At 40.5% G+C, this 61,946-nt stretch overlaps 1 protein-coding gene and 1 long non-coding RNA gene across 2 annotated transcripts; one reads left to right on the top strand and one right to left on the bottom strand.

Moving 5' to 3' along the window:
- Positions 1-1,840: 1,840 nt before the first annotated feature.
- sp9 (sp9 transcription factor) lies at positions 1,841-4,504 on the bottom strand. Its single transcript, XM_036566574.1, has 2 exons — positions 4,345-4,504; positions 1,841-3,869 (listed from the first exon to the last, which is right to left on the bottom strand). The coding sequence occupies exons 1-2, from the start codon at positions 4,363-4,365 to the stop codon at positions 2,562-2,564; spliced, it is 1,329 nt and encodes a 442-aa protein (XP_036422467.1). The 5' UTR covers positions 4,366-4,504; the 3' UTR covers positions 1,841-2,561.
- A 112-nt stretch (positions 4,505-4,616) lies between these two features.
- Positions 4,617-35,737, top strand: LOC118805625. The gene is made up of 5 exons (XR_005007057.1): positions 4,617-4,796; positions 9,914-10,049; positions 27,187-27,407; positions 31,449-31,529; positions 34,591-35,737. It is a non-coding gene; the product is annotated as an uncharacterized LOC118805625 (long non-coding RNA).
- The last annotated feature ends 26,209 nt before the right edge of the window (positions 35,738-61,946 follow it).

Genomic DNA, 61,946 nt, shown 5'->3' with positions numbered 1-61,946 from the left:
TGTCATCACACGAGGTGGACAAAATGCAGGACAAAATTACACACGCACACCGCTTGCTCTGCTGTTTAACATGAGGTTAAACTGGTCCATTTTGATCAGATATTGGTAATTGTAAAATGATATTTTAGTTTCAAGGGCACTCAGTAAAAACACACACAACACATTATGTAAGTGATTTAGGCCTTTATAATTAAATATGTAACTTTGGTAGGCCGCTTTAAGTGGAAGGTCCCTCAGTAGAGTCACACGGGCTGTCCGGGTCAGGCCTGGTACTGATTCAGTCACAGAAGCGGCTTTGAGCGGCTCCGTCCTGTGCGGAGTCTCGAGCTCGGCGGCTTTAGCTGCAGGTCGCGCGGGTGGCTTGTCTCTTTGATCTTTTTTCATTGGAGCTCGCGCACAAAGCGGCTCCCAGCACGAGCAGCGGGACTGAAAGAGCTGAGTGACCCTAAAAGCCCTAACAGCCCTGAGCCCCCCTGTGAGCGCGGAAGGCCCGGTGTGTAAATCCTGGCAGCACCGCGCTGATGAACACCGCTCCGTTTGGAGTGGATCCGCCATAAACTCGCAGTCAGGCTCTCCTACATTAACTTTTAAAAGGCTGCAAATCAGACTCAGCCAGACGCCCGCTGTTTGATAAAAAGGTTTACAAGAGGAAAACAAACTGTTGTCATTTATTTAACGCTGTTTGTATCTCGGTTTATGTGTCCGCTGGATTTTAGATTTTTATTTATTCTGTTTATTCGTTACAGCCGATGCGATAATAAAAAATCTAGGCCAAATTTCACCGTGTCATTAAACGATAATGGGTCGATTTCTGTTTGTGCATTTTGCCCTCGGCGTCGCCGGTACGACGGGCCACCAGCGCACAAAAGGAAATGAAAATAATTTTCGTCTATTGCCTTCTGGTCAATTTAGCGCGCTCTCCAGAAGGAGCTTTTCTGGTAACGAGGTTCCCAGACCGGGCTCGGCGCTGCAGCCTAATTATGCCACGCTTTTTTCTTCCTCACTGCTCGGACGCTGCGCTGGACAAACACAAAGGAGTCCGGGAGCATCCCTGGACCCTTTCAGCTCAACGGCCAGTGATATTCAAATACCAGCCAGAGACCATTTGACTGCGCCGCAACAAGAGCATTCGAGATTCTCCATTAGCATATGGCTTTCCCCATTTTTTTCTTTTCAAAAGTGGCAGCCCCCCAAAAGGGGGGAAAAACTGTTCCCATAACACCAAATCAAGTGCAGCGCTAAGAAAGGCTAAAAGCTGCTTTATGCCTCGGCCCTCTCCTAGATGGACGTTTCCCGTTTGACATGCAAATGTAAGCAGTTAATTTGAGCGATTAAAATAAATATTCAGCGGCCTTTTGTCACCGAGCCCCCCTCGGAAAACGCTCTGATAAAGAGCGCCTGAACAAATGATGTCTCGGAGATTAATTAGATATTTGATAAGACACGAATCCCTAATCGCCAATACAAGACACATGGGGCTGCGATGTGCTCCAAGTCATAATTAATACTATTTAACAGGATTTTCATTTGGCCATAAAATGCCTGTTCCGGGCATTAACTATTGATTTATCCCACTGGGAAAGTGTGCGGCGATTTGCGTTTGCGCGTAGCAGAGCTGCAGAATTGATTTATACTATTTACAAATGTACACACATGATTTCCCTTTTTTTCTCAATATGAAACACCAAATCATTTCTGAAAAGGCAATAGATTCTGTAAACCTGAGCGACTGCTGGAGACATTTCAGGAAAAAACAGACACAATTTCCTCAAAACAAATTCATTTCCGACAAATAAAAATAACTTTCTTCAGCACGTCTTCCAAACAACAACAAAAAACGTTTCGATTTTAAATCCCTTTAATTACAAAATCAAAGCCTTATACGCGAGACTTTATACAATTAAACATTTATATATTTTTAGCAAGGTAAAGAAAGGAGTAACTGAATTTTAAATAGCTGTGTTACATACATACTGACATCCACAAAGTGCGTCGAAAGTAAAGAAAACTCCCTGAATTTCAGGATCCACCACAAAACAGTCAGAAGGGACATTTACAGGGGAGGGGACAAAAATAATGATGGTGTTTGTGGGTGTATCTACACAGTTTAGCTCAGCTCGCAGTTTTCCAGCCCTGTTCGGTCGGGGTCACTGTGTTGCGCACCGATCCAAAGCAAAGATAAAGCAAAGATATTCAACCCCCTTCGCCTACATTTTAACCGATCGATCGTCCTGCAACGTGTCGATACAGCATAGAAATAACCACGCTTAGGTTTAAATATTTATATCCCAGTTAATGAGCTGGGATTAAAAAATGGTGGGTTTCTCTATTTCTCAAAAGAAAGAAAAGAAACCGAAACTGTCAAACTGTCTCCAGAGCAGTTCATGAAACTCCAACATAAAAGAAAGAAGGAAAGAAAGAAAATGGCCTACACCGTCGCGAAAGCAGTTCTTGAAACTCCTGACCCGTTTCTTTCTCCTGTGTCTGTCTGTCACAGCCTAGCAGTCGCGCTTTCGGAGAGGGCTAGATGTGTGCGTGGTCAGCTGTGTGGTGAGTGTCAGTCAGGACTCGTGGTGGGGAGACTGCTGCTCTTTGACCGTGACCCGCGGGTTCACCGCCTCTAAGATCAGTTCCGGGGACTCGGACCTGGGCGTCTCCAGGTTGCTGGTGTCGGTGTCGCTGTCGCTGCCCTTTTTGCCCCCACCTCCGGCCGTGTGTGTCTTAATGTGCTTGCTGAGGTGGTCGCTGCGCATGAAGCGCTTGTTGCACACGGGGCACGCGAAGCGCTTCTCGCCCGTGTGCGTGCGCAGGTGCCGCTGCAGCTCGTCGGAGCGCGTGAAGCGCTTGCCGCAGAAGAGCCAGTTGCACACGAAGGGCCTCTCGCCGGTGTGCCAGCGCAGGTGCGCCTTCAGGTGCGACGTTTTGCCGTAGACCTTGCCGCAGCCCGGAATGTGGCAGCTGTGCAGTCCTTTCCTGCGCAGGCTCGCGCCCGCCGGGCCCAGCCGCTCGGCCTCTTGGCAGTTGGGGCAGTCGCACGTTGCCCGGCCCGAGTATCTCCGGGAGGAGCGCGAGGAGCTGGCAATGCTCGAGCCCGCGCCAGAGATCATGGCGTTGGCGGCCGCAGACGTGTCCGTGTAGGCCGGGATGACGGTCTTGAAGCCATCCTGCGCCAACAGGTGCTGGCCGGTGGACAGCAGGTGCGACGCGCTCGGGCTGATGCCCGTGGAGCTGAAGGCGGAGTGCGTGAGCGCGGGGAAGTCGGGGTTGTAGCCGCTCAGCTGCGAGTGGATGGCCTGCGGCGTGCCTGAGTGCAGCGACGTCTGCAGCGAGCCGGCCGGGTTCTGCACGTCCAGCCACGAGCCGGGGCTCGTGTGGACGTCCCACCACGAGCTCGCGCCGTTCGCCACGTCGCCCGAGATGGTGGAGTGGAAGCCGGACTTGTACCACGACTCGTACGGGTGCGCCACGCCCACGCGCGGGTACAGCGTCTCCGCGGACGTGTGCACTTTGGAGATGAACGCCGACTGCCCCGAGTCCTGCGAGCTCACGCCCGCCGCCGTGTTGGAGAACAAGCTGCTGTACTCGCTGGAGAAGGCAGACGACGTCGGGGACGTGGAGGCCAGGCAGAAGGCGCTGCTGCTTGCGCCCGTCGTGGCCGGTAGTCCCGAGCTGCTACGGCTCGTGGCCACGCTGAAGCCGGGCAGGCTGGAGCCCAGGTTGCAGCTGGACGAGGATCTTTTCCACGGGTGAAATCCGCCTTTGGAGAAGGCGCTGGAGTCGGGCAGCGTGGTGAGAGGACTGGTGTTGCCGATTTTGTTGCAGGTCGCAGCCAGCATTGCTAAAGGGGTAGTCCCAAAGCGAGGCTCTTCCTGGACAACAACAAAACAAAGTTCGTTTTTAACTACCCAAAAAGCACTGGTTGTTTGAAAAAAAAGAAAAAGGAAAGGAAAAGAAAAGCGTGAGAGATTAAGCGAAGAATGAATTTCTTTGCAAGAAGTTTCTTAAATGAGAAAGTAGCTCGCTTCACGCGCACACTTGTGGAGCTACCGTTCATAATAATAATAATAAAAAGTTGAAAATGTTTCTCACTGAAATCGATTTCTCCTTAAATCCCCACATTTCTACTACGATGTTGCAAAACAGCAGCAAGATTCGCTCGCGAAAGTGAGCTGTTACTCTTCTAACATTCGCAACGAACCAAAACACAGGCTTGTGAAGTTAACACGACGAAACGATGAAGTTTCAGGCATGATAAAGTAGCTAACGAAGACTCAAAGGGAAATAAATCACAAGCACAAGCTTCAGGAAGAACAAAAAAAAAAAAAAAACGCCTTGTCCACTCACCCCAAGTATAGACGTAGCCATAGCCAGGGCCTTCAGTGCGCTGGATGCTGCGGGACCCTGGTGCTGTTGTGCTCCAGTTTGAGTGGGACAGGGCGCTGTGCTGCTCTGCGTTTGTCCCCAGGCTCAGCTCCCCTCTCTACACAGTTGTACCCAGCGCCTTCTTTCAAGTACAACCGGCTGCGCCTCTCAGCCAATCGGAGCCGTGGATCCTGCGCGCCCAGTTCGAGCTCGGCCAATAGGAGGCGCATCCCTGACAGAAATACTAAAGTAGCGTGTCAATCAATAAACTGGGCTACCGATCCCACTGTCAGACACCGAGCGATCTGCTCTTTTTAAGAGCTTTATATTTATATATTTATGTGTATGTGGATGTCAAGGCGCAGTATCTTCGCACATACAATAGAGCTGAGCTCATGTTGGGTTTTTAATAAGCCCGGCGTCCTCTGTGGTCGGTAAGCGACTCCTATTTGTCTTGTGCATGTCTTGAAATGTTTGATGTCGTTCCTGACATTCGCCTGCGTCAGGCTACTGTCGTAAACGATAAAGATGACTCTGGCGCGTTAAATGATTTAATTCAAAATGCGATCTGCGTATACTGCTTCTAGTGAGGTGCAAACGTGAAGCTCCAGCTTTGTCTTGCGTTTTTGTGATTCTGATGTTAATTGTGAGTAGCCTGTTATGTTGTCAGCAGTCTTTGACAGGGCATTTTGTTCTTTTAGATCAAATTAGATAATAATTTACGAAGCAGCCGCTGGGTTTGCAAATAGCTGTGAACCGCTCGAACTTTTAACATTTGATGGAGTCACTGTGAGGGAAACGAGGTTGAGGAAATCTGGGGGGGAATCACAGATCTCACAACAGGTGTTAGAGGCGTGTGAGTGTGTGTGTGTGTTTGAGAGAGTGTTAGAGATGTTTTGTGTGTGTGTGTGTGTGTGTGTGCGCGCGCTGGCTGGTGCGCGCGCGCGCGCTCTCAGTAGCGCTCCTTTTAAATGCCTTCAGAAAAGCAGCGCGCAGGACCAACACGGCGTGAAGACAAATCCGCCACAACAGTTTCCTCTCGCAGTCTGTCTCGTGTTAGACGTCGAAAATCATTTAGAAAGGAGGAAGTGATGTTATCAAGAGACCTCCATAAAATAACACGATATAAAAAGACACAACTCGCGTCACATCGCATGCGTTTTCCTTATTGTTCAAAACACTCGGATAAATTAATTCCTGTCCATCTTCACCTCTCTTCTATTTTCCCTTTCATCAGGTTTATTATTATTACTATTAAAAAAAATCTTTTTATATATATATGAAGATCAATGCATTATACCAATGTGTTCTTCTGCTTGTTAAACATTTAAGGGTAATGGCATAATTTAACAATGGCCTGCTTTGGAGTGAATCATCATCCCTTTAAAAGTTAAAGCAATTTTCTTGAAAATGGCCTCGCCGAAAGCTGTGCATTACAGTATTCAAAATTGCCAAATAATGCTCCATTATAGAGGCTGAGCGGTGCCAGGCAGCCCGGGCGCAATTTGCTCCAAAGCGCTGCGCTTTAAATCCCTCCTATGGAGAGGGGAATCTAAAACAATTTATTCAAATCCGCATGGTGGAGCCTGCAAAATCGCTTCATTTCTGCAATCACTGTAAATTGACAGGGAAACAATTAACACTATTAAATATCCGTTAGGCATAAACACATTTGAGTGAGCTGACTGAGAGCAGTGTGCAACTCTCTCTCCCTCCCTCGCTCTGCCTCTCCATGTTACACTTGTTCGCGTCCTCTTAATTAATTGTGGTGTCAAATCTTATGAATACAGATTTCCTGAACGAATGTATTCCGAATTTGGGGGATTTTTGTACTTCAGCTGTTAGATTTAGGCTTGGCGGATTCTGAACGCTGCCTTATTTGTTTGCTTGCGTGGATTAAATCTGATAAGATAGTTGTGGCTAAATCACTGATAACATTCTATGATCTGATGCGAGGACAAATATGTATTTTTAGCAAACTTGAGAACACTCATACTGAAAAAGAGCATTGATTAAAAACGAAAATCGAGCTTAACTAAGCTTTTTCATTTTATATATATATATATATATATATATATATATATATATATATATATATATATATATAATTTAAATTATTTTATTTGTTTAGTTCATACTGTAAAATATTGCGTAAATGTTATTAATATGGGCAAAATGTTTTCAGATTTTGCACTATATAAATCTTTCTGATACAAAAAGAATGAATATATATATATATATGTGTATAATTTGATTTAAATCTCCAAAGCCACCAGGCTGGCTGGCCTACCTGACGAGCAGTTGTCTGTGGCAATTAGAAACCTATTACAAGTCATTAGACTGATCAATGTACCTTAAACAATGCGAATGATTTATTTGCCAAGAACAAAAAACCGCTCTGCATCTATTGTGGTGAGTCTGAGTGACGCTCCACATCCATCACGCCTTTAAGCAGCTAAAGATAAATGATTAATCCGCACCTATTCGTTAAAGTGGCCTCCTACAAAAGGTCCTGAGCTCGCTTCAAATCTGCCCCATTCCAGCTGCCCTTCCTGCGCGGGTGAAGGCGCAGGGTGCGGGTTTACATCGGGCCCTTTTTTGTTTTCAGCCTGGGATTAATTTGTCCCCACCCTTAAGAGGAAAAGCGCATTTGTGGATAATTAACTAATCTGTCTAAACTTAAATCCCTGTTATCCACAGGTCCTCTGACCGATCACCTCAAATACGCCTGCTGCCTGCTTCTGGCACATCAAAAAAAGAAGACATTTTTATAAAGCTTATTTCTCACCGTCCTCATCGGACCGCATTAAAGACCAGTGTTAATGGAATTATAGAGGAAACAGTAAATCAGTTAAGTTCTCCTTTTGAGTCTATGACAAGAGAAAAGGGTCTGTATGTGTGTGTATATCATGTGTGTGTGTGTGTGTGTGTGGGGCTCACCACGACTCGAAACGCTTGATTGGGATAAGGGTGCGTTTCGTCATCCATGCGCAGGAGATCAGAAGTGGGGAGATGTGGGAAATGTTTAGTGTTCATAAACAACAGACTAATAAACTGTCACATCATCCTCTTTGCCAGCGTGCTGACGAGAGAAGAAGAAAAAAACATTCGAGCTAATTTGCAGTTTCTACAAACCCAGTGAACGTGCATTTGCCTATTTTTTATCTGAATTCACAGCTTCTTATTTGTTAACGTGGTTTATAGGAGGATGATCGTTTCCTATAAAAATATAAAGCAGTCGTCTGATGACCTGATATATTCAGGTAAAATTCTTCTGCGTTTTAGAATTAGATTTTTATGCGAATGTATTTATATTTCAGGCAAAATGTCAGTATTAAACCAGTACTCAATCGTGAAACGTCTTGCCAACAAATACCGGTAAATGCTTGGCTGAAAAATGTTGAACATGTATGTGAACATTGTGCTACGTCACCTGTTCAGCACGATGACATTCAAATATATTTACATAGAACTGATCAGGTTTAATCGATGACCCATTGAGAGCTGTGCGTTGGGTAGTCTGCGTTGGGTAGCCTCCGACGTCATACTTTTTGCTTGGGACAGTTTTTTGGGTAGACCTTCCCAGTACATGGATGTTCTGTTCAACACTCCTATACTGGGGCTGCATATTATAAGCCTGCGTATGGCTTAATTCAGTGCACTAAATTCTCAGTGCTTACTTGTTTTTCAGTGAATGTCTCAGCATGTGGGTCATTTTTTGTGTGTTGTTAAAGTGTCCAAAGAATAATGCCTGTTATTTTCTCCCGTGTCGAACGTACGTTTCACAATGAAACGAGAGCGAAACTATATGCTAATTAATACATGCACGATAATTTATAATTTGCATAAGCCTTTAATAAAAGCCCAGCGACTATAGGTGCAGAGAGCTCCTGCAAAATCGACTGGGCTCAATTTCCCAAAAAACATCTTAGAGTAAAGATCATCTTAACTGCTAGAGAGAGTGTTCAGTGTGATGCTCACTCTACCATTTAAGAATAATCTCTGTGCTAAGATGCTTGTAGGAAATCCAGCCCAGGATGTTTTTTCTCTTAAAAACAAAGTGATGGGCCTCATTAAATATTGCAAGGTTTAGGCCTGGTGGTAACTGGCTATTAGCCTGAGCATGAATTTATGCAGCAGTTTGTGCAGCACAGAAAGTAAGCAGTGCTCTCTTTGTTTACTTATTGTATTATATGCCTGTAATTGTGAAGATGTAATGGTACTATAGGTTTATCTAGGCCTAATAGTCAATTAGGTTCCTGAAACCAGAGTCAGATAAACACACACGTCAACAGGTGCCTGGTGTAAAAAAATCCTTTGGTTTACTGTACTGCAACAGCTCTCGCGCTACACGATGCTGCCCTTGTCTGTAATTTTTGCCTGAGAGTGATGGGTGGGAGTTGTGGACACTGGTGACAGTCCACTTGCGATAATCTCTGCTTTATCTGTGAGAAATGGAGCTGCCCAATAGGGTTTTGGCTGAGCTGCTCTCTCTGAGGCTAGAGTTAGTTCTGTCTTAGTACTACTGCATTAGTGAGAGGGTGTAAAAGAGAAATACCCTAAAATTACTAAGAAAATCAACTTGATATGGTTTCATGCACTGTAATGCAAGACATATATTTACTGAAATTGTATACAGTGTTGGCTACTGTATCCATTTATCTTCCAGTAAACAGTTGCCTTCATAATGGACACCTTATGGTCTTTTTTTTTTAATGTGCAGCAAGCCAAAGGGGCTTTTTTCCCCCACCAAACCACACATACATAACCACTACACTGATCTGTGTTTACAGGAAGAGTTTATTAGTTTGCATTCTTCAGCCGAAATCAGCAGTAGTCTAGTCATTCTCACTCTCAAAACAGTTCAAAAAGGTATAACAAGTTTTTAAATCATCCTATTTGTATCCTGTTTCTAAAGTGTTTCCTCCAGTAGTTCAAAGGACACTTTGAAAGTGCCCTTGAAATATTTTTGACTGAGAGACACAATAATCCCTCAATAGTTACTCAACCTCCATCTCATCAATCCACAGCAATTTTATCCCTGTTGGTTTTTGAGTTTCAACCAGCCAATCATTTAAATCCCAAGCAGCAGGTGAGGTAGAGATGGAACGCCCTGGGCTGCTCTCAACTGCCATCCCATTACTGCACTCATATTCGTGCCTTACAGAGTGAAGGACTCTTCAGCTTCTTTCACAGAGCTGCAGACATCTCTCGTTGAGCTCACCATGGGGTTGCGTTCTCTAAGATCCACTCTGTCTTCCTAAATCTGCCACAATAGCAATTTGCTTCTGCACCCCAATCGCAATTGATCTATTATAGGATTGTCTGACCTTGTTATTGGAGTTGGTGTTCCAGCACAAATGTGTTTTTGTATTTATTTTAGAGGATCAGAGTAAAATGCCTAATTGTCGACTGTCTTTGAGGAGAAAGAACATAGCGTGAAAATGTTCTGTAATGTCTACGAGGTTTCTGCACCAAATATCGGAATCAGTGGTGCGTTCGAAGACAGTCGCAGGTTATGTCAGCTTGTGTGCTGTGTCTTTATTTTCAGGAAGTCAGCCTTTTCTCTGCCTGAACAGTGAGCTGCATCTGAACGCTTCCCCTTCTGCATCACTGACCCTGATGAAAGCAACGTTCCCTCCCCGCCAGCGCTGCAATTTCCCCCATACAACACACAGACCTGCAAGGTATGGGTCCTGTCTGTCTTCCTGTCAGTTTGTCTGTCTGCCTGAACATCTGAAGATGTATAAGTCACAACTCAGATTTGCTCCGAGTTTAGTATGTTCATTCAGTTTTGCATTCTTTTCTTGAAATCAGGAAAGTGAGAAATGGCGGGATGTGTTCTGACTAATCTGTAAAACATACAGTACTATGCAAAAGTCAGAGACCATAACCTTCATAACAGCCTCTAAGTAAAAGTTATTAAGCTTTCCTTACATATTTCTAAGGGGATTAGATGTAAGATATAAGATATTTCACTTTCCCACAGGAAGGGAAAAGCCGAAGGAAAATGACTAAAAAAACTTCAGGAATTGAATAAAAATTATTAAAAGATATACAGAAAAAGGTACTTCAACCAAACAACCATGCAAGACCTGGTAGACCACTAAAACTGTCACCATAAAGCTTTCATCTTAGATAGAGAGGAGAAAATCATACTCCACTCTTGCTTAAGATCTGAAAAAATCCACAGGTGTTTCTGTCCATCCTTCCACTGTGAGATGACAACTCAACACTATGGGTCTGAAAGGATGTATAGCTGTCAGGAAACTGTTACTGAGAAAAGGAAACAGACAAAGAAAATTTAAATTTTGTGAATCTAACAAAGAAACTGCTGGTGTTCTCAGAATAATTGACTGACCGCCCCAGAGTCCAGACGTTAACATCATTGAATGCATTTGAGATTATTTGGAAAGTGAGTAGCAGAAAATGCAGTCAACATCTAAGAATGAACTTTGGAGATGTATTTGAACAATTGAAGCTAAGCTATAATAAAGACAGAGTGGACACATTAAATATGAAAATTTTAAAATTACGTTACTGAGGCTTCTATGTGATTCTCTCTCAAATATATATTTTCTGCTTTTTCCAGTGCTGAAAAATGAACAGTTTGTACTGAGCATTTTCACTGGAAAGTAAATAAATGAAAGTGTGGTCTCTGACTTCTGCACAGTACTGCATTAATATCATGCTGTAGACCTAATCTTGATGCAAATCATAGATAATAAATAATAAAACAAATGTGTAATTTCTGGAATAAACACTGACTTTATTAAATGCTTTAAGTGGTGAGCATGTTCAACATCAGTTTGTCACTCCCTCAAAGCTATAGGATGTTGTAAGGGGTTGGATTACTCTACACTTCAGCATGAAGTGACACAATACATGCACTAGCCTTGCCATGTTTTATGAGTATGTTCTCATTTTGCTGGAAGGTTGCATACAGTATGTATAATATATATGTCATGAGTTCATGTTATAGGGTGTGTGAGGTATGTAAAGGCTCTCAGTCACGCTACAGTTTTGTGCTTAATGTTGAGTCATGCTGATGAACATCTGTCTGGTCTGGTTGGGATGGGACTGTACCTGTTCTTCTCTCACACGTACACCTGACTGTACCATGAGCCACTCTCAGCTTTACAGTTTCCCTCTTTTTCAGCATGACTCATTAGGACTTTTCACAAAACTGCTGGGAAACGCAGTTCTCAGCCCTTTCACTGAAAGCCTAATGTTTGTTTGTTGTGAGTTTGGATTCTAGTTCATTAATTCATTATTTAGAATTTTTTTTATAGATATTATGTTTAGGTGTTCCATATAGGATTCTCTATAGCATTAATATCTCAAATAAAACATTAGAACGTTTTCAAACACATAGTGGCATTTTCTGCTCTCAAATGAAGCAGATGATGAACAATGTAACTCAAAAAGATCAATATCTTTGAAAGATAACCATTCCAGTTTGAATGCTGAAAATGAAAACCATTGTTTAGCTGCCGATAAAGTGATCTAAGAGCACAATTTTACATGGCTTGTGCTTGATATGCCCCTAACTGCATTTCTTTCTCTTCATTAAGAAACTGACATTTGCAACAACTTAAAGACAAACAATTTGTCTCAGGCTTATTATGGCAACTAACTGCAAACTGTCATTTGACATCGGCAAAACAGCCCTCCGCAAAGCAGAATGCTTATCACATGTCATCTCTGCATGGCAGCGCAGAAATTACGTGTAGCTCTCGCTCCACTCCCAGCTCCTTTGTGCTCTCGACATCGTCTTTGTCTTACACAATTAAGGTGTTACACGGTAGAATAATTTAAATTGCCGGCTCTAAAATGGAGACAGAGGCTCTTTTTAAAAATAGCAGAATTTGTTTACTGATTGTATGCGGCTATTGACTTTCCCATTATATGAGAAGAGCTCTGATTAGTGGCTGTGCGATGTTTAGACAGAGAGGCAGAGCGGACAGGGTTACAATGCAGAGCATTTACTCTTATTGTTCTCTGAGCCTCTCTGCTCCGGATTACTGCTGGACACAGTAATGAGGGTGTTACTGCAGGTCCAAGGCCATTTTCCAGTAGTTGCTGAGCGGCCCCTGTGTGACAAACAGCGTCTGTGGCTCCTGAAGTCTCCTCAGACTTTGATGAGGCTCCTGGAACATGTTCTCAACCTGTGGGTATGATTTCCAAATGTTGCCAATGTGACTAGAAGGGCATTTTCCTCATGTTTTCCACTGGCTGCAGGTGAAGGCTGTAATTCTGGTACTGTTTGTAATATAGACCTGATACAAACCTACTGTTTGTAATATAGACCTAGAACAGGCATGCAGGATCACTGTCCAAACTGGAGAAACAAATCACTTCAAGAATGTTCCTAATTTTTCCCATTTGATTTGTGCTGTGTGGAACAAAAAAAAAATAATTATTGTTAGTCCATGTTCTTCATCATCGTGCTGTAAGCCGAGCATATATTTAACTAAAACCAGCTCCGTTCATTCCGTCTGTCGTAAACACAGCTTGTGTACAGTGGTGGAAAACCAGAGCATAAAACAGATACTTTTCTTTTATGAATTTACAGCTCTCTGTTTTGACCTACCATTGTTTTCCTAAAGCAGATTTCCTTTGAGAATAAGTGGTTGCTCCACCGCTTAACCATTAACAATTTCAGCCTTTGTTTTGTAATTATAGAAATGTTTTATCCGGTGTCAGATGGTACATGTTTCAGCATCCAGGGCACTTCTTTTATATTGTCTGATTACATGGTAGTGGGAACACGCTTTTTCTTGCTTCAGATGTTTGCCAAAATGTGTGGAGCGTGTTACAAAGAACTGGGAGATGACTTATAACTCAGCCCCACTCATGTGAATGGCGTGTTTGTTAGCGCTTGAATTCATGCCAGAGCGCCTAACAAGAAGGTGAGAGGGGATTTGTATTTACTGGTATGTGAAACCAATGTCACATGAACCAGAAAACTCTTCCCTATTGATTTTAAGCTCTGCGTATATTCCCAGTGTGAAGGACAGGGTACAGGCTGTATCACTCTGAGAGTGTTTATCAGAGCATTGGGAGAGCGCAGGGCATGATAAAATAGTGAAGACAAAATTAAGATCTTACACATTTCTCCCCATTATTTCTTACACATTTCTCCCCACATACACACACTATATGCCCAAAAGTATCCAGACACTGCTTCTAATTAGTGAGTTCAGCTATTTAATTGTGCACCCATTGCTCACACGGGTGTTTAGTTGTGCACACACAGCTTGTAGAATTCCCATAGAAAACTTTGCTAATAGAATGAAATGCTCTGGAGAAGCCATACATGAGCCTGAGGTCACCGTGTCCGATGCTAAGTACATGCTGGAAGGGCATGATGCCCCCATAATTTGGCTGAGGAGCAGTGGTACTGTGTCCTCTGGAGTGATGGACCTCTATCCAATACATAATAACTAACTAATTAACAGGATTCTGAAAAAAAAGAATTACTTCACTTCTGGGTTATTCTGTAAAACTCATATGTATAACTGAACTGTAACAGTTGAAAGTAGCCAGTAGTAACAGTCCAAAAACTCAGTGTTAATGAGCTGTTTCTGAATAAAAATCAAATTTGCCCTGTTTAGGTGAAGTTAGACTGTCTCTTCCTCATGAGAATCTTTACACATCAGTTTCATAGTTTAATATTAGTGTAATTAGATGCTCCAACAGATTTTTGAGCAAGTTTACAGCTCTTCCAACATTGCGCTGTCACACATGCAAATTACGTAGAAGGACAGGGTATGGGCAGGTTAATCTATATAGAGGAAATATATGTTTTAAATGTATTGTGCATAATTTTTATTGTTCTTTTTAAGATATACACAAGTAACGTAATTATTCAGAAGTAAGTAACTGTATTATGATTATGAGAATTTAAACTTTAATGTGTATATCATTACTGGAAAAAGCAATCAAATTATTGCAATGCGTTACTTTGTATTACATCACCCCCAACAGTGTCAGTATTTCTTCATCTAGTAGTTCAGGTGTCTGTATGGCTGCATCCACACATTTAGCCAGTGGTTCAGCAGTGTGATTAAAGCCAGGCAGTAGTCAGCTGTTTTAAGGTAAAGTAGCTGGAGTTGCTCAATCTCTTTCAGTTCTGTGTGCAAATCATGGATTTTTATTTATTTTGCTTTTTCATTTTTACCATCTAATGACTTTGAAAAATCTGTGTAAACACTGGATTTACTTTCAGTGCATGCTTCCAAAAACTGTTAGAGGGGTTTCTGAAAGCTGATGCCCCAGTAAGCTTTATGTTCTAAGAACTTGCAGAAGGGGAAAGTTGCCTCATGAGTGACTAGTGAATATGTGTGTGTGTTCATGTGAAGCGTTCGGGCTGCGGGAAGAAAAGAGAATGGCTTATCTCTCCCTACACATGATTTTCTATTCTATTCTATTCTATTCTATTCTATTCTATTCCTGGAGATTTCTGGAGTTGTCCCTACCCACATAGACCATCTCCTCTGTGTTTTTTCTTGAAGTGGTGAGGAATGTAGTTTTGCTCTGCTCCCTGCCCTGTCCCCAGCTCTCAGTGAAGAAATCCACTCCTCTATTCCCAGCTGCCTCAGCCTGGTACACATTTACAGCTTCTTTTCATCCTGACCTGTTATTCTTGCTCAATATCTACAGCAGCCAAAACGCCACAGCGCAGCACATTTTTGCATGGCCTGGATGTGGCTGATCAATTGAACCGCTGCTGTTTTGCTTGGCTCCTCCAAACCCTCCTTTTCACTAATCGCTAGTGACACCAGCACCTGTGTGCGGCTATTCAGAGCAAGAAGCATGTGGAATAGCCTCAGTGGAATAGCTGAGCCTAATGGAGAAAGGTCGTTATTTTACAGAGCCTATCCCTGATAAAGCTGCTGAAATAATGTTGGACAATCAGGGAAATCCTCCTGTGTTTATCCATAGTAGGGGGGTGGAAATAAAAACAACATGCTATATGGAGATGCCTTGCTGTGATTGGTTGGAGGCATAACCACAAAGTCTTGAATTACAGTGGCTGGCACCTCTAAGCTGTCGGAGGCTCGCTGAATTTCATATTTCATATAGTGTGCTCAGGAATTTTTTCCTCTGTTGTGGTTATAGTAATATAATGATACATTTTTGTACCCCTGGCATGATAACAATCTGTCACCATAGAATCTTTTGCATAGCTTACAACAACAATGCTGGGGTTGCCCATTTATTGTGGGAAGACTCTGTTTTTCTGTCAGTAGTGAGATTTTTTTTTCCTCCCCTTCCATCCATGGTTTAAAATGAAGGTTAACAAGTGCAGTCTGCTGCTGTGTGATGTAAAGTGTTGTCAAGCTGTAATCCCAGCTTTCACTTTAGTCTCATTGAGTGCTCATCATCTTGACTACCTAAGTGAATTGTCACTTGGCTTCACTCTGAAACACTGTTCAGCACTTCAAGGCGGCAGTGGCTGTAGGGAGAGTCATGCATTACAAAATGACGTCAGGATAAACTGAGTGCTCAAGCAATATGTCAAATGCTAAATTTTGACTTTATGTTTTAATAAATACCATCCAGGGAAAATATGGATGTTTCATTAAAATGAGGTAATTGCTAAAAGGGGTAAGAATGTATAAGTTAAAAGAGAACCAAAAAGATTGCTGTTATCATATGTGCTCTGTACTATATGTGGATATTGCTTTTGGTTTCAAACAGAGCTGTGTTAGCTAGGGAGGAAGGAGAGGCCTTGGGCAGTGGGTTAGATGTACAACCACATAAAATCTGTGCAATTTGCAGTACACAATGATGCATTTACACTGTCTGCAGTCATAATGAGAAATGTGATTATAGTCACTGAGCAAATCTACTGTATTTTGAGATCCATTTGCAGACAGACACAAAGAGAGGAGGGGGTCTAAATCCAGGGCTGTGTGTTTGTGGTGTGTGTTGAGACATTGTCAGCGTTTAAAATGAGCATTTTGATTTGTCTCCGATTGAGGAGCCTCTGTCTGCCTCCACTTGTCCTGGGTGATTAGACTAAAACGTTTGCTCGTCTTGACTGGAGATCGCAGCAGCTCCACATAACGCTCCTTGATTGAAGGTCGAAATATTTTGAATTCTAATGGAGACTGGCTAGATGAATTGCCTGAAATAGACTGTAGAATTTCAGCACTTCCTCCCCCTCACGCACATCAGCCCCCCCACCTTCCCCTCTGTGGCCGCTGTGAAAAGAACGGTTGGGAATGGCTGTGCCTGATGATCATAGAATTACTGGATGGTGATTCTAAACCCCTCAAAGAGGAGTTGCTATGGAGATCTCGTTCCAAACTGTGAAATGATTCCTCCTCTGAAAGGCTGGGGAGAAGAGGGCTGAACACATCATTGTTCAGGTGGTGGTTGGTTAGGAAATTGCCGGTGCCTGAGCAATCAGTGCTGCTGCTGTAGTTAAGGATCTAAAACGGTTTGTTCTCTGAATGATGTGGGGCAACAGTGATGTGCATATGATGGTTCCTTTCAATCAGGCTCCACTCAGACTCACCGGGCTGGGAGAAATGACAGAAAGAGTGGGCTCAAATGAAAGAGGAACGAAAACCATTATTGTCTCTCAAAGCTAATGAAATCTGGGCCTGTCCTGATCCATCTATTCTTTACCCGCATAAATCTTGAAGCTAGTTTGAAAGGTTATGTTCCTTATCAGGTGAAGTCTCTCAACATATTACCAATTCCCACTGTTTCTCCCCTTTTAATATTATGTTAATTAAGTATTTCAGGAAAATTGACCTTGGTTATCTTTGTGAATTGATATGTTTTGCTATTACATTTCGGAGAGATATGTCTGTCAGAAATAGATGAGACGTTCTGCATTAATGAAGGTTTAAAATGGTCATTGATTAGCATTATACTGGTTCATATGTGCACTAAAAAAGTTAATTGATTTTCTCTCAATGTCAAAGTTACACAACATGGATTCATCTTGTTTACAACATCTGTCAAGTACCCGTGTAACTACAGCTCAAAGGTAGCCAGGCCATTGTGTTATGTATGAGTATTATTAGATTATTTTCCTGTTCTGAAGACAGAGGTAAAAGGCTTCTTTTGACAGACTCATAAAGTAGCTTTTATGGCTCTGAATACCAGAGCAATTGCAGCAGTGTATTTGTGTAGAACCTCTTAAAAGCGAGCCAAGGAATGCAAGTGAGCTAGATGTTCTCTTCCCTTTTTACGTGTGAATACTTGCAAAGGAAGTCAACTGCCACTGAGCACTGTAATTTGAGTGAATGATGTCGATCACATGATCTTCTAGCCATCATTAACTGAAGATACAGCAGGAACATTATCTGCATCAATCTTAAAAGTATCGTTTATATTTTTCCCATAAGATAACGTTAATATTTTAGAATTCTACGATTAAAAATAAATAAATGTGAAGGGAAGATTTAAAGATCTCTCAGTTACCAACATCAAGTTAAACTTTACTTGATAATGTCTTACACATTAGAGCTGAAAACAAATACATCCATCAGAAAAGCTGTCTGGCTTCGTTTTATGCACTGTACACAATGCACTGAAAAGAAAACCTTGGAAAACCTTCATTAATTGTAAAGCACTTTAGTTTTTGAATGTAATGCACTATATAAATACAGTGCACTTACTAAATTTCTGTCAACACCTCTACTGTAAAAATGTTATCATTCATAGTTTAGTGGTGTGACTTACTTAAAAAGTAAATTCTAGTACAATACATACAATAAAAATTATCAGTGGACTTCCAGCATGTAATAATTTTATTCATTATATTTGTTACAGCTGTCTGAATTGTGTCCTCCTCTTAAAGCACAGGAAAAGCACTTTGTGTGTGTGTGTTGGGGGGGTGTATTTATGAGTGGATGTGTGTGAGTGGTGTGTGCATGCGTGTATGTACGTGTGTAGTTGCGCTCACTTGCTAGTGTTGATGCATGGCAAGTCTGTTTTCATTGTGAAATGATCCAGTCTGGAGGCTGATGACTCCTTTAAAGATAAAGGCCTTTGTTAGGTCAGACAGTAAAGACACACCTGCTAATGGGCCTTCCAAACATACAGTAACTAAAGCTCAGCAGTAAAATGTTAAATGCCAGATAGACTCGACTTCTGAAGCCCTCCCCCCCTTCCCCCCACTCGCTTTTACAGTCTTCCTTGTGGCTTGCCATGGCGCCGCAGCCTCGTAAGAGCAGTCTTCACAGAGGCCTACACAGACCCATCGTTAAAGGACTAATTGTGGAGATTTCCCTTTGCTTTTTTCCCTCTTCCTGTACAATCTCTGTATATGTTTAGCTGATGTGTGATAAGACATTTTAAAAGATTAAATGGATATGCGTCAAGATTGTTTTAGCTTAAATGTTTGAACAGATACAACAATGACAACACAGGGCACATAATGTATTTGTACATCTATATTTAATATACATACATATATATTTATATATAAACACACACACTGACTGGTCACTTCAATTAGTACAATTAGTAGGCCTTCTTGTATCTACACTTTTGTTCAATTTTGTCCAATCAGCTCCACTTACCTTATAGGTGCTCTTTGTAGTTCTACAGTTACAGACTGTAGTCCATCTGTTTCTCTGCATACTTTGTTAGTCCCATTTTTGTTTGTCTGTTCATCATGAAGTAAAATAAGATGACAGAAACAGAGATATAAAGTTTTTGCATGATATACAGTGCTGTGAAAATGATATACAGCAATGATATACAGTGCTGTAAAATAGTATTTGATTTTATCTATTTTTGCTAATTTGTCACATTTAAATTTTTCAGACCATCCAACTGATTTTAATATAAGCTAAAGACAACATGAGTAAACACAAACTGCAACTTTTAAATGATCATTTCATTTATTGAAGATAAAGATTTATTCAAAACCCATGTTATCCATGTGGAAAAAGTCCCTAAAATTCCCCCAAAACCTAATAACTGGTTGTGCCTCCCTTGGCAGTAAGAACTGCAATCAAATGTTTGCAATAACTTGCATTGAGTGTTTTACATTGCTGTGGAGGAATTTTGGCCCACTCTACTTTGCAAAATTGTTTTAATTCTGCTACATTGGAGGGTCTTCGAGCATGGACTGCCCATTTAAGGTCTTGCCACAGCATCTCAATAGGATTCAAGTCAGGACTTTGACTCTACCACTCCAAAACCTTAATTTTGTTTCTTTTGAGCCATTCAGAGGTGGACTTGCCTGTGTGCTTTGGATCATTGTCCTGCTGCATAGCCCAACTACGCTTGAACTTTAAGTTACAAACTGACTGGCGGACATTCTCCTTCAGGATTTTTTTGTTAGAGAGCTGAATTCATGGTTTCATCAATTATGACAAATCATCCAGGTCCTGCTGAAGCAAAGCAGCCCTAGACCATCACACTACCACCACCATGTTTAACTCATGTTCTTATGGTGGAATATGGTGTTAGCTTCATGCCAGATGTAATGGGACCCATGACTTCCAAAATGTTCCACCTTTGACTCATCACAGAATATTATCTCAAAAGTCTTAGGGGTCATCTACATGTTTTCTGGCAAATGCAAGAGCCCTTCGTGTTCTTTTTGGTCAGCACTGGTTTGTGCCTTGCAATTCTCCCATGGATCCCATTTTTGCCCCGTGTATTTCTTATTGTGGAATCGTATACAGTAAGCTTAACAGGGGCAAGTGATACCTGCAGTTCTTCAGATGTTCGCCTGGGTTCTTCTGTGACCTCCTGGAGTCATTGACGTGCTCTTGGTGAAATTTTAGTAGGCCGGCCACTCCTGGGAAGGTTCACTACTGTTCCAAGTTTTCTCCATTTATAGATAATGGCTCTCACTGGTTCACTGGAGTCCCAGAGTCTTAGCAATGGCTTCGTAACCCTTTCCAGACTGGTAGATTTCAATGACTTTGTTTCGCATCTGTACATCATGTGCTGCTTTTTGAGTCCTTTTAGCCTGCTTCACAATGGCAGACAGGTTCTATTTAAGTGATGTTTGGATTCAACAGGTCTGGTAGTAATAATTTCTGGGTGTGTCTCATGAAATTGAACCCAGTGATCAGTTAAATTTGGTTAACTGGTTGATTTAGTAGCTAAGGGGGCAATTACATTTTCACATAGGGTTAGGTAGGGCTGAACAGCATTTTTCCTTCAAAATCATCAATTAAAAACAGCATTTTGTGTTTGCTTGGGTTATCTTTGTCTAATATTAAAGGTAGTTTGATTATCTAAACAATTAATTGTGAAAAATATGCAAAAAACTGGGAATTGGGAAGGGGCAAATACTTTTTTACAGCCTTGTATGGAAAAATAAAGATCCACCACTCAAATAACACCTGTTCAGTGGTGGTCCTATGGTAACTGTTGGATGGGTAGAGGGTGGCTGATAAATTGTGTATCAGATGGGCTATGGCCAAACCTGTAATTGCCATAATGTACCAGATAAAATGCATTTGGTTAGTAACTTAATATAGGTTGGCTGGATGTTTATAGTGGTCAGCCATTCTCAACCCATCAGTGACACTGAGGTATTTAAAAACCCAGCAGTGCTGCCATACCTGATACTCTTATACCAGTGTAACACACTACCATGACACTACTATGTTGGTTCTGTGCTGCGAATTGTCACCAACCAAACAATATCAGCTCAATGTTGGTCCTTTTGTATGGATGAAGTAAAGGGCAGTTGCTGAACTGTGTGTCAGCAGATGAGCTACAGGCAGTATTGTGCACCTATGTGCTAGAATGGCCATTAAGTATGCATATTTCAAGTCATGTTTTCTTTATTTTGTACACCCTCTTAATTGTATCATTTGAAATTCTGGAGTGAAAAGGAGTAACAGGCACACTGATGACATTACAGGGCACTGATTGTTCAAATGGAATGTTGTTTCAGGAACAGAAAAGGGGTGTTGATCCAGGAACATTTTGCCTGGAAAAGGCATTTTGACCCTCTTCTGGTCACCAGCCGCTGAAGAGATTTATTGACCTGAAACCGCCAGTAACCACATCACCACTCCTACATCATTCAGACCTTACTGATTGTGGTGGAAGTATATGCTGAGGTGGAAGTGGGGATCATAATGTTCCAGTGGCAGACAAAGCCTGAATGGCTCCAATCCCATATGCACCTCTTTAAGGAAATATTAGTGGCACAGGGGAACTATGACATAGGTAGCCTTGAGATCCTGGCCATTGAGTTAACATTTAAAATATGGTGTCACAGACTGGAAAGTGAACTCCATCCATTCAGCTTTCATGCCATCTACAGAAACTTTATTATGGACCTCCCAGTCAGAGGATAATACACAATCTTAGTGGCAGTGGATCACTTCTACTTCCAAGTCCTCCTACTGTGTTTCAGACTGCAGAAGCACTTTTCCAAGTGCCACAACACCTGTTCCACCATCATGGGTTGCCAAAGGATATAGCCTCATACTCAGGAAACCAGTTCACATCCCATGTCTGGACAGATTTCATGGAATGGTTGGGTATTCCCCTGACTGTGATACCTAGGCATCATCCACTCAAATTGCCAGGGAGAGAAGCTAAATCAGGAACTCAGTTGGTAACTTTGTAGTTACTATAGAAAGTCTTTGGGTGACTCAAGTAAGGTTGTCTTCAAGGGCAAATATGCCCAGAACATTTTGGGCATATTTGCCCTTGACATCCTTCTGTTTTTTCTACAGCTCTCTTTCCCTAGATCCCTGGACATAAGAAAATTCCAGTAGTAGATTTCTCTTTACAGCGCAGTAAGAAAGTCTTATGATCTTTGAAAGAATTAAAAGGGTGTTTTATCATCTTAAGTGGCATCCATATTTCTGTTTCATTCTCCTTTCATGTATCTCTTTTCATGTATTTTCATGAAATTTTCATGTATTTTCATGTTCTTGGTGGTCTTGCATCACCGGCAAATGAGCAAATGGCTGGGCCAGTTCAGAGCTCCATAGACAACTCCAGAGCCACTGGAACTATGTCTGGGGGGGAGACATCTTCCTTCCACACACGTGTCCACAGTGTATTTCCAGCACTCTGTCTTCTATGAATACTAAGCACTGATCTTTATTAGAACTTCTATTTGTGGTACTCTGTCTGTTTATGTCAAAGTCTTGCATACCAGTTCATATTGTGATTCTCCCAGTTCTAGTCCAGTGTTTCCCTGAGTCATCTGGTTGTCCTATTTACATCTAGCACAAACAGAGCTTTATGCACCTGCAGTTTACGGCTGTAGTGCTCAACTTTTTTTGTGATTACAGTTGTTAATGATAAGTAATTGTTTTGTCCAGGACCTCATTTTTTAACTCTAGTGGTGCATTAGAGTTCTAATATACTAAGATATTTATACATTTTAAGTTGTTGTCTGAGGTGTAAAAACACAAATAATGTAGAGGGCATCCCCATAGAAATTGAAAATACAAAGCCTGATATTACAATGCAGCCTAAATGCTGTGCAAAGCTCTCTTTTAATTCATACATCTCCGATCATCCAGGAGCGATTCACATTGCATTATTTTCACTTGAAGTTCAAGCATGAACAGGGCACACAATAGCACATTTTCATCCCAATCAGTGCCGAACCCGTAGCTGGCAAATTGGAGCAGCAAAACAATAATTCCCTTGATTAGCCCCTTTCTGTGTGCAGTAAGTGAACTGTTTATACTGTGGAGTACCTCAGAGAGACGAGAGCAACCAAAACAGGCTGATTAGGCACAGAGTAATTGGATAACTTCATTTCAGCAGGACGACCAAGAGCCTGATGACAGCTCCTTCCAGAGAGCACAGCCTCAGATGACACAAATGAGGAACAGGGCTGTTTGGCCTGAAAATAAGTACTGTATGTTTGATGTACTTACTTATTACTTTCGAGGGTCTTCTGTTCTATGGTACCATAACTGGTGGCACAGTTACATCATTGTTTGTGTTAATTTGTAGCCTGAGGGTAAGCTGAAGTAGAAATGAATTTTTTCCACATTTTCCCCAGCCATGCTTTACTGACTGTACTACTTGTGCTGCCTCAAATGAGCACTTCAAAACTGAATCCAAAATTGATTGTATTAACATGTTGTTATAATCTTTCACAGTAGCATCACTTTGTGTGTGTGCATGTATGTAAGAAAGGAGGATTGGAAGTGGAAAGTGGTCTCTTGGGGCACAGCAGGCAGGACTGAGCCTCTTTAAGCCTCACGCATTAACTCTCTAGAGCTGACAGAGAACTGACTCTGTCCCTCTGGAGCTGGTACAGTGAATAGAACATAGAACAGTAAACTAAAATGGGAAATAGTTCTCGCAACATTACATTTTTAAGCAAATAGAAAGGTTTTAGCCTTTCATCTCTCATCTTTTTTTCCCATCTTTTTTAATGGCTTCTACCTCCATCATTGTGTAAGGGTACAAGCAAACCTCTTTTATAGTTTTAAACTGGAACACCCAAGCTGAGCCAGGCCCCATTTAGAGAAATGCTTCAGAAGAATCTGAGTAAACATCCCTACCAAATACCCCTGGTAGTCTATTCTGTTTTCCTTGATATATATTAGAAACATGAATCATGATAAGCATGAATCATCAATAGTTTCTTAATGCAGCATTGCAGAAACTTGTTTGCCACAGTTAGTATGACAACTGTGATGAATGGTGTGAAGATCTAGCATGATGTACAGTCTGCAGTAGGTCTGTGCTGTCATCAGCAGGCTCCACTGAGGTCTCAGTTAAACTGCCTGAAGGAAAGTAAGGAACACACGAGAGGGAGAGAACAAGCACATGCCAAACATACTTGCTTATGTGTTTCAACACTGAAATGTCATTCATCTGGACATCTGCAATAAGTCAATGATAAAGTATCAATGTTACGTCAAAGCTTTACATTTAGACAATTTTCCCTTAATAGTTGTCTTAAATATTTGACTTTAAGCCACGGCAAATGCTTAAGGTATAAGCTTAAATGTTTGCCACTGTATGCTACTGGATGTGAATTTGTACATTTTATAAAGGTAAAAATAGATTTTGTGTCTGATAAATGACCATTGCGATGAAATAACAAATGCGTCTTTTTGGCAACCAGTTTAGCTTTTTAGAATCAGTGTGACTCTTGTTGTATTTCACTTGAATTAGTCAATAATGTTATATTTTATTTGAGTCCAATTAAACTTAAATCAATCTGTTAATCGGCCAGTTACCCAAACCATATTACTTTCAGATGTATCATATTATTTCATTCATGTTATTTAAATAGGCATCTGATTTGTTTGGTCTAAGAATTTAAAATGGCAGTTTTGCTCATTAAAGACTAAATGTTATTTATATTGGGAATTCGGCTAATAGAAAGTACTAAAAAAGTGTGAACTTTGCATTAAAGACACAATTCTGATCCAAAAATCGGCCAATTTGGCTGTAAAGAAATTCAAATCAAAATTAGCCTTGAAAATTCATGATTTCCATCCTTAGAATAAATACAAATACAGTATAAAATATAACAAGAATGTACCTAAAACAGTTGTTAATATCAAAGTAATCACAAACACATTCAGTGATGTTGAAGTCTGGACTCTGGAGTGGTCAGTACACTGTTCTGAGAACACCAGCAGTTTCTTTGTTTGATTTACAAATTTTCTTCCTTTTTGTCTATTTTCTCAGTAACGACTTCTTGACAGCATTTCAGACACATTGTGTTGAGTTGTCTTCTGACAGTGGAAGGATGGACAGAAACCCCAGTGATTTTTTTTCAGGTCTGCAGCAAGAGTGGAACTTTTTATTTGTATTTATCGTTTTTTTAAACACATATTAATATCTTGGTTAGAAGGATCCAATTAGAAAAGCACACGTTTGGCTCCTAACTTCTCAGTGCTCTCCAGCCATTGCAAGAATTTGTTCAATGAGCAGCACATGTGATTTAATTTAATAAAAGATTAATTATGTCAACTACTTATTGGAAGGTAAATGTGAATACTGGACTTCCTCAAGAAGAGTTTTAAAAAGATAGAAATGTTTACTGAACAATCAAAAATAGTTTTTAGATCTCACTGTTTTAAATCTCAAAAGGAAAGGTTTGAAATATGTCAGTGTTCATTAACTGTTATGTGTCTTTTTGCCTCATTAGTCAGAGTTACAGGGCTAAGACTTCCATAGAACCAGCATACATGGGCAAAGTGTATATATGTTTAAAGTGTATATATGTTCAAATTATGTGCTCATCATATACTCCTTTAATGTTTGCTATTTGCACATGCAAGCACATCTAGCTTTTGTTCACGGCTCTAGTGAATCAGACCTTAAGTGCTCCATTATCTAATCACTCCTTTGCTCTACCAACAACACACCCTGATTAGCAGAGAAAGGACTGTGAACTCTCTATACAGCATTTTCAGACACTCTAGCACTTATTCAGTTAGTCTACTGCATAAAATTCACATTAAGAATATAGTGGTACAATAAGGTGATAGAATGTGCATGGGTTATGATACATTGTTTAGTCCTAACAACAAATTACAGTACTGTGGAAAAATCCACCTTTCATATATTTAATTTCCAATCAAAATGGCCATTAAGCTATTCATTTCTCAGCATCAGGAAAAAAAGCAGAAACATATATTTAACAGAAAATTATGCAGAAAGCTCAACAACAAATATCAAAATTTTCCATATTTAGTATTTCTCCCAGCTTCCATTTTTTCAGGAAACTTGCTCTCAGTTTTTCAAAGATTTTTTCCCACACCTCTTAGATGTCATTGCATTTTCTGCTTCTCACTATCCAGGTAACCCCAAACACATTCAGTAATGTTGAGATCTGGACTTTGGGGCGGCCAGTCCATTGTTCTGAGAAGGCCAGCAGCTTCTTTGTTTGATTTAACATATTGGATTAAAAAAATTAAGAAAAAGCAAAAAGAAAATGTGGTCTGTGCTAAAGTTATAACACCTTTCATATTTTTATATTGTATGTTTTAGTTTTTCCAAAATGTTAAACTGCACACCAAAGAGAAATTGTGCACTAAAATTAGCAGACAAGTTCCATATTTAACTGTGTTCCCTGTAGAGGATGTGTTAAATTATATTCACATAGAAATTCAACAAAACATGTCACATTCAAGGGTGTTCAAATTTAGCACACGACTGTAAGGTTGGTCTCTGATTTTTTTAGGTCTTTGTCAGCTCTTCAGTATTATGCTTTTGGAAAGGTTTGAAACGTACTGTTTTGTTGATGAATCTGAGATCTGTATAGGAGAGAGGAACAATAAAAGGTAAAGCTACTGTTCAAAAACAGTACAAACATAGCAAGTGCTACTTGTAGAGAAATAAATAAACAACTATTGAATGTACTTTATGGAGTGGGGTTCAAAAGCTTGAGAAAAAGTGAATATCTGTTTTATTGCAACATGGTTATAGGCACAAAATCTCTCAACACGTTTCAATGTGAGCCTTCAGGGAGAGCAACCTTGTTGAAGGCTTACACCAAAACACATTGAGAGATATTGCGTCCATAGCCATGTTGGAAAATAAGTGGAAGTATTGTATTTGGTTTAAACTGCATTATAGCTGCTGCTTCTCTGATTGATTTTCAAAGCACTTTACCACCCTTTTCCTTTTTCTGTTTATGCAGTGCAACATTTACAGTATATAGCACTTGTTTGTGTGGGTGTTCGCACCTGCGAATCTGTTTCCACAATCTAGTTGCTGTGTGTATGTGTGTGTGTGTGTGTGTGTGTGTGTTTTTAAGACCCTATATTTGATTTTTCTGGCTTGTGTATGTGTCCTCTGCACATAGACTGCACTACATTTGACGGCATGGCTCTGGGTAATTGTAGTAATTGTAAGTCTGTGTGTGTTTATTTGCAGGTGTGAGTTTCAGAGGGGTGATGGTTGCAGTGTGTGAGTCTGAAGGGTGAGGGGGTGATCGCCTGGATCATCAGTACAGACACACGCACACGCTCTGTGACGTCCAGGAGGGGCGTCGCTGAGAAACTCCATCCAATCGATGTCCCAGCATGCTTTGCTCTCCACACCCTCGCAGCATGCCTGAAATCACAGCCCCCCTGCACTGCTCCAACCTGATAAATGTATGTATTCTTTCTCCCCTCCACTTCCTCCTCTCCTCCTGTCCTTCTCTACCCCTGCACCCCCTCCCCAGCCCCCCAGCCCATTTCTCTTCTTTTTCTGCAGAGATTGAAAGTGCTGGTGGGTCAGGGGGTTTTCTGCTGCAGAAATCATTAATAGAGAGATACTTATTCAGTGGCTGAACCTGGGTCACCGCACCACGCTAATGAAAGTGTTTCCACCAGCGCCTTTTCATCTGAAGTAATACTCAAATCATAGCAGCGTTTGTGCTCAGTGCACCCACCACACCGCATGGCATTGTGGGAAAGGGCTATATAGTGGTTGACCCACAATTCCACATTAGATATTAATACAGTAAATGTTTGGATTGTTCTTGGCTGAGATGTGCTTATGTGCACTTGCGTGTCCTCTTTCTTTCTTTCTTTCTTTCTTGTCTTCTTTCTTTCACTACTCTTATGCTGTATAAAAAGGGCTGGTTAATGGAGACTAACATTATTATACTCAAATTAGGGATGCACCAAAATTCCAGAGACCAAAAGTTTTTGCGCAAAAATGGCCAAACATTGAAAGAATTTTGACTGAAAAAACAAAGATTAAATAGGCTTACAACGAGATGTCAAAAAAGACTTTACAGATAATTGTAATGGTCATGAAATTGAGAACGTTGTGATTAACAATTGCTGTTTATTCATGTTCCACAAAGCTGAAGTTAGCTTCTGCTCACCAGTTTCTTTTTCAAATTCCATTCCATTCCACTGGTACAATAGAGAAAATAAATAAAAGTCTGGCGAATACGAAGCTTCAGCTTCGCTCACTTTCCTGTGCTGGTCAGAACAGATGCATTCAAACAGCTTGAGCGGCAGATGATCAGCACTGAAAATGTCGGCAATGTGGATCTATTCCAAGGTTTCTACGAAGGACATGAGACAAGAGATTTGTAATCACTGTTCATTCTAAAACAGGGTACTACGGCCAAGAACTTCTCCACGACAGGAAAACATGACATCATGCACGAAACAAAGAATGCCAATGCTATTTGTGGACACAGTTTTTGAAATTATGGAAAAATGTCAGTTCCAAAGTATAAATTACAACTTAAATAACAGTGGAATTTATTGCCTCAGATGAACAACTGTCAAGAGTCTTTGATTTCAGTGACACCCACTGTAGCCTCCAAACTGTAATAATTTTAGTAAGTTTATTTCATGTAAACTCTTTATTTATTGCCAGTTTTTTCAGTTTCAGTTTTTGTCCCAGTGTGTCCTGAATTTCGGTTCTGGCCAAAAAAATTTTTTTCAGAGCATCCCTAATCCAAATGTATGTGCCACTGCTGCAGCAACATAACAACATCGTGAAGGTAATGAAGCAGTAAAGGGCTTCTGCTGGTGTAGTGCTTGTGTTCAGACACTCTTTTAAATGCAGAGATAAAAACCCCCAGCCTGTGTTGGGTCGTGTGTCGGCCATGTTGAGGGCAGCGTCTGCTGTGACCCCGTTTGAAGACGGCAGCAGAAAGCGTGTGTGAGTGAGGGGGGGTTGGGGGTGGGGGTGCTAATCCTGCTTTTCAGCCACCCCATTTCAGGCTGGGCACACGCAGACCCTGACCGCTCATTATCCTAACAAGAAGGGCCATTTCACCTGCGACTGGGGGCCCTGCATGGCCCCTGTTAGTGTAATCTTCCTCTCTCCCTCACACACACACACACACACACACACACACACACTCACACACACACACATGCGCACACACACAAACTCCGCCAGACCCGCCACCATTCAGGACAAGCAGGTGGCCACTGACGCACATAATTGCTGACAATTTGAGGCAATGAATAAAAATGATCTACATTACTTCTTGCCGAATGTTGTATGTGCTTGGTGCCAAGAGAAATCTATGGAAGGGCCTCTTTAGATGCTGAAGAAAAGGGCCTATCAAAGGCAGTTCAGGAGGAAAAGGGGGGGGGAGTAGGAATGATTAATTTCTTAAAGAGTGAAAGAGAGATTTAGTACATTCAGCTGACTGGCATCGCAGAAGGAATGAAAAGGCTGCAACAGAGAACATCTTTCATACTGTTTCCTCTATATAATCTTCGTACTGTATGTATTCCTGCCTCTATAGCCTTTCCACTGCTTTCTTTAACGCTTGGTGGATTTGTCAATAGTTACTAATCTAGTTTGAGTTCAGCAGTGATAATCTGAGTGTATTCAACTTATATTTGCCAAATTTCAGCAACTTTTCCTACTGGACAGGTGTACGCTCTACCTCTATAATTAATTTATCGGTGTGTGCTCTATGTGTGTTTTGCATCAGCCAAGCCCTCTGTCAGGTTAATAGTTGAGATGATTGAAAAGTGTGACGTGCCTGTGGCATAGGAGCTGATTGTGTCCGATGAGGCGTGAGCAGATTCAGTAATTGCTGACCTGAATCTGCTGATAATGCATTCACAAGCATTTATTATAAGACATCCAATTAGGGCACAATACGCCGTTCCTGCATTCAGAGTCAAATTAGAGGATATTTTTATTGGTCACTCCGGTCTGTTAGAGATAACATGGAGAGAGAAATAAAGAAAACAAAGAAATGCTTGTTGGGGAGCCGAGAGATGGAGGCTTGGTCCTTGACAAACAAAACAAAACAAAAAAAATCTTAAAACCCCCTAAAGTCTTTCTGCTTGCATGTTGTGTGTGCATGTGTTTGTTAGCCTGCGTGTGTGTGCTTGACCCTGGTGAAGCCGTGTGTCTTTTATTAACACCTGCCCAGCGGAGCGGTGCTGTGTGGTGTCGGCTGGCTGATGAGGCTGAGCTGGCTCGGGTTCAGCCTGTGCCACCGTCGGTTTGCTGTTTCCATTTCACACATGATTAATCTCTCTAGAGAGAGAGGGAGAGAGAGTGAGAGAGAGAGCAAAAGAAGAGACAGAGAGTGTGCAATGAGAATGGGAGGAGAGAGAGAGACAGTGAGACAGAAGTAGTGAGAGAGAGAGAGAGGGTGGCCCGTGTTCGGCCTGCGTGGCTAAAAGGCCTTTAGAATTCCTGCAGAGAGGGCTGAGGGGCGAGTGAATGCAGCCGGCCGGGGGTCACTGAGCCTTTGTGTAATTGAGGCAGTGGCAGCCTCCCTTTCCTCTTCCTTTCAAAAGGAGCGAGGGATTGTGAAGTGCAGGGAAGGGCTGAGGGAGAAGGAGAGGATGGAGGAGGGGAAGGAGGGAGGGAGAGGGCTGTTTCAGGGGGCTGGAGAAGGGCTCCCTTTTTTTCCTTCTTTTTTTACGAAGGGGGAGGTTAAGTTGACAGGAACAAAAAGAATGTGTTCCGCTAATTTCTGCAGAGCTGCATCAACAATAATAGGCTCAATTTCTTTATTGCAAATTTTATAACTGGTTCCCTCCCCTGTTTCCCACCCATTCTCACTTCCAGAGCCTTTCATGGCTCACATACACCTGTGGTCTGAAGCCTCAAAACCCCCAGCAACCCAGTGCCAAACGTTCATCGGGAAAAAGGCCCGAGAGCCGCTCCTGTGAGAGCGTTAATTAATACCTTACTGTAGCATATAGTCTGTGTGACAGTACACTGCGGCGAAACAGAGGGGAACCGAAGCTTGAACAATTCCCTTCATTCCTACTTAATCCTTTTATTCAAAGCCTCTTATTCAAACCAGGTTAACATGCATAGAGAGTCAATAGATGTGTTGGATGCAGAGAATTATGCTCTTGCGATGAGGCCTCTGGATCTGTATAAAGGCAAGTGTATGTGTGTGTGGGGGTGCTGTCTGCATCTCTCTCTGTAGGCATGTGTGCTCTCATTCTTATGTACACATGTGTGCATGTGTGCATGCTGTTCGTGTGCATGCATTTGTATGTGTATGTGAGCATGTGTGTCATTCCTGTCATACCCATGGCGCCTGTTCACTGTAAGCAGCAGGGTGAGCAGCATTGTTCAGCGCTGCATCAGCATGCCGTGCATTTAGGAAATAATTACCCAGCGTCCTGCTGTTTTTATACTCTGTTTCATCTTCTTTAATGGCTGCTTCTTCATTCGCCTCTAATCCCAAACAGGACGTAATATGCAGAATCAAGCACCGGCCTTCGGATGAAAAGAAACATGTCCGCCACTGTCCCCATCGGAATGGAAAGGAGGTAGGCCTTTGATCTTCCACTCAAAAGTATTAATGTTCTGCATCGGGCCCGCTGTTTCATCTGCGCTTAAAGTCAAAATGTCCGGTTTGGTGCGGAGCCTCAGCTATGCAAATCACAGGCCCAAACACATGCTGTGTTTTTTTTGGGTGATGGGGTGGGGTGGGGTTGAGGGGGAGATATTTTCTATAATATTTTTCAGCAAACTAATGACATCTGTGTGGGTTGATATTGATCTGAGCGCTTTATAGGCACTCCCCGCAGAGCCAGGACGCACTTTCATTTGGCTCGGCCTTGCTTTCTCTCCCAGCGTGCCCCTCAAAGCAGAGAGAGGGGAAGCTCTGAGCTCCTCACTTTTGAAAACAGCTCTTCTCTCTGCTTGCCACTGAGCAAAGTGACACACAGAAAAAACACACCTAGCCACATTGCTTACTCACGCTTAGCTCAGGTGCCTCACCTCAACTCATAAAAAAACAGAACTTGCAAGTTTGCTCATGTTACATCTGAACTCACACTTTGTTTACACCTAGACTCGTATCATCACTGTCAGGAAAAAATCTTGTATCTCACTGTGTTGTTTTTTTTTTTTTTGAAAATGCTTGTGTGAAGATTTCATGATGAATGGACCAATAGAGATGGTTCAGAATTACTTGAAATACACTGACTTACATTAATGATTAAGGGCCCTAAAACTACATTTTTCTTGTGTTTTCATTTTTTAAAAACCTTTAACATTTTTGTGGTTTTATGTGCTAAAAATGCTGATAATTCATGACCTCTTTTTATCCCTTAAAATCAGACAGCCCTCCCTCTCCCCCTGTCACTCAGTTCAGTGTTAGCTGACACAACAGAATTGGCAGTTAATGTTCTTCTCCAAGCTAGTTCAGCTCCAATGATGTTGTGTTAGCAGCAGTTTGAAAAGATGCAGTGGCTGGCTTTACATAACTTGGAAGAAGCGTGTGCTAGCCTTCACCCTCCTAGCACTGGTGCTATCATATGAGACCTAGCTAGTGAATGGAATTGAAAGGACCAACTTGGGAAGAAAATTGGAAAAAAACATAAACGTTCCACAACTCTGAGCGGCATGGTGACAGTGTTACCGGCGAAAATGGATGATTATTAGAGGAGAGCTTTAGCATTGCATATTGTTTGTTTAAGTGGAAAAAAGCAGGATGACGCTCTGTACTCTTTTATTTTTTGTTGTATAATACTGGGTTCATCTAGAATTCAACAATGAGACGTTTAGCATCCATGGTCCCCAAAAAAATAAACATCCAGGTTTTTTCACCTCTGTGGTCGACAACAAAAGTTGAGAGAATTCTTGATGGAACGTTACGCTGACCATTGCAGTCTGCTGAACTTTCTGTTTTCTGCAGAATTTTCTGTCACAGCTCCATTATAAACAATAGAAGTTTCCAGTATCCAGTTTGCCGTCAACTGCCTACCGCCAACATGTGAATGCAACATTAGAACTTGAATGTGCATGGGCAAGGCTAAACTGCTGTAGGCTGAATAGGTGGATATATGTAAATGAGTTCGTTCTCATGACATTACAGAAACAATGCATTCGAAACAGTCTGTTTTTGCAGCTTAGTTGCCTTATACGAACTGTGACTGGGGAGTGAATTTTGAAATTTGAACAATGTTTGCCTATTGCTTCAAATTCAAACTTAGTTTCAGAAAAATGAGGGAAATGTTATCCATGATATGGGCCCTTTAAGAATGTTTTTCATTCACCTGTAAAGTTACCATCTTGGAGATACAAAATTTTGTTCCGACAGTGACGTTAAACTTATATACAGTAGTTAAGTAGTGTCTTTTTGTCACTTTCATTCTATGGAATAGGTTGTTTTGGCCTCTACTTTCATCAACAAAGCTTCACTTTGCAGACTGGGAACTGTACCATATAATGTTTGTATGTAGGATTTCCCTTCTGTACTGGTCTTATGGGTGATTCACTCTGAGCCAGCATTGCCCCAATACTCTGCACTTCATTACAGCTCCTCAGCCACATGGTTCCTATTCCCCATTAAAATATCTAATTTTCTTACGATATCAAAGACCATGAGAAACGCTTTAAATTCCAAAAAATAAACATTCATAGACTGGAAGCCAACATGCTAACTAATATCACATGGCAAACACCAATAAATCATAAGAAATGTCCTGTCTGAGTATTATGATGGCTATGAATGTTTTCTCTTAATCGTTGGTTTTGTCTGTGTGTTTGAATTCCCCCTCTGTGCAGATGTTTTCTGGTGTTTGCAAAATATTTGAGCATTATGTCACTTTGATCTGTTTGAATTCTCATCCAATATCTGTGTGACTGGGTCTCAGCTCTAAATGCTTGTGGGAGACCAACTGGCTTCTAGACTTTTGTGTGTTGTGCATTGTGTAGTCATTATGAGTGCATTGCAGGCTTGGTTCTTAGTGTGTCTTTTTTTCTTCACAGGTATTGGACACTGTGCAGAAAACTAATAAAAAGCCTTATATGGACTATTCTAATTTTTAATTAGTTCAAACTGTAGTGCCACAGTAAACTATATAAAAAACAGTTAACTATTCAGGCCTTAGATATTTACGAGTTTACTTTATTATGATTTTATGTGTGTACAGCTGTTCAAAGCTGTGTCTGCAAGTCATGTACTGGCTAGCGTTTTTGAGTTCTGCCCAAAACTAGCTAAAATTGTCACTACCGAAACATTTGGTACAGTTTTGGTAGTGTTATGATTGTTTTGGTAGTTACAAAATGCAATATTCAATCATTCGTTAATAAAATAGACACAAGTAAGACATGAGGTCACTCAAAGCAAAAGGATTTTAGTTTAAAGTCCAAGTCAATAAAGGTCCAAAATGGATTTTGCACTCTGGCTTTGAGCCAGTTCAGTAGAATGATCCACATGCAAGCTCAGATTAGGAAGAGTTAAATGTCTCCTCTTAGTTTGCAGCTGCAGCGTGTGGTTTGTGCATAACTCTCCCATCAACTGCCATTCATGATGTCTATAATATACTTATAACTATGTACCTGCCTGTGATTGGCTCATCTGTGTCTTATCACTGGCAGGAAACGACCTCACCTCCTTAAGGAATGACTTCATACGGAATTATGTGCCGCCACAGTGTCTCCCAGTTTTACTGCGTCTTCCCAGTGTAAACGGTCCAGTTTACCCCAGTGTCACCAACTCACAGACTCACATTCACACTGGCCTGAGGGCACTGACCCTTTTCAAACGAGCTTGAAACTGGAAGGGTTAGGACACAGCACGGGCGGAGGGGGGTTCTGAAAGAAACAGGTAGGCCAAACAGATGCAGATATACTGTATACAGATATAACAATGTACATCAGCATCAGATGTGAAAAGCATGTTTATTTCATCACCCGTACTTGTGAAGTGTTGCTTGGCCTACTGCCCTGCTCTTTTGTGTTTACGAGTTAAACAGCTTGTTTTTCTGGCTGGCAGCGGTGTTTGAATGAAGGAAGTTGTTTCCGTATGACTCCTTACACCATTCCTCACAGCCTCTCTGTCTCTGTCAGCCACCGGAATAAATCGGGTGATTCATGACTGCTAGATCATCAGTCACCCGACCAAAAGGCTTTTTCTGCATATAGCGTGCATGTGTGTGTTTGTGTGTGCGTGCTTCAAGACGTAGAGCATGCAATAAATCTCTTCTTTTAGCATTGGGAGCGTGTGAGTGCGTCTGGAAGCCGGAGTGGCCCGAGGCTCCGCTCACTGGAACAATGCAAAGATCAAAGCCCTGAGGACTGACAGGTGATGAGTGGCTTCCCCTGGCCGGAGCACCACAGCCAGGCTCACACCTGTACCAGGTGATTACAGGTAGATCTGCCTGCCTCTAATTGGACAATAAATGCAGCTCTCAGCCAGCTAATGGCAGCAGTCTGCCTCAGCGACGCCACGCTGCCATTTGGCCGTCGCCAGCCCTACCTGAGTCTCTCTCTCTTTTTCTCTCACAGCTGAGATGATGACATAGTCAAGGTCTATTCAGAGCAAACAACAAGACAAATTACAATCCAAGCCTTTAATGAGAGTCACAGAGAGGAGAGAAGCAGAGAGGGAAATAGAGTCTCCTGTACTGCTCTGCTGACACTTACTGAATGGAAGATTTCTCTTTGTTTATTTATGTTTTGTCATTACTTAACCTCTACACACTTCTACACGCTTAACTCAGTTTTGCAACTGAGGCTCACACTAAGAGGGAATTCACAGATTCATGGGTTTAATCAGTGGACTGTGTAAAGAAACTGTAATATTTTTTAACCTCTTTAAGCCTAGAATTATTATTCAAGTGAGGAACTGAAATGTTTTTGATTGCATCCCTTCATTATGTATCATCACCGTCAGCAAAAAAAACAAAACAAAACAAAACAAACTTGGATCTCCATTTTTTTACTTAATTAGAAAATTTCATCATGAGTGGACCAACAGAAATGATCCAGTATTGTTTGGAATAAAATTTTGTTACATTTACATACACAAAGAGTGTTTTCCTGTTCCTGTGAAGTTTTATGTTTGTCAATAATTGTTTTCCTGTTCTTTTAAAGTTGTATTCTTAGCCATGTGGCTGTCAGCGCAATACAGCAAATCAGTCAAACTACGCGTTACTGCCATGATCACCACTGAAAACAACCCATTCCAAATTCATTGATGTCACAAAAAACAATATATTTGCATATATACACCCCTTGAGTTTGCACGAAGAGGTGGATATATGTTTCATGCTGAAGGTATAAGAAGTGTTTCAACCCAGACAGCAACTTTTTCAATCAAGCACAAAACAGGGCAGCCAATCACAATAGAGGTCTTTTACATATGCCAGTCTTGAAGACACAAAAACAAAAACGGCCTGTTTAATTCTTTAAAGGCTTAAACAGAGATTCAATGTGAAAAAAGAATGAATTATGACTGTGTTTTTGGCATATGAAACCACAACCATCATAAGTGAGTCCAGGAGAAAAAAATACAAAAAATGTAGAATATAGGCCCCTTCAACATATGAAAGTCCTTTCAGTGCTTGCCGGCTAAAGGCTAGCTATCACACACCTCCTGCAATGTGCATGAAGCCCGAAACCAGAAAAAGGTGTCACAAAAGGTTCTTTGAGTGAAGCTGAAGAAGAACTACTTTGCTTACATGACAAACCATTTTTTAAGAGAGTTGTGAGTATGATGAACATTTTAAAGGTTTAAAGAACCTACATACGTTGTAAAGGTTCTATACCAATGTAAGGATTCTTCCAATAGCCTTTGCATTATGTGGAAGTTCTTTAAACTCTGGAAACGTTCTTTACACTCACAAATCTTATTTACAAAATGGTTTTGTAAAAGAGGAGAACCATTTTTGGTATTTTTATTTTTAAGAGCATAGATGTCTTATTTGCTCTCAGTTCTGTGTAATCATGTAGATGCCTGACAGTCTTCTACATCATATAGTGCCATGACAGAGACGGACCCTGACACACGTCCTTTATGATGACACAGCCCATGACATGCTGAAAGACCTCATGCTGTAACAGGCGCATGGCGCTGCTAAAACTAGAACCTGAATCCCAGTATGCTGAGTTCACATCTGTGGTACAAGGTACATATGACTTTCCTGTGGACTAATGACTAATGATCCAATGATATTTTCAGTGTTGAAACGTTATTGCTTTTATTATTATTATTTTTATTTATATGCAGAATTGTGAAATATACTCTGAAATTTAATTTTCATAATAAAAAAATCAATGTCTACAAAAATGCTTTGTTGTACAATTGCTCATTTATTTCATTAACATGTGATGTAAAACATAGTATACACAATTACTTACTATACCGCTGTCACAGAAATCCTTTCTGTGGGCTTTTTTCTGTGCATGAATGTTGTATACAGGCTGATTGGTCTCTGTGTATAAGCATGGGAAATGAGGTTATTTGAATTGCTCTCCAGCTGAAGATGCTTCCCAGCCTCTGTGTCTCTGGAGGCTTGTACAGAGTGAGAGGTGCTGAAGGGAAGTCAGGGCTTTGGCCTCTAAACCACAGTGCATGTCCTGGAGAGCAGAAACCACTCACAGCTCCAAACATTCACTAGTGCATCACTTTAACCACTGCACACCCCACTGACCCACGCTCCAATGAGGAAGCACACAGACACATACACATTCATTAATGCAGGGATCAGAGCACCAATACAGCTGACTTTCATCCACATTTTCACTGCTGGAGACACTCCGGTCCTTTGTGTGTGCGCGCATGTGTGACGGTGGTACAGTAGAGTGTATGTGTGTGAGAATGTGTACATGTGCATGTTTGAAGTCTGTTGGGGTGGCGACTGGATGCTCGTTTGGATGTTAGTGTAATTGCGGTGGAGAGATCAAAGGCTGGCAGGACGAGTGATGTTTCAGAGGAGGCTTTAACTGTTGCTCTCTCTCTCTCTCTCTCTCACCCTCCAGCCACTGGCTGCCCCCTGCATATCCTTGCTTGTAAAAAATGATTAAGGCCATGTTTGTGATGCATTTACGGCATTGCGTGATAGAGAATAGCATCTAATGCCGCCTGCCCCTGAGTTCCTGTCCTGCTGCATGGCCTTACGCAAATTACCTATGTCTCAATTTGTGTTCCAGAATGTCATCTCTCTCAGGTTAATCACACTACACTAAACAGTCATCTCTGCCCTCACTGGCTTAATGTATTTATTTATTCATTTATTCACCTAATTAGCCCAACTTTTATTTTTTTACAGGGTGGTTCCATTTTCATTAGATTTATTATATTAAATATGAAGAATACAATACAGTTGCTGCTTGGAAATTTTTGCGTAAATACTAAGACCCCTGCTTTCTGGTGGGCTCCAGGGAGATAGAGGCGGTTTTATAATGTGCTCTAAAGTCAATTGGTGCCTCTTGAGTAGGTGTATTGACCTTTAAGAGAGAGGGAGGCATGACTGCACTGAGTGAGTCTAGCAGAATGCCAGAGTGCTAATGCCACTTAGCAAGCATCTTAGTAGGGTTGTGTTTGAGTGTGTGTGTGTGTGTGTATGCGTGTGCACTCATGAGGCATTGCAGACATTTGTTCTTGGTACTGTACAATGTGTCTGTCTTTGTATCATCATGTATGTAAGGTACTGTGTATGCATGTCAGTAATATGTATCTATGCGTATGTAATATTTTATACATATACATACATATACACATTACCCTTTATATGAAAAGATGTACAAGTTCTAGATAGCTTGAAGGTAGACTCACAAAACAGACTTCTTACTATTACCAGAGAATCTGGTGGATTTTGTTGCTCAACACCAAGATCCACATACTTTGACAGGGAAGGTCCATGTGACTGTCACATAAAATAACCAACCACATGCTGTAGTTTTAGTGGGAGATGGAAAAATACACAGAAACTGCACTGAAAGTATGGATACTGTGTCAAAAGTGTGGAGCAAAAAATGGACTTGAGTGAAAGTCAAAACATATCTATATTCAGACATGCTCAATTATATAAAAGTAAGAGGTAATTTTTAATTTTTTTAACAAACAAAAATTAAGAAGGCACGCTTTTTTAATTTAAGTAACTATAAATCTGGAGTGCTTTGTCTGAACCTTTTCAACAAATTCCTAAGTGCTCATAAAATTCAGACAGACTAAGATAAACTTGCATGCGAGTGTGGGCTGTACAGAATTTTGCACAAAGACGAAATAGTAAAGTTGTGGGCAGTTTCAATTTACTCTGATATGAATTTGATTGAATGTTTAAAAAATATCATTACAATGTGCAGGAACTACTGGCAAAGGACAAAAAATATAATTGGGACTGCCCAAAGTGTATTTTAAGTATTTATGGCAACAAAATGAGCTGTTTGAGCATAACACATTGAAGTACATGTACATTGTACAGTGCGGTTCATTATTTTGCTTATATTTTATTTTTAATTATTTGCACAAAGTTTATGAACCTTGTAACAATCATTAGGATGAAAAATAAAATATATCCAAATATGAATGATGAAAAAGTATTAAGAAATAAGCATCTGAACAAGTAAAATTTCATAGTATGAGAATTTGGCACAATGGGGGTTGAGTCAATTTGTTCTAGTAGGATAGGATAAATCTACTGTGCTAAATGAAATGTCTAAAAAGTGCTGTTATGTGCACCAGACTTATGAATGAATATTTTTCATTGGTAGTCTAAGTTAGCATCACTGGCACTTTAGAGATTTATATAGTTGCAGCCTTTTAACTAGCTAGCTAATTTATCTTGTTATTCTGGTAGCTAGCTTGCTGCATTGCAAAGTAGATACATTAGTTAATTAAGCTGAATATCAATTAGCTAGGGGACTAATCAACACAATATTGATGAGCAGGGTAACTTTAGTCAATTTCCTAGCAGTAACCTCCAAACATAGTAGATGGTAAATTCCACATTTAAAGTTAGTTTATAATTCAGCTTGTTGGCTTGTCTAACTTTCAACATACATTTTACCACTTCTTTTTTTACTAAATTGTTTGAAAATTCTAAAAGCTAATTTTATTTTAGTGGCTTGCAAGTTGTCCTCATCATCAGAGCCAAGCTAGCTCTCTAAAAAACCAGGTACAGAGTTTATGCAGGTGTTTAAAACATGGATTTTTTCACACATTCATACCAATTGGACTGCAAATAGAATGGCTAAGTAAAATGCAATTTTAAAGAAACAAGCTTTTACTTTTTAAAATGTACGTAACTCAATTTCAACTAAAATGTCAAATAGAACCTTTTAATTCTAAGATCACAAAATACCAATTTCCAAAATAATAAATGGGCATAGTGTGAAGTATGATTACCTAAGTATTTTCCACCTCTGTTTTAGCATGACAGTTTTCTAATTTGGGGCTACAACAAAAACACAACTGTTGGAAACAAAATGGTGTGTGTTTGCAGATGTGAGATTTTGTCAGTTACTCACCATTAAATGCCTCAAATAAAACTATTAAATTACTATGCTTTAAATAAACTTTAATTTATTCTAGCAGCTATATCATGCCCTGAAAGACTCGCAACATGGCAGTGTGGATAGCAAGTGAGAATTTAACTGACACAATTTCCAGAAGTTGTGGCCAGCTTAGCGTGTAATAGATATCAAACAGTCCAGCTACTGGGGGGCGCCGGGGCTGAGACTAGCTGGAAGGTTGCGCCACTACCATGAAGGAGGAGCTGGAATATCTGCACTCCTAATATGTGCCATCCCTTCCATAGAGGTTTATTTGAGTTTGTACCATCTTCAGAGTTATCTACATTTCTCAATAGCACTGCAACAGGACAAACATGTCAGGGAGCTTTTGAAAAACATGATGTAGTGAGCAGAGGAGGAAAGAGTCGTAATCACATGAAAAGCGAACCATAAAAGTTATGCCACAATGCAGTCAAATGGCAGTTTCTCCAGCACGACTGAAACTTTATAGAGTGCAAAACCACTGGCTCCATCCAAGTTTTTAGGAACTTGCTGGTTCCTGGCGCATGATTAGTTTTTTTGAGATTTCAAAGAGATTCGGAAATGATATATGAGGCTTGAGTCACCATAATGCCCCACGTGGGTCTGTCTCTCAGCTTCTTCCTCTTGGGGACTGTGGCATCCTGATTAAAACAAACCAAAAAAAAAAGGAAAGCTCTTTTTTCCCATGAGGAGAGTCCCTGCTGTCTGCAGGAGCAGCTATTGGTAGCCTGTAGCTAAAGTTTAGTAATGAGTGAGAAAGAGTGGAGAGAGACTGCAGAGTTTAAACAGAAGCAGATGCTACTAATGAAGTACTCTATGTGTGTGTGTGTGTGTGTGTGTGTGTGTGTGTGTGTGTGTGTGTGTGTGTGTGTGTGTGTGTGTTTTGTGTGTGTGTATATGTGTGTGTGCTTCGTAAAGACTTCCCATTGTCACTTTAGGTATCTGCGAGATCATGTCAAAGAAGGGAAGGTTTTGTGTGTGTGTGTTTATTTTGTCCTGCTGAAACTGTTTGTAGTGGCATTATCAGTAATGAGATCTTCGCTAAGAGTGTCAGAGCTGCTCTTGCTCGCAAGGCTCGTTTGGGTGGTGAGGGTGCTGGTGGCACTGCTGTTGTTCTGAGAAATGCTCAGCCTGTGGGATTGAGACACTGATAAATGTAGCGTTCAGCTCTTGTATTACCTGCTCTACCACAGGAGATAGCGATCAGAGGTTAAAGGGATTCAGTGAGATCAAATACAGCCCATTTAATGCTCATCCTCACAATGGTCTTTGCTGAAAAAAATCTTTTTCAAATCTTTAAACCTTTATGGGTCTACTGTGGACACCACCTGCAGAGCATGACAATTTTGTTTCATCTTGAAATGTAATCATGGTAAAGTGTATTGATTTCTATTGGAGACACAGTGGGAAGAATTTTAGCACTGTCACATGTTTCTGGAGCAGCTTTTTTTCTTTTTTTCTTTCATCCAAATACTGATGAAGGTCTGAGAAGTCAGTGGTTAAAGCTAATTAGACCAGCATTCCAGTTTTAAAATGCATTATGCATAAATATGGCAGATTTTGTCAGCTCTTATTTGTCTCCTGCATGAATGTGGGATGACATGGTTTTCAAGTTATATAGGAAAACTGATACATTTGCACCAGGCTTTCTCTACAACTAGGGGTGCTTAGTATATCAATGGTTGATGTATTACTATACAATAAATGAAAAAATGTTATTATTATTATTATGGTCTAGTATTAGACTGACATCTAATAATTACAATCGACAATTTAGCAACCTATTTTTAGCTTGAAAATGCACATTGATGCACACAGTCTTTTACAAGAATGGATAGAATAGTGGATAACACCACCACCCACACACAGAAGATTGGAGCTTTTAGTGCTTTCACTCTTAAAACCCATTACAATGCTGGCACATCTTTACAGCCCTAAAACAGCTTTTTACCAGGATGCATTTTCACATTTGCTATAAATATCCCCTTAATCAGGGTATGATATCCTCAATGTGAATGGCCAACATCGGCCTCATTTGTGAATCATGTACAAAATACACTGCTGTGACATGTTTATCTCACAAAACTTGAAAACTTGATTGTAAAAAGTCTCACCGAAACATCCTACTTTGCTGGCCATGACGCAGATCATACAAAATGCACTGCTGGGATGTTTTCCACACATGAAAACTGAAAACTGAACTGAAAGAACAACAGAAGCTGATACATTTCTTAGCTTTCCTGAGAATGTTTCCCATTCTGCACTGTTAGAAATAAAGGTTCTGTGCAGGTACATTTTCCATTTATCAAGGAAGAAACAATGTAAATTTTCTCTCAAAGGTACAACAGTGGTTTTAACGTCCAACTGTGTATCTTAATTAAGTTTTTCCTAGGTGAAAAGTACATATTTGTACCTTTTCATAACCAAATGTTTTGAAATAGAACAATAAAATAAAAGGCCTGGAGACGAGACGGGAGTCAGAACAACTTAGAAAATATAATTTCAATGGATTATGGTACAATTATGTTCCCTGACTAAAGGTACTGAGATGTACCTTTGAAGGTACCACCCCAGTGACAAGAAGGGAACTGCCCCAGTGACAGTTTCATCTTTTTTTCTAAAATTTGAGTCATCCTGGTAGTTTTGTGTGAATTGCACTTGGTCTCATGCAGGTAAATTGCTGTGTCTTCAAGCCCTTTCCATTTCATTACCATTAAATTCCCACTTATAGGACTGTTTGTGAGGGGGCTTTGATCTCCCATCCAGACAGGAATGCCACTACAATAAGAGTAATAAGAGTTCTTATGATAAATTCCAAAATTGTATAAGTGAAACAATGAATATGTATGTAACAGTAACTTCTGATTTAAATCTGTCTTGGCTTTGTAAAATTAATCAAGGATCCACCTTTAAAATCTTACACTCTCATATACAGATTACGGTGTGAACTAGTTCTGTGCAAAAAGCAAATAATAAAAATGATTGGTTAATATTATCAGCCCAGAAATGCTTTGCTTTGTGGTTGTACCTTTTATTTGTTCAAAGAGAAGCTGCTCTCCATCTCTGGGATGACACAGCACAGGCCCTCCCTCAGTTTTTCGTTTTGATAAGGGAGATTATTTCAAAACTCCACATGTTTTTAGTCAGCCTAATGATAGCGTGCAATCGCCAGCGCTGTGGTGAGCAGCTTTGTTTATTAGCTTGGTGATAAGGGTTATAACAAAATACACATGTCACAGCCAGAGTCCCGCGGCCTGCCAACTATAATGAGATAAATAAATGAATTTAGTGCCGCCACGGAACGCTCCTGAAAGCTTGTTATCAGGGTGAGAGGTGTGCACTGGTGAAGGCGAGAGTGGCGCAGGGGCTGCGAGGCCCACAGAAAAGGCCTGATGTACATATGTCCTTGATTACCGCTCGTTCCTCTGCTTTTATTCTAATAAGTGACATTCTTTGTACTCGGTCGGACGACTAGACAGTCTGACAGTGGATGAGAATAAATATTGCATGTGGTTCACATTAAGCTGTCAGCGATGGGGCCGAGCGAGAGATGGAGAAATTCACGCGCAGCTCTGCTACACTTTCCCTGCTCTTGTCACAATTGTCACATCTTGATGATCCCCCCCCTTCTCTCTCTCTCTCTCTTTCTCTCTCTCTCCTACTCTCCCTCTCTCTCCTACTCTCCCTCCCTTACTCCCCTTCCTCCTCCACCCCCCTCCTTTTTTTCCTGCAGTCACTTCTGCTGAGTGACAGCATGGTTGCCCAGGGTACAGAATTATTTTGGGAGATGTATGTACTCTTGAGGGGGGGGTTATTGTTTGAATTTTTTCTGATCCTCAGTTCATTTTTTGTCACAAATTGCGAGCGAGCCACACTCAAGCTATGATAATGCATCTCCGGTCGTTTAGAGGACAACATTTTGCAGGGAATGTGTCAGTGTCAGTGATTTCTAAATCACAATGGTTGTTCTTGTGTGTGTCAGAGAGAGAAAGAGAGACAGAGAGAGAGGGAGAGAGAAAGAACATATATCTGCATACATTTGTGCATTGTGTTTTGTCATTTTGCATGTCTTATGTTGTGCTTTAGAGAGAGAGAGAAAGAGTATTTTGTGTGTGCATGTATGCCTGAGTGTGTGTTGGGGGGCTGTGTGTATCTTCGACTCAGTGAATTCAAGGCTATACTCGGTAGCAGTCTTTTGAAAATTCCTTGCTGCACAGGCACTTTTTTCATGATTAAAAGCTCTGTGTGTGTGTGTGTGTGTGTAAGACGCAGATAATGAGGTATATTTCTGAGCTTTGTCAGTCTCCTTTCTTGTAGTTGACCAGCTGCTGAACTGCTAAGGAAATATGTAGAATACTGGCTAGTGTGAGGAGGGAAGAGAAAAAAAGGGAGAAAGAGAGAGAGATGGAGAGGAAACTGGTGAGAAAGATATTCAGCCGCACTGCCAGAGTGAAAGAGTCATAAAGAGGGGTTGAGAGTGGAGAGAGAGAGCCTTTCCTTGCAGGCCAGACAGGCCATGTCTGCAGCCTCTTCTGTGTGTGTGTGTGTGTGTGTGTGTGTGTTCACAGGGTGCAGCGAGCGTCTGCTCTCGTGTCCTTGCAGCCACTCACTGCTGTGAGGATGAAAGGAGTCACACTGAGCCCTCCACAGCCCTGCTCACACTCCTCCATCAGCTCATCCTCTCTTCCTCTCATCTCTCCATCCCTCCGCTCGCCCAGGGGGGCCGAGAGAGGAATCTGAATTAAAAGATAGAGAAAGAGAGCAAGCTTTTAAATGAAGAGAGAATGGGGAGAGAGAGAGAGGGTAAGGACAGAAAATGAGTGAGATAGAAGGAGAGAAAGGGAGGAGAAAGAAAGAGATGAGAGATTGCAAGACAGAAGAACGGAAAGAAAGAAAGAAACAAAGAAAGAAAGAAAGAAACAAAGAAAGAAAGAAACAAAGAAAGAAAGAATGGGGCAAATTAGAGAGGGAAATAGAGAGATAAAGGGGAGAAAGAGAGAAAGGGAAAGAGAGAAAGAGAGGAGAAAGAAAGAAGAAGAGAAATACAGTATAGAGGAGAAGGTGAGAGATAAAGAATGAAAGATCAGAGAAGGGAAATCAAGAGGAAGTGAATGTAATGGAAAAAGAGATAGCTAGTGAGTGATAGAACAGGAAAGAGAAAAGAGAGGGAGACAGAGAGAGAGGTGGAAAGAAGGGGAAAAAAGAGGAATAGTTGAGGTTTGGCTGATGAGTTAGCGGCTAGCACGCACACAGGCCAGCTGAGCCTCCAGAACATCTGAAGGCAGCATATCCACCACATCTGGAGCAGTGGAGCGGTGAGGAAGATGAAGGGAGGATGGAGGAAGTGAGCAGCATTGAGGGAGGGGTAGCTCGAGTGCTTTTGTTTGTCTTTGTCTGTGTAGCAGTGGGAGGGAGTGTAATAAAGTTGTGTGCGTGTATGGGGGGTTGTTGAGGGGGATTACCCCTGTGCTCTGTCAGTATTCAGTGAGTGAATTGGGCCTTTAGAGCTGTAGCTCTCTCTCTTTGTCTGTGTGCCCCTCTCTCGCCCTCTGGGAGCTTTACCTGCCTGAGCTGGGAATTAAGCCACTCACTGAATACACATGCTCAGAGGGCCATGACATGGGTTCAGGTAGAAACACCTGTACTCCTGCCCTCCTATTGTCTTTCTCCTCCCTCTCTCTCTCCTCCCCTCTCCTCCCTCTCTCCCTCCCTCTCTTTCTCTCTTCTGCTCTCCCTCCTGTGTCCTTTAAGCAGATCAAAGTGGAACTGAAGCCCGAGGCCACCTCTGGCATGTAAAAATACCAAAATTAGCCTCGTTACTCAAGGACACACTCATGCATTCTCTCTCTCTCTCTCTCTCTCTCTCTCTCTCTCTCTCTCTCTCTCACACACACACACACAGATTAGTTTTAATACAGGATGTGGGGTTACATTTACCAAATGTATTTTATCTCTGTAGCTATCTATATGTAATAAGAATGTTCATTAACTCTTCAATAGGGGACCTTATAACGTGTTTATTGAGCATCAACAAACCAGTGGCTGATAACAGGTCCTTAGTTCTACATTACTAAGCAGTAACCAGCATTTTCTGGAGCACTTATAATGCTCTGATTAAGCCTTATCAAGAATTAACCCTCATTGGTAATTAGCCATCATTTTCTTCCAAAAGTCAAAATGACTTTTTGAAATAGTCAGTTTGAACTAAGTTGAACTAAGACAGATTGATAGGCTAGTATTATTTATTACTTCATTATGATGATCTTGTATTATAATGCATGAGAAATTATCTCCAAAATATTTCAGATCTTTATTTTACCTTAGTCTCAGTCTTGCCCCATCTTCAAAAAGCTTAATAAGAGCCTTATTACTATTCACTTGATAAAGCTGATTAAGAGCACAATAATGGACACCTACAATGATGTGCAAAAGATTAAGATGTATAATACACAAATCAAAGTGCTATGGATTATGTTTAATTCATAATTCATAAGTGTCAACCTCTAGAAACAATTTTCTTACATTCACAGCCTCCAAAATGGACATATTCACTGATATACATTTAACACATTACTAACATCAAAATCATTAGCTACAACAGTAGAGTTTTGATTTCCTTTACTATGATATATTCCACTAGTAATCATACTGATTACTTTGTACAGAATATAAATTATTATACCAGTGTGTCTAATAAAATGGAAAATGAATACAAATCTAAATGCAATAGAATAATTGATGTTAACTGTCCAAAGTGGATGGGTAAAGCTGTATTACACTAGATTTTCCATATCCCAGCCTTCAACGACCATGTACCTCCAAAATATACCTCCAAAATTGAGAAAAGGGTAAACTAATGGGTTGACACGTATGTTATGATATTCTAATCATTGCTTTATAATGTAGTAATGCAAAAGCATTACACTGGCCCCATATACTGAAGTGTTACCAAATTTTAACTCTAACCTTAACCTCAGTAACAAAAACAAAAAAGGTTTTTGCATGTAACATGTAGCACTTCACAATATTGGGACCATGTTGTTCATCTTGACGTTGTTGGACAGGGCTGTTTTCAATACATTTTTGTCCTGAAATGTACAAAAGCAAGCACACACATGCAGGATACCAGCACGAGTATTTGGATGTCCATTAAGAATCCCTCATCCTGATTCAGTCCATTAGTGCAGTGTTTCCCCTCCATGAGACTGACATGAGGTGACCACATACAGCTAAATGCACTGCTCATCTGATCAACCACTGTCTTCATTATCAGCCACAAATTACTAAAGCTATTTGATGTTTTTTTTAAAATATGTTTCTACGTATTAGCACATTTCAGTGAAATTAATGATTTCTGTATTGATTGCATTGTAATTGTGCTTCTTCTAATATGCTAGTAGAGCAATTTCTGCACAAAAGCATAACAACCTGCAAAGATCATGTGGATGTAATACTATCGTGCTAAAGTTGAGTGGGTTTTTGATCATCTATTTAAAGGCACTAGCAGAGCTTAGCGTGTTCTGCAGTCGTGTTTGAGCTTTTCAGGCCCTGAATGATTAGCAGAAATAATGTCTCTGTCAGCCTTAATCACATTAAAACGTGGTTAACATTTAATTTTTCCCACTTGATATGCAAAAATTTCCACTAGATTTGCAGTGAAGGCCATTGAAATTCCATTATAAAAAGAATAAAAATTTCAGGCATCATTTGTTCAGAGAGAAAGACCCAGAGCAGAAAGTGCTGAATCTTCCTATTAGCAGTGATTTGAGAGATGAGACGCTTAGCACAGGATGTAGAACAGGGATTAGAATCCCACACCACACATTCTCTCTCTCTCTCTCTCTGTCTCTCTCTCTCTCTCTCTCTCTCTCCCTCTCTCTCTCTCTCTTCCTCACAGATACACAGTCTCTCATATTCCCAAAATTTCACATTGTATTTACTTACAGTTTTGTGTTTTGATTAGAGCTGTTGCAGATAATTTAATTTGAAAACAGAAAAAGAAATTTAAACTTGAAGGTATGAGCAGTGTATATATACATTACTGTGCAAAGGCCTTTGGCACTTGAGAAAATTTGCTTTTAAAAGATATTTATCTGGGCAGTAAGTGTTCATTGCTGAAAACATGAGAATAAATACATATAAACATTAATACACTAAGTAGTGATTTTATGCATGTCAGTATTTTCATTTAACTATTTCCCTCTCTTGAGGTACCTGTACCTGTATCTGGTTTGGCTAATTAATGCTTGATTAAATGAAATGTGTGCTGGTGATGAATTGATGATGATCAAGGAGAAATCTGGAACCAAATATCTGTTCTTCTAACCAGCTTACAAGACACAGCACACCTTTTTGAAAACAAGAAACTCCTGTTACTTTTTACTGCATTAATGTTTGTTTTACATTTATTGTAAAGGTTAAAAAAAAAACAAAACAAAATACAGTTATAGGCCAGATAAATGGTTTTAAACCTTTGCTTAAATGCCTAAGACTGTAGCAATATACTATGTACAATTGCTTTCATGACAAAACTTTGTATCTCTGAAATTTTACAGAAAAAGGAAAAATGTTCTTAGCTTTCACAATGATTTTTAACACATTGTAAAGAGCAGCCAGCATTAACTAACACACAAGTAACACACACACATAAAATATATATTTATGCACAAATACACACACACATAAAAAAACATGAAACAAATATAATAACATTGTATCTTATATATATATATATATATATATATATATATATATATATGTAAGATACAATGTTTTATATATCTGTTTCATATGTTTTTTCAATACTTTATTGGAACTGATGTTGGCACCTGGACCTACAGAAATCCCTCATACATCGTGTCCTATAAAATGATTCTGATTTTAAAGGGCAATAGCAATAATCTGTTGTTACAGTATTATGACCAACACCTTTTCATGTCTAATATTTTTGCTCTTTCATTTTATTTATTTCTTTTTTGTTCATTTTTGTCCTATTATATTTTTCAGGCATTTGTATGTGTGTGTGTGTGTGTGTGTGTGTGTGTGTGTGTGTGTGTGTGTATGGGCTTGTAGGCCTATAATTTGCAGAGAACTTTAGCTTATTAACTTCAAATTCTAAGCACTTCTTTAAAAGAACACCTGGCAATATGACACTTTTACAAGCCATTATTTTCACAACATAATTGTATTCGTGTCCAAATAACATCCCTGCAAAATGACTTGGCAAGAAACAATTTGATGCTTTGACATTAACATCTTTTCAGTTCATTTGTCAAGTTGTTTGTTCACGGACAGATAATTGGGGGAGACTTGTGATGTTGCAGAATCGTGATATATGTCATAAAGTTGGTTCAAATTGGTCATGAAAGCGGTGTTGACAGAGCATCACATCTCTTAATTGACACTCGTTTGTGTGTGCGTACACATGGCAGGGTGTGTGTCTCGCATCCCTCAGAGAGTGTGTGTTACTGGTCCCATGTCACTCAGTGGCAGGACCCCTAGACCTCTGTGCTCATTTAGCGTCTCCGCAGCAACATTATGAAAATCATCCCTCAACGCTGGCGGAAGAGTTTCTTTGTTATGCTGCTGCCGACACCCGGCTCTGTCAAGCCTTCACCAATTACAGTCGCAGGTACAATGGACTATTCACGGGATCGCAGCCCTCGACTAGTGTGGCAAGAGTGATTTGTGAATCATTACTCCAGCGCCTGAAGAGAACGATACCTGAGGAATGCAAATAATCTGCCACATGGCGAACGGCCGTGCAGCTAAAAGTGGCAAACTCGCCTGCTATTACCCAAGATTGGATTTTTCTCCTTCCTTCAAGAGCCATTTGTCTCCTCGCACTTTCAGGCCCTGCAGTCTTCGAGTTCCCACCTAAATGCAAATTTCTCTTTCTCAAAAGTGGCCACAGGTTCAAAACACAGGTCTGAAGTCTCAGGTCTGGCTGAAGAGGACCTGGGCAAAGTGTTTGAGGAATAAGAATGACTGTAAAATGTAGATACGAGACCTGCATGGCATAGAAAGGCCTGCTGAGCTATGCTGGAGTCTGATAGATCCAGTTAAAGGGTGTGCAGGTGCGAGTAGTACAACTAAAGTCTGACTAAAGCAGCTGCAGATGAGAGGAAATTTGATGATCCTGTTCAGAGTTTATAAAGCTGTGGGATTGCTGGAATAGATCTGAGGGTAATGTTTTTTTTCTTGGCACGAGAAACAGGAAGTTGAGGTTGTGGATAATGACGGGCGTAGCCAGCCACTGAATGCTGTCAGGATCAGCGTGAGGAAACAGCTCTGAGATTCTATTCTTTGAATCAAGACCAGCTGAAAGCATGTGGCTCTAATCTCATAATTGCCCCACAACCCCTCCAATACACACACATTGTTCTGATAGGAAGGCACTGCCTTGCCCCATACTGTCAGGTGTCCCACTGCGTAGAAAAAGGAGGGAAAATCCACTTAAAAGAGCTGTAGAACGAGTGATTGACAAAGATGTTCTTGGCACAGACTTTTTCAACATTGTTTCATTTTCCACCTGAAAATGCAGTCACTCAGCATTAAAGCCATTCTGACTAAAATAGGTGAAAGTGTCTCTGTCAAGAACTTCTATGCTAGACATTCATTCTTCCTTTACTGAAGGAGCCACATGTAAAAGTAACTCTATCAAACCTAAAGGCTTTTTATTGCCTCACTAAGTGTTGGTGGAAATTGTTTCTGGTGCCTCAAGATGTAATTCAATTCTGTAGCATCACAAAACACATAAACATACAATATAACACATATGCACTAAACAATATACAATAAAATATACAACATTTAGTATGGGAGAACCATTGAACCTTAACCTTAGTAACCTTATCGCAGCTCACGGTAGGAAAAATCTGTTCTTGAAATGGTTTGTCTTAGTATTTAAATATCTCTAGCACCTCCCAGAAGGAAGTTGTTTGAAAAGATGATATAGGAGGAATCTGTAGTTATTGTCTTTGCTTGCTTAGGGGCGCATTGAGTACAAACAGAGTCCACTGAAGGAAGAGGTATTCCAGTTATCTTTGAAACCAACAATGCCTTGCAATTTATTTGAATATCTATATTTCCATACCAAACTGTAATAGATGAAGTAAGAACACTCTCAAAAATAAAACGAATGAAATGTATCCAGTAGATCTCTTCGTCCTTTGCATTTTTAGCTGTCTCAAAAAGAGCAAACTTTGCTGAGATTTTTTATAATATGATCAGAACTGAATGCTCTGCTTAAAAGACTCGCTAATGTTCCCAACAACTTTACAGATTTTACAACAGAGTGCTACCCGTGTGCTATTGTGTTTCCTATAGCTATATGAAGGAAACAAGATACTGTCTTTATTGTTAGATCACTCTAATAGTTTCTAAGTTAGCTTGTGTGCACTGTCAGAACAAGCAATGATATGATCATGATATTGCAATGCATCTTCACAATACACAATATACATCATGACATTTAGCCTTTCTGAGATTTAATGACTTAGATATGAAACATGCAGTTGTTTAGCGTTCTTTAAGTTCTGACAATATATCCATGATAGAAAAAGGTATTGTGACATAATGTGACAGAATTACACATGCTACATTCTGTCACAATGTCCCTCCCACCTTATTAACAATGGCTTATTATTGACCTTATGCATCAGAGTAGTGATAAAAGGCCAGTGGATGTGAAGCAAAAATGTACAAAATATCACAAAATAAATGTGACATTGAGACATCACACTACCAGAAGAGAAAAGTAGATTAAAAATCACAAAAAGGCACTTTTTTAGAAGACGTTAAGGAGTTAAGAGTTAGTCAAGCTGTCAAGTGAACTTTCTTGTAAAAGTTTGAGCCACCAAGTTCACCTTTTCCTGCTTAGTCCTGCCACTGGATTGAGTGAAAAAAAAGGTTCATAATGCATTGCGTTTTGAAGAATTTGGCATATTGTTTCTGGCATATCAAAACCATGTATCTCCATTTTTTTATTTTATTATTCCATATCATCTGAGTACAGCAGCTGCTCTTACATTGTGTGAATGTTTCATAATGACTGGACCAGCAGAAAAGCTCCATAATTACTTACTTTTGTAAGTAACTTTTCTAACTTACTTTCTAACTTACTTTTGTAAGTTAAAACACTAAATTGTTTCTTACAGTACTGCTGAAAAAAAACAATTCACACCTCCTCCACAAAGACCACCAAACATCTGCAGCTTTCTTAATATCAAACAATCCTGTACAACCATAACAATACAAAAAAAGTTTTAAAACACAATAAAACACTTTTATAAATGCTGACTTGCTTCCTACAAAAAAAGACACATTTCCATCATACATATATATTCCATCAACGTAGCTGAAGAAAAATGCATAGTTCGACTGAGAGACCTCCAAAACAGACAGAAAAGGCATTTCCTCTCAAAAAGAATCATTTTTTATGAGAGGTGTAAGTGTGAAGAACTTTTTGAAGTGTAAAGAATCCACACAATGTAAATGTTCTCAGAAGAAACTTCACATTCATATATCTCTTTTTCAAGCATTGTTCTACAGGGAGTCAGGGAGGTTCTTCTATGGCATTCCTCAAAGGACCACCCCCTTTTTTTAAGAGTGTACATTAAAAGTTGAGAATGTTTTTAATCTTCTACTGTAAAGTTATCCTTTGTGAGATACAGTTTTGGGTGATGGACATACAATAAGGTTGGCAAATTATTCCAAATAATTACAATTAATTCTCTAAAAATACATTTAGCAATCTCAAATCTTTCAGTTCTAATAGTTGCAGAGAGTTAAAATGCATACTGAAGTGAGAAAACTCCAGCAACAAAGTAAAGAATAGTAATGTGTTGTGGCCTTGGAAACTGACCATCCTGAAACAATTCAGTAAACAATGACCAATGATATGAAATGCCACTTCTAGTCTGTAATTGCAGTGGCTATGGGATCCAGAGTTAAGTCTGAAGTTGGTGGTCAGGCGGAGTAGAGGAGGTAGCTGACTGGGTCATGGCACCATGTGGAGGAGTGCAGAGGAGGAAAAGCACAGAAGTAGAGGGGTGAAGCAGCAGAGACTGAGAGAGAGGAGCAGCCGTCTCTTAGGTTAATTAGCATTCACTCTCCCCACACTTTATTATCAACTGTGTCCTCCGCGCACTCGTTTAATTGCGTGCGCTGATAGAATAATAAATGGCAGAGTAATTACCATTATAAAGCAAGGATCCCTCTCTTTACGGAACAACTCAGTCAAAGGAGATTTTATTCTAAATTAAGTTTTTAACTGTCATCTGTCATCTCAGGTATAATTATAACTTAGACATTTTGGGCTCATTGTTCTCGCAATGTGAAATTCTCGGCGGAGAGAAAAGAAATTGTGACAGCAGATTTTTTGGAGCATGGAAAATGATGTTAGGAAGAGTTTTGAATGTCTCTAAATGAGACAGCAAGTATGCTAATTAATCAAATGCGCTCATAAGGGAATAATATATTCGAAATTCAGACGTGAGGTCTTATTTTATTTATTTAATCAGTCTATATATTGGAAGAAATATGGCCCGTCCATGCAGGAGAACACGAGCTGCGAATGAAAAGAGTCTAGGGGTCAGAATCAGCCTGGTGTGTTTCACACTCTGACAATAAGTGCTAATGATTGATTAGTCTTAGAAAGTTAGTTTGGTGGTAGAATATTTCATTACTGTTGACAAGGGTGCACTTTGTGGCCTAAAGCGTGGTGTTTCAGAGTGTGCTTTCTCTGCTCAGGTGAAGCAACCAGGTGAGTCCTGCTCCCTTCTACCTGCTCATATGGTTCCAGCGCCTGGTCAGTTATCGGCCACCTCCAGCCTGGTCGCACGGCCTCCTCGCGCCGCCACGGCTGCCGCAGGCCGCAGAGAATTTCAATTATAGCTGGAGCTGCTGAGCAGCGAGCGAGGGGCCGCATTGATTGAGGAGGGCAACAATTGATTTTGTCCATTACGTGGTGAGAATGTTTCCATCCTGCGCAGATCAGGCTGCCCTCCTCCTGCCGCTGGAGATAAGGCCCTACTGCATTGTGGCTGCCTAATCTGTGTGACGGCGCTTGTCTGTGCTGAAATTGATGTGGCTTTTCATGCGGCCGTTTGTGGGCCTGTACAGGGGGGTTCCGCCCCCTGTGCTTCTGTCTCAGTTTTGCCAGGGCCACCGAGAGTTGAAGCACATCAACAAACATGAGAGGGATTTGCATCAATACAGATGTTTGGCTTAGCATTCACTCGTGCAAATGTTTGTAAAGAGAATAAAAGGCTTCGGAGCACTTGTAATGAAGTCTGTGACTTGTTGAGCTCTTGAATTCTCTTTCACTGCCACAGTTGTATGCTGGTTAGGAAAAGCACATTTGCTTCAGTCTGAGGAATTGAAATCAGGGCTCTTTCTAAGCATTTGCGAGAAATAAAATGCAAAACTTCATGAGGTATTTGCCTTTTACAAGCAATGTAGGCCTACTTTTGAAACGGATGACATCATGGTGATTAAGCGTGTGGTCCTGAGTGTGAGCACTGCCCTCAAGGAGAACACTTTGTTTGTGTAAACATGAAAGAACTCTCCAAAACCTTTCAACCAAGGACAACAGCAGCAGCCAAAAACCCATTCGTTTCGGAAAACAGAGCTGGGAACATAACTGATTGCAGCCAGCCTTGATTCGGAATGAAGGGCATTTAGTCAGGTAAGCATCAGTGAGTAACTATATTAACGCAATACATCTTACACTGTAAAAACTACACTCTGTAACATGGCGCTGCTAAGCCCTCTGGCATGCTTTATTAGGCAGGCTCGAGGTGAGCATTATCTATCAGGCTGCTCTGCATAGCTGTCGCTCTCCCTGCCGCGTCTTCCCCCAACAGCGACCCATACGAGGCAAATCACACACTCATCTGTTCCCCTCCACACAGACAAACCATGATGCTGATTAATGGTAGTTAAACTTACAGGCACTCTGTCAGTGAGATTACACAGGGTGGGTAATGTATTGGAGTCATTAAATACACATCATTCTCCTGGCATGAAATATGTTGACCCCAACCTTATTATATACATAATTAAAAGTGCTCAACAGTTCCCCGGCGCGCTCCATGGAGCAGTGAAGGGATGCGGTGCAGCTCAACGACAGGCTCAAGTCATATTGATGCAGAGCAGGAACGTCATTTGTTTGGCTCATTTGTCACTCTCCTTCCACCTCATCTATGCATATAAATGGTCTTTTATTAGAGAGAGCAGCTATGCATTTTAGAAGAACTGGAGAAATGGTCAAAATAAGCAGCACTTTGTGTGTTTATGCATTTGTGTGTATATTGTTTAGATTGCATGTGTTTGCAAAAAGCAGTGAGTGTGCAAATACAAATTCCATTATGTAAAACCAATGTAGATCTTTCAGTTAACATCTGCATAGAAGATCGTAAGGATACATCCCTTGTCCTCCACTATATGGTTTATTTTTGCTTTATGTCCAGGGCTGGGAGGGTTGCTATGAAATGTTTTGTTTATATTGTTGACTGGTTGTTATAATATGTAATCAGCAACCTATTCTAATGGACTAATGTAATGTAATCTGATTACTTTCTGTTACTTTTGGATTACTTGTCTTTTTAAAGCCAAACATTGTTGTCCAATGAAAAACAAGTGTCTCCAAAATGGTAACTTTACAGGAGAGAGCAAAAACATTCTTTACTTTCAATATAAGTTAATGTAAAGAGATTTTATTCAAAGCAGTTTTTGAGTGTTTCTATGGGTCCAATCATCATGAAGTTTTTGCACAGTGTAAAGAACAGCTGAGCTCAAATTATGCAGAAAACTAAAAAATGCTAAAAAATTGAGATACTTGTTTCTTTTTCTGGCAGCAGTGATATTCAAATAAGGACATGACAAAAATGTTTCTTGAAATATTTCAAACAACAGATGACATCTATGTTAAATATCATATGGCAGACACCTATACCTAAGGCTATCCACAGGGGGAACTATTAGCTTTTGTGTGCCTCTTTGGAAGATAGGAAACCCACATCAGCAGGATCTCACCAATGCATGTGTGCTGGCAGTCACAAATTGCTAGTATGTGGAAAAAGGCTCAAAACCATAATAACCACACCCTAACCACACAATTTAGGCTGACCAACCCAACTGCAGGGTTGCAGGTGGATACTAACAACAGTTGCAACAGTTATCTTACAGGCTACAAGCTTATTAAAATTAGGCCATAAACATTTAGCGAAGGATTCGCTGTAAGGTTGCAACAAGGAAAGTAAAGAGTATGTCTTAGAAGCATGTGCATATCTAAGGCACATCTCCCATAACTGGTAGTAAACCCAGCATGCAAAAGTGTATGTACATTAACATTAGTTTGGTACTAATCATAGCTGCTAGTGGAAATTAACATTATCATAATGCTGATAACTGGTTAAGAAAGGGATCACCAGGTATGCTATTTTTAATGTAGTTTTGAGGGGATCCTTGTGATTGTCCTGTTTTTATCATTTTTGTTAGTGTTGGAGGCAACATGATAGACAGTAACAAAGTACACTGCAACAGTTAAAGTAATGTCATTATTTTTTCCTGTAAGTAGAGTAATGCATGAAAGTATGACTTTTTATGATCACATTACAGTAATTGACTTAATAACAATGTTACTTTCATACTTTCATGTCTCCAAAGATAACAATAATAATTACATGACACATTTATAACATAAATTTCCTCTATATTGATTATTTGTGCCTGTCCTTGTGCATTAATTTGCACACACACATGCTAATATGAAACTGATGGATGGAGACCCAATGCTAACGAATAGAGATCTGACTTGATTTTCCTTCAGAAAAAACTGTGTAAACTTTATATTATAAAGATTTTATTTTGAGGCAGCTGTTTTTGAACCATTTGTAAAGGCTAGTTTCTAGGTTTTCAAACAGCATTAGTAGCCTTCATTATTTTAAGTGACACACATTTTAAATAATATTTACTGTGATTGACTATGTATTTCTAAATAAAGCACTGAAAAGGACTGTTGAGTGTACAATTATTTGACAACCAATACAGATCTGTATCAATTTTAGAGAGTAGCATAGAAGTAAAGCAGTGGGTAATGAGATTATTTTTTTTCCAGGAATACCATTACACTAACTACTAGGGATGCACCAATACGGGAATTCTGGGCCAATACCTGATATCCAATATTTTTCATGTACATATTGGATGAAAACATTTTGCTGCTGTTGGAAGAAAACCTCATATCTTTTGATATAATTTGAAAATGCCTGTTGCCTTTTACATCGTGTAAATTTCATGATGAATGGGCCAAAAGAAATGGCCCAAAATGACTTGGAAAAAATTCTGGTTCTATTGACTTACATTAAACCTAAAGTAGGTTTTTTCCTTTTCCTGTAAAGTTACCATTTTGGACATCCAACAACAGCGATTTATAAAATGTAAAAAATTGGGATTAAATCTACCTGGATTATCATTACAAAGAATGGTAAATTTATTTTTGTAGGGTTACAGTGTTTTAGGGTTGTAGCCCAGCATTACATAAACGTTCTACTCTTTAGCAGTACAGTACATCATCAAATATTGACTTGAAATATCAGTCAAATCTAAATCCGTCCTATGCCGATATTTTTAGTTTTAAAGCAAATATCTGCTGATACTAATATGCTTCCAATATTATTGAGCATCCCTAGTAACCACTGCTGTTCTGTTCTGTTACTTCCCAGCTCTTTATATCTTCATGTTTAAAGGCACTGTGAGGGCGCTTATGCCAGATGTAGCTGGAGACCCAAAGGCCTGTTCTGCTCTCTCTCACAGTGAGCTAGGATTGCCCCTGCACAGATCAATAGCAGGTGTGGATGTGGATCAACAGTGTGGCTGGAGGGCATTGATATCTGCTCCAAGGCTTTATCAGACCGAGCAGTGTTTGAGGGCAGAGAGGAGCAGAGTGGCATCCGCAAAATTATCTGCTGAGGACGCGCTCCACCTGCCAGCAGCCCTCAGCCCTCAGCTCTCACCTATTCACATGCCCTAAACCCCTTAAACACCTTAAATCTCTCTACGCCCAGTGATCAGAGACATCAGTGAATCTTCTATCACGCACCAGGACACTACTTCACCGTAAGCCATCCACTCCTTCACAATATATTCATCTTTCTCTGTCTGCTCTTCTCCTCTCTTGCTGTCTCTCCTACTTTTTCTCCTTTCTGTGTCCTCTCTCTCTTTCGCTCTCACTTTTCCTCTGCCCATATCTGTCTTTCTCTTTTCCACTGTCCATCACTCTCTCCCTCCCTGTCTGTCTTTCTCCTCCTCTCTCTTTCATCTGTCTATTTCCCCCTTCCTCTCTCTCTCTCTCACCCCTTTATTCTTTTGGTCCTATAGCAGGAGAGGAGCCGAGAATCTGCAGGTATTCCACAGTGATCGGTGTGGGCTTTGAAATGGGGCTTCATTATACCTGGAGTAATGAAATTCGGCCATTTCCAAAGCGGCTGGCCGAGGGAGCGCTGTCAGGGTGCAGATGAGGGAAGTCTCTGGCGATCAGAGAGGACTGACAGTACCACAGCTCGTAGCAGCAGCTCACCTTTACCTTTCCACACGGGGAGAAATTACTGCACAGGCCTGACAAGCCCACTGATCGCCGCTCTAAACACTGCTGCTCCACACCCGCTGCATATCCACGGCACCAGCTCTACTAACCACGGCCCCCAGGCCTACACCTCTCTCTCTCTCTCTCTCTCTCTCTCTCTCTCTCTCTGTCTCTCTCTGTCTCTCTCTCTCTCTCTGAGGAGATTTCGTCTGTTTCTGAGACTCTCTCTATCAGGAGAGCAGGCCTGCTCTATTCGCCGCCAGCACCCCCTGACACGCTGCAGCACAGTGACACTGATAGCATCAGGCGAGTTAAATAAAGTGTGAAATTCTTTACATAAGGACTGTTACACGGATGAAGAGAGCAAGGATAGAGGCTTGCAAATCTTCTTTCAAGACTGCCAACGTGTTCTGACCTTTTAACTGATCTGGCCTGTTTAGATATGAGTACAGCTTTGGTCATATTGTTGCTGTCGTATCAAAACTATGGATCTCCTCTTTTTGTCAATTTTTATTTTTCTAAATTATTTGCTCACAACAGCTGCCCTTTACCTTGCACAAACATTTTATAATGAATTGACCAACAGAAATGGTCCAAAATTTACTTGGAATGAAATTGTGTTACATTAAAAGTTAACTCAACACTTATGCATTATTAAATGGTTAAGATGTAAACAAGTCCTTCAGACTAATTTGATGTGAAATGCACTTCAGACAGGACTAATTCAAAAGCTGGCATGCTTCTATGATGGGTATCACCACATGGGCTCGGGACTAATTTGACAACATATTGTCAAGAAATATTTTACATCACAGCATCCTAAAAATGCAAGACTGTACTATGCACAGTGGAAGTCATATATCAACAACATCCAGAAATGCCACTGAATTCTCTGAACTTGAGCTCATCTGAAATTAACTCATGCACAGTGAAAATGTGCACTGTGGTCTCACAAGTCAACTTTGTTTGTTGGTGGAAATAATGGATGTTGTGTTCTCTGGGCCAAAGAAGAAAAGAACCATCCAGATTGTTACCGGCTTGAAGTTTAGAAGTCAAGGTCTCTTGTAGTATGGGGCTGAAGTAGTAGGATTTCCACATCTGTGAAGATACGATTAAGATATATATGCATTTGGAACATTTGCTGCTTTTTAGATCTTTTTCAGGGACGTCCATGTTTATTTTAACATGACAACACTAAGCCACATTCTCCGTGTATCAGCATGGCTGTGTTATCAGAGAGTAATTGGTGTAGACTGGTCTGCCTGTCTCCTTATATAAAAAACTTGAGGTGCAATCTGTGTGTACAAAATATGACATGAAATCCCCAGATGGTTGGGCACCTGAAGACTTGGGTAACTGAGGAATGGCAAAAAATCCACTTTCAAAATTGGATCAAATGGTGTCTTTGGTCCCCAAATGATTATTAAGTGTTGTCAAAAAACAGTAATGTAAGAGAGTTGTAAACATGCTCCTGTGCCATTTTTCTGGAATATGTCACAGGTTAAACATCATATATTGTGTTTTTGTATTGTGTTCAAATGGAAACCAGGTCAAACAGAATGTATGAATCACGTTTTCTGTTTCTATTGGCATTTTACATACTGTCTCAACTTGTTTTGGGTTAATAATTGTATTATATTTGATTACATTATATTGTAGAATGTTTTTCATGTGGAAATGATGAACCCATCTGAACCAAATTCAGTGCATCAGTTTTTTTCTTTCAGTGTGTATGTTTTCTTTCAGTGTTTCATAGAGCTGAGAGAATAATCATCATAAACTGCAAAAAACAAAAAAGAACTACTACAAAGGGACGTAATGTCAGTAAGAAAATTTATAGTATAATAAAAACAACTCAGAAAAGTTATTGAGCATTTTAGGTTGTATTTTTAAAGGCAAAAGTAGTGTAATTAAACAATGCACAAACACAAACATGCACAGACTCTCAGTTGATATACTGTCATGTTCGTTTAAGCCACTTCAAAAGCACTGCAAGTTCTACACTGCATTATAGTTCTAAAATGTGTTATAAATATTCATCACAGATCAGAAACATAAATGTGAGGAGCGTCTCACAAATGTGCTGGTTTGATAGAAGCCTCTAGCTGAAGACGGAGGATAGCTTTTTAAGAGTTTTCTCAGGCTCTGGATAGTCCGTGCAGATGTGTCTTCGTCCTGAGGGTGACTGTGAGACATTTGTCTTAACTGCCGCGTCGCCTCATTGCAGCACATTGTGGTTTTCCCGGGAAGTGCCCAGGGCCAGGAGCAGCATTCCATAACACTCTATCTCACACAGCTGGGACTGGATTAGTATCTCCTGGCACAGCAAAAACAGGCCCGCTGATACTGATGCCCTGTCCTCCTCCCTGCTTTGTACATTTGACTGTAAATGCTTTCTTGCCCAAAATGTCCCACACATTTCAAACAAATGAGGTTTATGTCAGCTTATGTTCTAGAAGCTCAACTACACTCTAACAGCTGTGTGTAAATACTGCATTCTTAAGAGTAATGGGCACTTAAAGGGTTCTATTGAGCAATACCATAGAAGAACCACAGTAGGTGCCTTAAAGAACATCCCAATGGGTGCTTCTTTAAAGCTTTGGTAAATGAGATTTGAGACCCCTTTTTCAGTTTAAAGAACCACCAAATAATGTGGAAGTTCTATAACAAAGCTTTTTCACTAGAACCATACGTCCAAGCCAAGAGCCATTTAGGAATCATTATTTTTAAGAGTCTAGAACTGAGCCGAATATAGATTTGTTCAGCCTGGATGTGAAATCCAGCTTTTAAATAAATTTTAACAAAATGTCACATGTTGACACAAGTTAAACTAACCATGATGTAAGTGAATTCAGTGGCTGTTTAG

The sequence above is a fragment of the Colossoma macropomum genome, unplaced genomic scaffold (assembly GCF_904425465.1).
Source record: "Colossoma macropomum unplaced genomic scaffold, Colossoma_macropomum, whole genome shotgun sequence".
Classification (NCBI taxonomy): Eukaryota; Metazoa; Chordata; class Actinopteri; order Characiformes; family Serrasalmidae; genus Colossoma; species Colossoma macropomum.
The sequence above is the reverse complement of the archived record's forward strand: the minus strand, read 5'-3'. Positions and strand labels throughout refer to the sequence as shown.

Excerpts from the sequence above, each read along its gene's own strand:
- sp9 (XM_036566574.1), bottom strand. The coding sequence starts at position 4,365 with ATGGCTACGTCTATACTTGGG. Across the intron at positions 3,870-4,344 it reads TGGCTACGTCTATACTTGGG|GAAGAGCCTCGCTTTGGGAC; the intron begins GTGAGTGGACAA and ends GTTGTTGTCCAG.